This window comes from Kogia breviceps, chromosome 7 (genome assembly GCF_026419965.1).
Source record: "Kogia breviceps isolate mKogBre1 chromosome 7, mKogBre1 haplotype 1, whole genome shotgun sequence".
NCBI lineage: Eukaryota > Metazoa > Chordata > Mammalia > Artiodactyla > Physeteridae > Kogia > Kogia breviceps.
The window spans coordinates 2120964-2193052 of NC_081316.1; positions in this window are offsets into that span (position 1 = coordinate 2120964).

Sequence of the window (72089 nt, forward strand, 5' to 3'; positions counted from 1 at the left end):
TTACACTATTAGCATAACAGACTATACTGCTATATTTAACACCTTTGCCAACACAAGCCTACTCCCTTTCCTGGCTTGAAGGAACAGTTTCCTCTAAGAAATACTACTGCAGCATAACCCTTAGACAATTTATTTTATTTTAAAAGTTACAACCTATAGAAGCAAAATAAACCTTGTCTTTTCTATGCCTATATCTGGGCTGTGATAACATCCCCAACACTCAGATTCCTAGTTTTGTAAATCCCTTCCCCACACCACAAATTTGCCTTAATTGCTATCATTTAACTGACCTCACTGAAACCCCAAATCCTTCTGAAGCTCTTAATACTTCTTGCAGGTTCTTCTGACTCTTACTGAAGAAGAAAATTCAGTCATGTTGCAAAATAGATCCAGGACTTTGCTTATGAAAACCTAATACTCTCGTCCAATTTCTGGCTAAATACGGGATGAATCAACTCCCACAGGTCTTACACCAAGAAGAATGTTCAATTATCACCAATAAATATGGTTAACAATTATATATGATGATACCATTCCCCAGGATAAGTATTAGTTCCTAGATATATAATACAGATATCAAGATGACTATGAAGAGTTCTGATCCAATGCATAGGGACTTTTAAGGTGACAAGTTGTAGGGTGGTCAGTTTGTTCTAAAAAGGTATCATGATATAACAGAATTTAATCTATTAAACTATTGAAAAAAGAAAAAAAATATGCTTTTCTTGAAGATGCAGCAGCCAGACAATTACAAGTGACAAAATTGAGAGGTTCCTCTTTGTGAGACTTCTGTGTGGAAAAGAATACTTCTTTTATCTACTGCAACCTGAGCCAGGACTGTGTCTGTAATCACAGGCTAATGCTATGCCATGTTTGTTGAAATAATCATGTTATTTACTATCCATTTCAATATCGGGAGAGGGCAACACTTTCTATATAATATGCATACCTCTACTACTAAATTATATTTTGTCATTTTCTATAGCTGCTTCCTACAGTAAGGTAACTGAATCATTTAGTTCTGCACTCTTCACATATTTACCTCTGCCTGGCACATAGTATTGATTAAATCAATATTGTTTTTGAAGAGAGGAAAGAAGGAAGACTAAGTAGTTTTCAGAGGAAGAAGTGAGGAGGAAGAAATCTAGATGTTCCACGCTCATTTTGCCTTAGATACTCTTCCTTTCCCACCTTTTCTTTCTCCTTGTTTTTTTTCTTCTTCCTTGATTTCTCTGACAGGGTATAGTCTGGTTCTGCGTACCATCTAAAATATCAGAGTCACATAAGAAACTACAGCCTCCTTGCTCCATTCGAAAGACGTTCACAGTCTAACAATCTTTAACTCATACAGACTCGGTAATATGCGATTATTTTGCTGAGCTTTTGCTCATTTCTTCGTGGCATACCGTACCGAACCACGCCATCGAGCAGTCCCTTGGATTTACTCCTAAGCACCTGCTTGCTTTTCAGTCATGGATGGCTTAGTATTTTAAACGGTGCCATGTAGATAAGTCAGAGAAGGCAACAGAGGCAAACAGAATGGAACATACTAATGATACGGAAAAACAAAATCCGTCAGCCTGGGATTCAAGACTCTGGGGTTCTTTTCCTTTTTCTTGTGTTCCTGTATTCCTTGCACGTGTCACTGCACTCACTGGATGCCCACGTCACTAAGGCACATGGCTCTTTCAGCTAGATGAACCATCCCAGCTTTCACACTTGACAACCTTAACAAGGTTTCAATGCAGTTTTTAAGTAGGGAGAAGAAGAGAGGGGGGACACAGGAAAGGTCGTGCCCACGGGTTCAAGAATATTCCAAGAGTATATGGCTATTTAGGGCTCCAATTCCTTTGGAGAACTATTTGTGCACTTGTCCATGTGTTTGTGGGTATCTACAGATTTTCTTGAAAGGATTTGTGATTTTTTTTCATCTCTAGCTCCAATGGTTTCCAGTCACTCTAGGAGAACTAATAAATGTGGTATCTGTGGTCCACATATTAAGGCAGTCTATATATAGTTGACATGAAGAATTATAACTACCTTCCATAATGTCAGAATATATGTGTCCACTGTCTCAGAACCCGATAAAAGTTACCTCCCTCCCTCCCCATGGTAGCTGTAATTTTAAGCTCTTATCCACTAGGTCTTGTCAACTTTGGCTAGCACATCTATACCTTTTCACCCAGGCATTTTTATCACCATTGTGCTGGCTACTCCAGAAAAGCTGAAAATAGTGAGATACAATCCAGCTTGGTGGTTAAGCTTAAGGACTCTAAAGCAGGTATTTGTACCCTGGCCTCACTACTTACTAGCTGTGTAAACTTGGACAAATTATCTAGCTCTTTAGTACTTCAGCTTCTCTGTTTATAAAAGGAGAATGATAATAACACCTACTTCATGGAGTTGTTTGGAAAATTAAATTAACTAAGCATGAAAGTCACTCACAGAAGTTTATGGACCTGAGTAAGTGCTGATATATCCTCTGAAATCCTTGGTTCGACATTAAAAAATTAGAATTTTTGCACAACTAAAAGGAAAGATGTCCTCCCTACCTTTGGGATTGCCCCTTGTCACATGGGCTTTAAGGCATACCTTATAGTTTTAGAGAAAACATTTTTACTTAAAAGTTTATATTTTACCCTGAAAGTCTATCAAATAGACTTTGAATATCAAATAGACTCTGAATAGGGCTTAAGCTCAGTAGTTAACTGTCTTGGATTCATCACCCTGACTACATCAAGTGTTGGAATAAAAAAGTGGTTAAAATCACCATCTCTTCAGTCAGATGGCCTTGGTTTAAATCCTGGCTCTATCATATAGTGTGACATTAAGCAAATATTTTAACACCTTTTAATCTCAGTTTCCTCATTTGTGTAATGGCACAAATATTAGTACCTAATTCATAAAGTTGAAATGGGATCTAAATCAAAAAATCTAAAATTTATAGAGTGATGCCACAAACAGTATAAACTCTCAATGCATATTATCTATCATCCTATTTAAAGCATTTCCCTTATATTTATAGTAAGACTCACTTCCTATAGTTTCCATGATTTTCAGTAATATGAATTTACATTACAAATATAGTCTTTGTTTTAAAAGGGAGCCCTAACACTTTTTGAATGCAACATTTAAAAAAAAAATTTACCCTTCTTTAGTCTCAATGCCTTTAGCTTTTCCACACATAACGTGACGCTGAGCCACTCCCATCTTCCTGGCTATTGTTCTCTGAGACACAGTCCAGATTGTTAATGTTCCTCACAAAAGTGTGACCCAGAACTTCCTGAATACAGACCTCCTGTTGCACAAGAGAATAAGACTTTGATTACATCTCTCTTTGGGGATACTATGCTTCTATTGGGTTGGCCAAAAACTTCGTTTGGGTATTTCTGTAAGATCTGAACGAACTTTTTGGCCAATCCAATATTTCAAATTTCACCAACTGACCTTATAGCCAGTTGCTTAGCACCGTTTTTCACTTTGAGCAAAAGTCTTTCTTACCTTTTCTGTCTTAACACATATGCTTCCTCTTCTAAACTCAAAAAGCTAATTTTTTACGTTACATCTAGAATTGTGGTTTACTTTCCCACCTCAATTTTGTTACCTTTAAAAAAATAAAATAAAGCCCTGTTACCTAATCTTATAAGTCGTCTCCTGCTCTGAAATTCCTTGATCTAGTATCTTTATATTTATCTTTATTAATTCATGTCATTTGGCCTGGCCCTCATTTCCAGCAGGTGGAGATATAGAACACTAATTCTGTCCTGCAATTTCACACAGATTCTCATCTTAAGTCTTACGCTATAAGGAATTTAATAAATAAGCCATCTTTACCTTCGAGCAAGACAATGATTAGGAGAAAATATTAGTGATACCAAGGACAGAATTCCAAAGCAGCCTAATTAAATTGTCTGGTCATTAACTATCACTGTCTGCCATCTAATAACCTTAAAGTACTTACTACTATAGTAAAGATGCCTACTCATGCTTTGTGTAATAAAATTCATTGCTGTTGTTTTTTATTTCCTGATTCAATGTCTAGATGAAACTCTAGTGAGGTTACTTCCTTAGTTGTGTGTGTAACTTCATTTTTTTCTTCAATCAGATTTTCAGAACTAATTGTAAGCATTTGTTGCATTTATAAGGAAAATGTGCCTCATAAATGTAGAGTCAAATAGAAAGCATGCAAGATTTGATTCGGACACAGTGTTAATCAGTTTCAGCTCGTTTTTAGCTAGTTTTTGAAATTATTCTTGAAGTGACAAGAAAAAGACCTTGTCACAAACAAAGGCAAAAATAACACGGTGTTTATAGAGGGGAAAAGGAGGTGTTCTAATTCTGTGTCCTTGCCTGTATTGGGAAAAAGTACTGAAAGAAATATGTGATAAACAGGAGGTGGCATCTGCCTTTATACGAAGTATGTTGCTGGTTTTGCCTTCATGGCACAATCAGAATCAAGACTTCTCAGACGTCCCACCACTTCGGCAGGACTGAGGACAGGTCGCGGTGGCTCCCAGGGAACTATCACTTGACCTTACCTTCCTCTCTTGCACGTATTGGTCTGCGTTTTCTGTTGATTCTTTATGTCTGTAAATAAACCAATCTAGTTTAAAAGGTGGAGGAAGTCCTATAGCTCGTAGGGGTCTTTATTGCCAGGTGGCCCGACCTGCTCGTGCCAAGGGAATTTACTTTGGCTCACATTATTCTTTCTTTTTCTTCCTTTCTGGAAATATATAACAAAGCACTGAATATTTTTTGAATTTTGAAGTAGCTCTGAGATGATAATCACATTCCTATTTATTTATTTAAGGGTTATTAGGGTCAGGAGGGGTGGGAGAAAGATGGGGGTTGGGGAAAGGACACTATTTCTCGGGCTTTTCCTATGGAGTAGACTGTGTACTTGGTGTATTATATACCTTATCTCACATAAATTGAAAGAGCTACTCCGCATCCTGGTAAGTCTCACCAGTGGAGAAACTGAGGCTCAGAGGAGAGAAGTTCGTGGTTTGATGTTATTAATTAGTAACTACAAGGAGGTGAAATTTGGGCCTAAAGTTTTCAGGCCCTAGAATCCATACTTTTTACTTCTTTTATATTAGATCCCTACTTTATGGTAATTCAAACCTATACAATGTATTTAATTTCGAGGCAACTCATTATTGATTATTATTTGGTACTTCCTAAAAAAAGAATAACACCTTATGTCTAATATTTTTTTCCAACCGATTTACCACCAGCTGCTGGGATACCTGACATCCCTGAAAAAAGATCCTAATTCTTTTAATGTCACAATCTAAACATGTCGATGTAAATACATGCATCTTTCCTTTGTTATCCTCTTGCACACAGGACGGGTACTGACCTGTGCTTCTCATCATTGTTGCTCACGAAAGATATCTGGCTTTCTATGTTCCAAACACACAATGAATTCACAACTTTTTGAGGGTTAGGTTGTTCTTCGGCTCAGTGAAATATGAGATTAAGTGGCATGTGTTATTTCCGGGTTAAACCTTAAAAAAACAGTGTCAATTCACTCCATCCCCTTTCCACTCCTGTGTGGCTGTTGCGGTCAAGTTGAGATGAAGCATTTTTCAACCCGGGTTTCTGAGTAACTCCAAGGAAGAGAATGCCCTTTTTAGTTTGGCCAGGTCAGAATTTGCTGTGATAATAAAAAACCTCCAGACTCTCCAGGGCTTAACCCAATAAAGGGTTACTTCTCACTCATGCAAAATATTCATGGGCTACTGCTACATATTTTAATCATCTTTACGTTGGCACCTGGAAGCGAGGGAGCAGCTACCACCTGTTACATTGCTTGTTAACCATGGAAGAAGGAAAAGAGAGCAAAGTGCTGGCTGGCTCCTAAATTCTCTGTTCACTTTGCTTTGGTCAAAGCAATTTATATGGCCATGACTGAGTTCCAGGAGGTGGAGAAGTACAATTTTGTCATGTGCCTGGACAAAGAGCACCAAATATTTGTGACCAGTACTAATGACAACCACAGCCTCTGGCCCACGTCCCTACACTAGACACATAACATAAGCAAGAAATACAGTTGACCCTTGAACAACATGGGTTTGAACTGCATGAGTTCACTTACACGTGGATTTTTTTTCAATAGCGAATACCATGGTACTAAACGATCCACTGTTGGTTGAATTGCAGATAGGGAGGAACCCTGTAATAAAGGGCAGACTATAAATTATACCAGATTTTTGCCTGCATGAAGGGCTGGGTCCCCTAACTCCCAAGTTGTTGAAGGATCAACTGTAACCTTACATAGAGTTAATCCAGGGGGATGCCCAAATATTGATTAAATGAGAACTGGTTAAGAAATCATGGTTCACGCATAGTAGCAGTTACCAACCCTAGGTACACATTAGAATCACTAAAAATGTTTTTTAGAAGACCAGTGTTGAGGGTTCACCACCCACCAATATCATCAGAAATTTAAAGGTAGTCAGGATAAGGCCTAGGCTTTGGTGTTATTGCAAACATTCCCAAAGGATTCTGATATGCAGCCAGAGTTGAAAACCACTGATATACACAACTGAGTATTAACCATATGATATAGAACTACAGGTAATGATTTATAATCATGTCCATTATCTATAAAAACCTATTTCAAGTTTAAAGACAAGTTCCAAAATGCTTTGATACATGCTTTATGTACCCATATTTGCTTAAGCATACAGAAAAGTTTAGAATGCTACACTATAAAACGTTCCTCGGGGGAGTGGGCAGGACTTTCCATGGCTTATTAAGAGATGAGGAAAAGGATTGAAGTCCCACTTAGTTTTCACTTTATTTTGCTAGGTTTTTGATTATTACTTCCTGTGTTCTGCAATCATCATCTTGTTGTGGTTAAGAAGAATCTAATGCTAAACTTTGAATTTAAAGAACAAAATATTATTTAATACCCTAAAAATAGAAATGCATGCCATATCTCTAAATAGGGAAATGTAATGCTGAGAATATGTTGGTTTTCACCAAAGTAACTACCAAATGTACAGATTAAAATTCCCAGATTTCTTGTGGGTGGTTTAGGGAGAATTTAATTATTTTAAATTGTATCTGGAAGAATTATCACTTTTAAATAAATACATTTATTTAAAATACTATCATATTTAAAATCAATTTGAGAAACAAGGATGAGTTTTAACCCTAAATTAAGAAAACATTATACATTTAGGATACTGCAAAGACTTGGTACATCTGCAGGAACAGAAAGATCATCCAAAAGAATACAGGAGGAATGCTTATGGCAGACCCCAAAATATATAAGAATCTAGAATGTAGTAAAGGTGGTATTTCAAAGTGTGGAAAAAGAACAGTTTATTCAATAAACACTACTGAGAAAACTTACTATGTTTCTTACTCTACACAGTAAAACAAAAATTCACCATTATTCAAAATTTAAATGTGAAGTATAACCTGTAAAAAGTAAAGTATGAATATGAAGTATAAACTATAAAAAATAAAGTATAAATAAAGATATATACTTATATCATCTTGGAAAAGAAAGGGCTTTTCTAAAAATAGAATCACAGAAAGAAGCTGTAAGTAGACTATTTACAAACCCATAAATAAAAATCTAAAGTATCGGTGTCATCCTATATCACAAATAATAATAATAGATGATCGATGCTCTGGGGAATTTAACACATTTTAGACAAACTATTAATAATCATTAGTGTAAAAACCCCAGACACATTTATAGAGAAAGTGTAACAATAACAACAAAAAGGCAAACAGCTGAATAGATATTTGACAAAAGAAAAGAAATACAAGTTAATTGATTCGATATCCACTTTGTATCTATACCCTACATTTCCTGATTAGGTACTGTTCTAAACTCAGCAATAGTCTAATGAACACAACAGAGCCCATGTCTTCCGCGTGTATATTCTAGTAGGGGGAAGAAAATGAAATAACCAAGTCTCGTGTGTCACAAATGTAATGCCAAGTAATAAAACAGGGTATGGACACTAGGACATACGGGCCTGAGGAGTTAATTTATATGGGATGGTCAGAGAAAGCTTCACTGAAAGGAATAAGGCTATGAGCCATGTGCACAAAGGGTTTCCCAGACACAGGATACAAAGGTACGAGAAGACAATTATAAATCTGCTTCATAAGGTTGCTTCAGCCTGAAGCAACAAGGTTGCTTTTAGCTAAAAGCTACCTCCGAGTTTACCTGCCCTCCCTAAGGAGTGCAGGGAGCAATGTTTTGGTATATATTATACATTTTTTTTTTTATACCTTCACAAAAATGGTTTGGAGAGCTCCATCGACCATAGTTCCTAGAGGGATGTACAGAAAGTAACAGTGCCAAAAGTCAAGGAAGATGCTTCTGAACTGTAGTTAAAATTTTCCATTAGCATAATTCAGCATTAGAAATTCTTTGAAGCTTATATGGCCCACTGTGTAAGTGAGAGCCTACAGAAGTCATCCATGGACTCAAAGACATAATGGTTTCCATTTCCATGTGGACTCACTTCATAGGAGATATATTTGGCTCAGTGGAATTCGTTTAGCATTTATGTGTTAAGTTTATAGATAAGCGGGAAAAGAAAAACTGTTCTTTCTGTCCAGTTCAGATTGGAAAAAAATAATAAGATAACAATAATTTTTGTAAGGTGAGAGAAAAAAAGGTTTGATGAATGGGAATCAGGTTAGGTCCATGCAGAAGCTCTCCATAGCAAGGTTTGCTATACAATCTTGCTTTAATTTAAAAAGAAAGGAAAGGTAACACAGGAGGGACAGATGAATTGCACTTGTTTGTCAATGTATGAGAACAAAGAAGAAAAACAAGGAGACCAAGACCACACTTAATGTCACATTTTAATCACTGGGACAGATTTGGATAGGGAAACATATAAACAACAATATCTCAATTGTTTTTGAAGTTAGATCTCCCAAAGTGAGGTCCCAGCGGGAAGCATAAATGGGTCCTCCAATTCTGAGGATGGAATTTTACCCAGATCTTAGATTTATAGTCTGCTTCCAGTGTGAACAAAGGGGAACTAACAAGATAACTTTGACTTCTCAATTGCTCATTTTCTGGCCCGTTACAGAAACAGCAGAGGTGGGACAAATTTGATAATGAAACCTGTACTCCCCAGAATTGGGGGAATGCAAGATAATCTTATGACAATTTCAACTGTGGAAGTGATAAATAATTAAACTATGAATGGCATAATATACCATCTTTCCTCACTTGCCTTGGTCATTGCTTGCTAAGTGAGCAGGGACTAAACTCTTTCACTGACGAGTTTCCTTTCTTCCTTTTGCAATTTTATGAGCGATTATCTGATAGAAACCGCCAGTCTCAGCTTGACTATGCTCCCAGAACTGTTCAAAGGAAATTCCTTCTATCCCAGTAATACAAAACGAAAAGCAGGAAGAGGCTCTACCACGCACTAGAGGAACCCAGGAGTGAGATGGAGATTGTGTCTCTTTTCTTGTCATCAGAAATTCTCACCAAGAACATTTCAAGCGAGAAATAAATTAAAGTGTTTCATTCCAGGAGGTCCTGTGCATTGCTGCCCATGAGGAACAGGGTAAGAAGGGTAGAGCCGTCCTGGAGTAGCCAGGCGCCGTCGGTGGGCAGGAGTGAGGCTACTGGTAGCCGGTCTATCAGAGAGATGGTGCAGCTGTAGCATGCATGGGGGAATAAAGAAAGAGAAAAGTCAGACAAAACTAGAGGGGTTTTGTGGGGTAATCTCTGGAGCAACCATGGATTATGGCAGACCTGGGTTTGGAAAACAAGATTTTTAAGAATTCTTGCTCTGGTTTGCTCATATACACTTTAATGCTCTTAAAGAGACTAATGATAAGAAGTACCTTGTGATTTTTTTTTTTTTGGTTTGTTTACCAGAATGTGAAATTTTGTAATGACTCCACGCAGGAACCAAGCCTAGTGAAGCCCTAGGACATATTCAAGCTATACAAACATCCCTTCTAAAGACATTCAAATACTGACCACAGTCAGTCAGCAAGGAGGGGGTCATTCAGAGGTTTGGTGAAAATTTCTTTCAAATCAAACCATAGCTGGAGATGTTAACCAGGTAAACTCAGAGCCAAACCAAACCAAAATATTGTTAGTGCTCAATAAATATTAAACTTGGAAAGGAAAATATATGCCTTCATAAATCCCTGTTAGAAATGGTCCATTCCTATACCTTTCATGTGTAAATGTGAAAACACAAACCCATAGAAGTAAATGATTTGTACACATTCGATACCCATTGTCCCAACTTAGACATCAGCCAAAAAAGGTTTCCAGAAGACTTTTCACTTTTAGCAAAATTTTTACAAAACCTCCTCTACTTCACCCCACATTTCTTTTCCCTGTTAACTTCCTTCATTCTTCTAGAAAGGTAAATATTCTGAATCATCTTTAGTGGATGAGTGGTCCTTTAAAAAGTTTATTCTCTGTGAGTAAAGTTTAATTCCTCAACAAAATTTGCAGCAAGTTCAGAATATAATCAAATGTGACCTTTCATTCTTAGCATTTATCTTTGAATTTTCACCTTTTTAACATTTTTAAATGAACTGCAATCCTGGTTCATGTGCCTGACTGACAGAATGGAAACTATAGTTATCCAGCAAAGGAAATGATAAATCTAACGAAATGATAAAGACCATGCTGGATCCTAATAGGGACCCCAGAATCAGAGGGCCAATAAAACTTTCTCCATATAAGCAATAAGGCTGTTTTGCTCTCTCATCATTTGTGTGTTCAGCGGAATAGCACTTTTAATTTTCTTCAAGCGCTTTTCCTTCGCATTCACAACTTTGCTAATTGCTTGTGCGAGGGGCCTAGCTTCCAGCCTATCTTGGTTTTCACCATGCCTTCCTCACTAAGTGTAATCATTTCTAGCTTTTGAATTAAAGTGAGAGATGTGTGACTCTTCCTTTCGTTTGAATACTTAGAGGCCACTGTAGGGTTATTAATTGGCCTAGTCACAATATTTTTGTTGTGTCTCAGGGAATAAGGATGCCCAAGGAGAGGGAGAGAGATGGGGGCACAGCCAGTGGGTGGAGCAGTCGGAATACACACAATATTAAGTGTGCCATCTTATAAGGGCGTGGTTTGTGGCACCCCCAAACGATCACAATAGTGACATCAAAGACCGCTGACCACAGATAACCATAGCTACAATAATATCAAAAAGTTTAAAACATTGTGAGAATTACCAAAATGTAACACAGAGACACTAAGTGAGCAAACCCTGTGGAAGAAGTTTCGCCAATAGACTTCCTCAAGGCAGAGTTGCCACAAGCCTTCAATTTATAAGAAACACAGTATCTGCAAAGTGCAACAAAGTGAAGCACAATAAAACACAATAAAAGTACAACCTTCTAGCCTCTTCTTCCACTTTCTCTGTGTTTTTTTCATTTCAAAAATGCCAGAATTTGTGCTGTTCCCAGAACTCATTACACTGTTTCAATCTCCATGTCTCTGTTCCTGCTGTCCCCTCACCTGGATGACTCTAGACTGTTGCAGTGGCTTCAAATGATCACTCATGTCTAGTTTTCCTTTCCTTCTGGGCATAGCAGAAGACTTTCCCACTCTGCATCCCCTTGTACTTAAATGAGGCCATGCAACTAGCTCTGGTCAATGGATTATAAGCAGATTCTGGAAATGTCTGATATGGGAGAATTACACATCTCTGTGTAGCATGTGTTCAACTCTGTTCAATATGTTGTGGACAGAAATGACATATTCATTTAGTGGTGATTAAATGGGGCTTTTAATTGACAGTTCCATACTTTCCAGCCCCCTTGTGAAAGCATATATTGCAATGGAGCGTCAATAAAATCAATGCAGACTAGAATCTGAGCAACCTCAGGATATACCACTGCTCTGGAGAATTCATCAGACCCATAACAGGTGTTGTGTAAGCAAGAAATAGAGTGTTTTTTAAGCCATTGAGATTTGGGGGGTGGTTTTTTCTTACAGAGTAGTCAATTCCTGCCTGCCTGAAAAAAACACATAGCTGTCTTCCCCTGTTCTGAAACTTCATAGGCTGAGTTAGAGGCCTGTGCTGTGATCATTTCAGAATTGAATGCCAACATCCGTACTTTCTGTTCAGGAGTATAACAGCACCTTTTCAGTCTACAAGATCTTTCTGTGAACCTATCCCCAGCTTGAGGACAGGTGCGTATGATGAACCCAAAGTCAATCAATGCAACACATTCTCAGTGATTGATTCAAATGTGGGTAACTGATTAAATAATTCTAAACAGTATAAATCTCAAAACTCCTTCTCGTCATGCTGGGATAAAAATGTTTTCACCTTATTAAACTATTTGTAGCTGAAAGGAGATAGCTATGTAGCTACTGGAAGCCTTTTTGTTGCCATGAGTGATGTCCATTTTAAAATCAGAGGCAACACAAGTGAAGTCAAATCACATTACAGAGAGAATTATATTCCTACTATATTATAGAACTTTCTTACAAAGCCATGCCTAAAACCAGCCCCACTTTTGGACTTTCTCTTATGTGATTCAGTAAGTTCCTCTTTTCTTAAGCCAACTTGGACTTAGTTTTCCTATAATTTTTATTCTAAAAAGCATGAACAGCAAAGATTCTTCCTTTAGTAATCAGAACACCGTGTATTTTCTGCTAGTAGAGGATTTAAAGTGCAGTTTATTGTATGTTCAGATGCTTGTATCTCCCTCTAAAATATAAATTTCCTGAGGCCACAGTGTCTGTCTGTTTTGTTTCTTATAGCTGATGCCTGGCTTACAGCTGATGTTTAATGAGTGGCTATTCAAATTACCTGAACCAAGCAGGGAACATAGTATGTTTGGGAATTAGCAGGGGGTCTCTGGCTCCAGTGGAGTCAGCGGGCAGCCCGAGGAAGAAGGCTTCTAGCAAGGCTGTCAAGAAGAGGGATGCTCAAAGCAAGCATCACAGATTTTCAAACATTTCTTGGAGCCATTTTGATATTTTAGCAGAAACTAGGGCTGCTTTGCAGTTTTTAGAGTATTTAAAAATAGTCTAGGCCGGGGCTTCCCTAGTGGCGCAGTGGTTGAGAATCCGCCTGCCGATGCAGGGGACACGGGTTCGTGCTCCGATCCAGGAAGATCCCACGTGCCGCGGAGCAGCTGGGCCCGTGAGCCACGGCCGCTGAGCCTGTGCGTCCAGAGCCTGTGCTCCGCAGCGGGAGAGGCCACAGCAGTGAGAGGCCCACATACTGCAAAAAAAAAAAAAGAGTCTAGGCTGGCCTTGCCAGAATTCTATCACCTATGTTTGAAGAGGCCACCTCAGGTCGAGAAGAACCATACCTTGCCAGCACAACATGAGAAGAAAGAAGTGAGAGTAAGTTCACATGAACGGAATAGATACAACAACATCAGAATTGCTTTCTCTGAGAGGCCAAGACAAAAATTAAGATATATTTTGTATTTAAGAAAACTGCTTCTTAAAATACCCTTCAGCAGGAAATGGTTCAATATCTTTTCTCTGCTCAGGTCTTCCTTATGGTTAAAGCTAGTCCACACCGAGGGCTTGGTAAGACACCATGGATGATGCTCTCTCGTTACCTGTCACCTCAGGCACAAGGCTCTTTGGAGCATGACACAACACATCCTCCCATTCTCAACCTGAGTCGCTGTCACTTTTCTCTTTTTGACCTTTTGCAGGCACTGCGGGGACATCGTTCTTGACTGACACGGATGCTGCCAGGCAGCTTGCTCCCAAGGATGGCACCCGCTGGCTCTTTGGCCGTGCCTAACACCCAGGGCTTTCTTCTATCAGGGAAAAAATACTATAAAAGAAAACGCTGACAATTACTATAGTGGAATAAATATGATGGTTTAATACCAACCGATATATATACTGCTGCTGAACGGCATCCTTCCCATTTTCTGCCAGGACTTTCTCTTGCTTCTTTTAAATAATCACTGTATTTTACTTTTTAAGTTTTTTTTTCTTTTTAGAATTTTTGTATCTTCTTCAAAACGTATGAATTATTTACCGAACTTCATTGCCAATTTATTAAACAATATTATAACCAAGGCTTTGCAGTAAATTATAACATTTCTCAAAGTATGGTCCATGGAGCTTGAATTTCAAAGTTACCTGTATCATGTGTTTAAAAATGGGAATATGGGCATCTCACAAAAACCACTGAATTTCTGGGGATTTCCTTCTTAATCAATAGAGAATGTGATTTTTTTTAAGGCAAAACAAAGTTTGAGAACTACTAATCTATTGTCTTATTTTGTATTAGGCATTGTGCCTCATATCACCAGGAATATCAAAATGAAGTGAGGGTCATCTTGAATGGAAATACTTTCTCAGGAAAACAGGCATAACACCATTAAAAGTCAACAATATCCTCCTTGCAAAATGCTATGAAGATCAGAGCTATTAAGAGTATGTATACTAAGTCTCTCCAATTGAGTGTCTGTAGTAGATAGAGTAGATATTCAACAAAGTATTACCTTTTATTATTTAGAATGACTCTATAAATTTTAGGATATTAGCCTACTGATCACTTACAAGTAGCTTGTTTAGATTTTATATTATATAAAAATTATTGGCATCCTTAATACTTTTTAAACGTTTAAGATAATGTTATTTGAATTAGGTAGAATTTTTACACAAAGATAACAAATGGATTAATTTCTCTTACTTTCTCATGCCATCATGCAAGTCTTCCTTCTACCAAATGTCTAAATTGTGTTAATTAACATTCAGGGAACTGGAATTACTAATACCAGTCAGTATTGAGACATGGTCCTTGCTCCCACTCAAGTTTTAAAGACATGTAAAACCTCATGAAATAATTACAGAACTCAGTCATATGAAAAGAATATCTACGCATAAAACTTCAGAGGTTTCACATTTAATTTTTAAGCCCGAGGGGTAATGGACTAGAAGGTACAACAGAATTACAGGGTATTCACAGACGATTCTGAGGGTGAAGCAAAGGCATTTGGAGGGGATGGACTGAGGGGACCAAATAAATTATTTAACAAAGAAAACAAAGGAAACAAGTCCTGAGGTTGTTGGTCTTATTCTATTTTGGAAAGTCAGATTCAGTAGTGACCTATGCAGCATCAGGCTGAACAACTGTGTTGATATTTATAAGAAGTAGTGAAATTCTCTGTGAGACATTGAAAACCAAACTAAACCCAATTTAAGTTATAAAACAACAGAGGCTAGTCAAAGTAGACAGCTTAAAGGTACATCGTCCAGATAAAGAATGAAATTTCCAAATTCACATCAGCAAGAAGTATTACAATACCATCAGTTCATGCAGGTACAACCAAGTCAGGTTTTAAAATTCTCAGAAAGGTAAACTGGGAATTCCCTGGCACTCCGGTGGTTAGGACTCCACAGTTTCACTGCTGAGGGTGTGGATTCAATCCCTGGTTGGGGAAACTAAGATCCCGCAAGCCGTGCAGCATGGCCAAAGAATAAAATACAATTTCACAACTTTTTACAATAAAATAAAATTCTCAGAAATATAAATTAGAAGAATAAAAATTTAGATAATAACTTTAAAAAGTGGAAATATTTCCTAATAGCTTTAAATGTTTATCGTAGTTCTAAGTGTAATGTTAAAATCACAGTATTTTACCCTGGAGAAGTTTCAAACTATAGCACCTTATACTGAAAAAAAAAAATCTTGCAACTCTTTCTACTATTGGAATTGATCAATATGGAAATATACATCCAATACAGTCTCAAACTCAAAAGACACTCAGATCATCTAAGTTGCCTTGGTACACACGACTGTGCAATTTTTGCACCTGGTCATAAATGTAGAATTTTTAACCATTTAAAAAATATATTTATTCTTTAAACTATTTTCTTCAGAAATAGCTTTTCAAAACAAGATCTTATATTTTGGTGGTAGAGACCTAGGTCTTTGGCTTCAGATCTGGTTTAAGTTCTGCATTCACTACCAATGAGCTGTATGTCTTGAAGTCACCTGACTATTCTAAATATAAGTTTATATGTAAAATGAAAACAACCCCCATAAAATTGTTATGACAATTAAATTATCATCTTGGAAAGTGCTTTGCACATAGGAAGTGCTCAATAAATGTTATCAAGTTTTAGAATCACATGTGATTAAACTGGAAGTTTTCAGAAAGAAAAAAATTATATATAAATATATACACACACATATACATGCATATATATATGTATATATGAAAACTCTGTGAAAAGAGTTTTTGTTTCATTAAAATAGTTAAATCTGTCCCAATAATAGCTTATAAGTATTCTCAGATGCATTTCATATCCTGATTCAAACACTAGCCTAAAGTTCTTAGAATGCTGACTGATTTCAAGTTGTGAAAACTGCTTTGTGGTTTGACACCTATTAACTCCAGGAGACTCTGACCGAGGATGTACAATTATTATGTTGTTAGCTTCTCCTTTTATACTGTAGCTTTAGTAGATATTGACCAGGTTCTTTTGAGTACATACTTAGCTAATAAAAGGCTCCCTAGCAGTTTTCAGTGCACTTAGGTTCTCTAAGTACTATTTCAGGTACATGAGAAGAGCTGGAGATTTTACTTTTCATAAGAAAGTGTGCAAGAAAGAACTGGACAAGGCTATATTGTGGAAAAGGAGATACACTGCAATAGAAGTTAAAGCAGAGTGACCCCCACGCCCAACCGTTACAGCTGTGTCATCATAAAGAAATAATTTATGCCCCGAGAGGCTTGGTTCTCTTATCTAACTTATGCAAATCATAATAGTTTCTGAAGTTATTTCTTAGAGTTTCTTATGAGGAATGAATAAGACATTGCATATTTAATATTGAGTATTTCACATTAAATATAAATTGAACTTATTATAATGAATCTGTTTCTCATTTACCTTGGAAACATTTACTTGGCTTACGTTACACTTAACTGTCACAGCTGCCTTATAAGATGGCTCTTATTATCCCCTTTATAGATTTTTTTTTTTTTAAGGATCAAGAAATTGAGTCACTTGAAATAAGTGATGAAGTAAGGCTTCAGACCAAAGTTTGTCTTACTCTGATGTCTGAGACCTTTTCTTCAAGATTACCTCTCAATAAGAGTTTGTTATATGGGATAATATGTTCCTTTTTACATTAGTGTAGAAACCAAAATTCAGGGCTTTGGTTGAGAATCTTGATTAGGTTAGTAGATTTTAATCGTAAAGGTTAGGTTTAAAAAGTATAATTCTTTTAACAAGAAACACTGGAAGATGCTAATATGTTATCCTAGCATAGGTATTAGGAAGAAATCAGACTGATTTCACATCCTAGTTTAATCCCTAACTGCAGCACATTTTTGTTTGTTTGTTTGTTTGCGGTACGCGGGCCTCTCACTGCTGTGGCCTCTCCCGTTGCGGAGCACAGGCTCTGGACGCGCAGGCTCAGCGGCCACGGCTCACGGGCCCAGCCGCTCCGCGGCACGTGGGATCCTCCCGGACCGGGGCACGAACCCGCGTCCCCTGCATCGGCAGGCAGGCTCTCAACCACTGCGCCACCAGGGAAGCCCTGCAGCACATTTTTAAGCTAATTGTTCTTATCTTAAAATAGGTGTGGGTATGAAATTAATGAGTTAATCCATATGAAGGGACTTAGAGGGCTAGATGTATAGTAAACACAGTGTAAATTAGCTAACGTGTTAATACAGTATGCCCTGTTCTGTGGAAAAATATAAGTTTACCTATAAGGAAAAAAGGGAAAAAGGAAGTGGTAGAGATAATGATATATATTTAACATTTTATTAATTTTCTTTGGCATTCAAGAAAACTACCCTTTCCATCTTTGCAGAGTGCTTGAGGACCACATGACAGAGTCCTGGCCAATGGAATGTTGGTGCAAGTTTGATAAGCCACCACCAGATGCAGAGGGTTAGAAACTGTGCATCATCCTCCTACATTTTTAAGGTGGACAACAAAAAAAGATGGAAGGATTCTATCTTGATCATGTCATTTTACTCCTACATTCAGTCATTATACATTTCTGAAAATATGGGCATGTTTTTATATAACCATCCTAATATAGTCCCCAGAGAATTTAATGCAAATTCTTTGCTATCAAATAATACCCAGTACATAAAAACATTTTCCCAATTGCTTCAAGAAGTACATTTACAGTAAGTTTGCCTGATTCGAAACAAAATCCATCTACTATAACTTGTAGCTACATGTCTCTTAAATCCTTTTAAATCTAGAACCTCCTCTTGCTCTTTACGCCATTGACTTAAAATTTCCTGTGGAATGTTATGCCTTCTGAATTTGTCTTTTTGCCTCTTTGCACTTTAATTCAAACTTGTTCTTCTATCCTCAGTATTTCCTTTAAGTGACAGTTAAATCAAGAAGCTTGGTTAGATCCAGACTCTGACTTTGACAAGGCTACTGTAGTTGTTTCTGTGTGCTTCTTGCTGTTTTCCTTCAGGAAGCCCACAATATCTGGTAGCACTGATTTAGTGATACCACAAATGTTCAGTGAGTGACAGCTATCCCTCTGTTGTTGGTTTCATTCATTGATGACTGCTAGCTGAAGTAAACAATCCATATTTCATGATAGGGATTTTCTAATTTTATCATTCTTTCCACATTTACAAGCTGGAATTCCTTCCTTCATCAACTGAGAAACAGTTGCATATAGGACACACAAGATAAATGTAAAATTCTTTCTTTTTTAATTGCCGATTTTCAAGCGGTAGTTGGCCCTAATGTCTGCTAATGACATTTAATCAACTGTTGCTTGTTTGAGGCTTTTTCCATTTCTCTTTCATTTGTAGAGCATAACTATTAACTTATATACTCTTATATACTAAATATATTGCATATTAAATGTTATACATTATTATTGCATGCTGTTCAAACCCCTTTGTAAGCAACAAAAGGTGTCTATTTGATTGACATGACATCTACTTATAAAATATTTCCTGAATGACCACAATGAGAAGTTCAAAGTTGATATTATCTTCCCCAGGAAAGTCAGTCACAAAAGGATGTATATGAGGCCTGGGTAAGACCAACATGCAGTTGTAATAAGAGAATAATATGCTACCATCTCTCTCAGCATTCATCAAACTACTGGTTTTTGTAGCATATGTTGTTGGAGTCATCTTTGAACTGTTGGATACTTTCATACCCAGTGTTTTCTGTGCTCATCTAACAAAAAAGCACTGATTAAAAAAGAAAATAAGGGCTTCCATGGTGGCGCAGTGTTTGAGAGTCCGCCTGCCGATGCAGGGGACGCGGGTTCGTGCCCCGGTCCGGGAGGATCCCACGTGCCGCGGAGCGGCTGGGCCCGTGAGCCGTGGCCGCTGAGCCTGTGCGTCCGGAGCCTGTGCTCCGCAACGGGAGAGGCCACAGCAGTGAGAGGACCGCGTACCACAAAAAAAAAAAAAAAAAAAAAAAAAAAAAAAAAAAAAAGAAAAGAACACTTGCTTTGATCATGCAGCTCTAGAAAAGTTAGAATACATTCAGCAATGACATTTATTATTAGCAGAATCCACTGTAAATCAGAGATAAAGCTGACGAATTTCACGGGTTGATCAGTGGGAATATCAAGTGACTCAGTGTGTGATGTGGATTAAATGCGGGGCGAAATTAAAGTTGTGCAAATTATTTCTATGCAGGGCTTCTAATATCAGACACAAAAAATGACTAGACATGTCTCGTCAAGAATAGAAATGAAGCTGACGCTGACCTATGGATTGGTTCCTAGTTAGTTTGGGGGGCTGATGGGCTTTAACCTTTAAACCAGTCTTCAGTGACAACAAGGAGCTGATAAACACAGGAAATGTCCTCTAGTGGGATTTTGACGAGGACTTCATTTCTACTAGCTGGTACCTCACGCATGTACATCTGCAACGCAAAGATACTTAGTGGTCACTGCGAGAGGCAGAAGGTGGTAAACGGAACGGCTTCCGGGTCTGAAATCTACCTCGGCCTCAGCCTACATGTGTGACATTTGGTAAGACACCTTACTCAGTGAACCTCACTTTTCTCATCGGTAAAATAATAATCATAGAAATATACCCACTGCCTGCCCCAAAAGGTTTTAATAAGGCTCAACAATCAAAATTACAGAGTAAGCGAAATGCCATTAATTAGGAATTAGTTAAATAAATGATGGTACCCTCTATGTGAGAATGTATCCGGTGTTACAAATTATGACTTAGAAAACTATTTAATGACAGGAGAAAACTAAGATAATTACTGTAAATTTAAAAACAGTTTAAATTATGTAAACTACAATTTTTATAGAAGAGAAAATTATAGAAGAAAAAAACTGTTATAGAAGAAAAAATTATGATTATATACATGGGAGTTAAAAAACGATATATATCAGATATTAGTAGTGGTTATTGGTGACTCTTTTTTTAATCCTTCATGTTTTTCTACCTTTTAAAATTTTAATTAGGAGCAACTGCACTGAAACCAGAAAAAAAGAAAAAACAGAGAAATAGCCCAATGGTATAGCATACATAAACAAGAAACATATCCACACACATACAGACAATGATTGTTGACATGTAGCACGGTAGAGCACTTGGACAAAGAATGTATTTTCCACAAAATTGATACAATTGGTACCCAGACCAAACAAAAAAGAAAGAAAAAGAAAATGAAATAGGATTCCTATCTCATACCACAGATGAGAATCAATTCCAGAAGGATCAGAGACCTATACAAAAATTTTAAACAATAAAGCTTCTTAAATACAAGAAAATATTTTCATGTTATCAGTGCAGGTAAAGTTTTAAAGAAATTATTATTATATTTACGTATATTAAAATTCGTAGAGTTTATCTTTCAAAGTACATACTGGATGTGAAAAAGCAAGACATAGTTTGAGGAAGTAACACATGAAAAAACAAAGGGCTTTTAAACAGACCATATAGAGACTTCTCAGAAATCACTATGCATAAACAGAAACCACAGTTAAAGGGTAAAAAATCATTGAAAGATATTTCACAAAAGAGAAAAATCAAAAGGTGCCTAATCTTTTGAGGAATCAGAGAAAAGGAAATTAAAATTAACATTGATTAATTGATTAATTACTGTTGGCTAGCATTAAAAACCTGATTATGTCAAGTGTTAGTAAGGATAGAGAACAGTGGAAATTCTAACATTCTACAAGCAGACATGCAACCCTTGGACATTGTCTAATGAAGCTGAAGATACCCATGCTTTATGACCCAGAAAAATACACTCCTAGGCATACCACCTCAAGAAACTCACACAAGTGTACCCAAGAAAACAAAAATTAAAATGTTCATATAAACATTTTTTTTCTAATTGCCAAAATCTGAAAATAGTCCCTTGCCCATCAATTGTAGAAAAAAATAAACATATTGTGGAGAACTATCCAGCAATACAGTATACTCAGAATCACCAGTGAAAAAAATAAAATGATATGATTCAGAAGATTGTATTCTATTTCCAATATTACTTATTTTTCCCATAAAAGTACAGAGGATAATAGTGTATTGTTTTAAATACCTTATCAATCAGCTAAATCAAGTTTTTGATCACTATACATAGCAGAATTTCTATGTTAACTATTGGAGAGAAAGGAATATAAACACCAAATATTTTTATGTGATAAATAATATATATAATACAGATAGATACATAAGTAACATTTTATGTAAATTACACATATCTATCCATAAAGGCTGCAATTCCAGTGGGATATATTCACCTTCAAGAATCATACTAACTCACTTTAATTTTTTCAATCAATTCATCATTTATCCTAATGCCACAATTAATTCAAAGTAGAGTAAAAGATACTGTTCATATTTGAAAGCAATTATTCCTTCCCTTCTTGACTTCATCATATTACCTCATAGATGGGTGTTTAAACACAAGCTACAACTGAACAGACTTACTCACAAAAATCCCTTTCTCCATCTGTCCCTGGATCTTATAGGGGAGGATACTGCAATGTAGGCAAAAGAATATCATATCCATTGTTGTTTATGGATAACTAGCATTAAGGGGAAATTAGTAGATCATCTCTTGGTAGAAACTCAACATTTTTAGAGGTTTTCCTACTGTGAATGCCCACCATGCAGAAGAATACACAGCCTGATGCTAGAAGTCTAATAATAACTGAGAGATGCAGAGGAACTGAAGGAGGAAGTGAAAAAAATGCTTGACTCATAGTTAAGATGCTCACTTGCTTAGTTTTTGATAATATCTGAATCTCAGGTAAGGGCATCGGGAAAAGAAAGAGCTAGAATTTGAGGCCATTTAATCCACCAAGTTTTAAGAGGGAGATGGGATCTAACAACCCATTCACACTCTCTTGTGACACATAGTTTTTTGTTCAGTTTATGATTCTGAAACACTAAGGATATTGATCAATGGATTCCAGACTCCCTGGAATCAATCTAACATTTCTCTCATATATAAACATATATATGTATGTTTATGTATATGTTTATACATATATGTGTGTATACGTATATATGGCACACGTGAGAAAGAACAAACGTGATAGGATTTTTAAATGATGAAACTGATGAAATTAGTTTACGTGTGCTATTACTCATAAGGGCTTTTATTTTTTTTTTAGCAGGAAAACTTGCTAAGGCCATAGCTTAACAGTTTACAGAGTTGTCCTACCATTTAATGCAGTTTCACCAGGAAATCCTTCTATTTCATAGGCGTGGGGCTTTCTGAAACCAGTACACTTATAAAAGGTAAAAATAGGGCTTCCCTGGTGGCGCAGTGGTTGAGAGTCCACCTGCTGATGCAGGGGACACGGGTTCGTGCCCCGGTCCGGGAAGATCCCATGTGCTGTGGAGCGGCTGGGCCCGTGAGCCGTGGCCGCTGAGCCTGTGCGTCCGGAGCCTGTGCTCTGCAATGGGAGAGGCCACAACAGTGAGAGGCCCGCGTACCGCCAGAAAAAAGGTAAAAATATATCTGTAAGCAAATGCTATCTACTGTTAGTGTGCTTAAGTGTATCAAGCCTAAGAACACAGATCTGGATAAATCTCTGTAATGCCCCCTGGCATATCCTCAAGTTAAGAACATTACACAGTGGACTCACGCATCCCCAGAAGTACAACATATTATCTGAAACTCACCGCTTGACACTCAGAGTACATTAAGGTAAACAGCTGCCATGCCTTGCGTGGTGGTTGTGGTGGTGGTGTTTTTCCGTTCCTACTACATTTTGGGCCACTGATCTTCAAAACGACTTGCTCCTCAGCATCAGGATCTGTCATTCCTTAGAGTTCATCTTGGTGTGTTCTTAGGATTTCTGTTTTACAGTCATGCCTTCCCTTTCACCAGACCATTATTAAAACCACTGTAAGCCATCGAATCCTTTGAGTTGTTCTTAAATAAATCAGATACAGCAAGCTATCCCTGCAGTTTTCTTTTCTTTTCTTTTCTTTTTTTCTCATGGTGTCTCTGGATGTTTAGTTGTCTCAGTTTTGCAGTAACTATTCTCTTTGCCTGTCTCAGAAATTTAAGGAACTTTACAAATTTCGTGAAAGATGTAGGTTTTAATCAGCTTTTGTTATTTTTAAGGTTCTAATGTACCATTAATGAAATTTTGAAATTTAAAGAACCTTACTTTAACCAAATCTACCTCTCTAAAATAAAGTTACTTTACTTCCATAGTATCTTTTATTTTTTATTTATTTATTTATTTATTTTTGGCTCTGTTAGGTCTTCATTGCTGCTCATGGGCTTTCTCTAGTTGTGGCGAGCGGGGGCTACTCTGTTGTGGTGCTCGGACTCACTGCGGTGGCTTCTCTTGTTGTGGAGCATGGGCTCTAGGCACATCAGCTTCAGTACTTGTGGCTCGCGGTCTCAGTAGTTGTGGCTCGCGGGCTCTACAGCACAGGCTCAGTAGTTGTGGTGCACAGGCTTAATTGCTCCACGGCACGTGGGATCTTCCCGGACCAGGGCTGGAAACCATGTCCCCTGCATTGGCAGGCGGATTCTTAACCACTGCACCACCAGGGAAGTCCCTTCCATAGCACCTTTTCTACTGTAACCTATATATGGAATATTTGACTTCAATATCACTTTATCTTCAGTTTTTTTTTTTCACTTAACAACATCAAATCATAAAGATTTTTAAATTTTGGTGGGTAGTCCTAATAACTGTAAATTGAATAGCTAAATAAAATTCTATCAGAATTACCTTAATTCAAACATTTTATTACTATTAGACATTTGAATTATTCTGTTTTTTTGCAATTATATATGTATTCCAATATTTATATGCACATAAAATTTTATCCTCTCAAATTATTTCCTTGTTATAAATTTTCAAAAATGTGGTTGCTAGATGAAAGTACATGAACTTTATGATATTTATAATTTATGACTCTGTGCTAGTAACTAACTAGGAGAAGCTCCTCTCTGCCTCCTTCATGTTCTTGTTATAGTTCTGACAGTCGTAGACATGAGTCAGGGATAAATTGGCTCCCAAGAGATGCTATCGGAGATGGTAGTAAAGGCTGACAAAACCAGGGTGAAGAGAAAGATCTTAAATGGTACATTCTCCTTAGATTAAGTCGCTTTGGATTCCTGGTCTAGTCAGATTTTTCTCATTTGGAAGCTACTTCCTTTGGAGTCCTTGTTATACCTTGAGTTTTGTTTGGTCAAATAGAGGTTCCAGAGCCTCTTTTCTTTGGAAGAAGTCACCCACTCTCTTCCTGTATTTGGAAATTCACAGAAGCAGTGGCCTTCCAACTTGATATAGCTTGATGTCAGAAGAAAACAGTAAGTGAAATAAATGAATTTGACTAATTGCCCTAGTCTAAGAGGAGACAAATTTTTTTTGTATATAGTTGCAGTAAATATTACAGGCTTTGTGAGCCAGGATGTAAAACCTAAGATACTATGTAGATACTTATATAACAAGAGAGAAAACAAATTTCCACTATTTTTGTAATTGATGGAATTCAAAGTATTTATAATTGTACATTTTTTGTTGTAAAAAAAGTCCAATAATTAGAAGAATTGAACATTTTTTGAATAATATTTTGCTTAATTGTTCTTTAAAGTTAGTATTCTTTGTGATCAAACTGATTTTAAACATTTACCTGTTTAAAAAAAAAAATCTTAGCTCAGAGGCCATAAAAAAACAGGTAAAATCTGGGTTCGGCCCGCAGACCTCTGTTCTAGTCCTTTAGAAAAAAACTGTTGTTTTCTGTTCCCTTGTCTTGTTTCCCTTTGAGATCATTAGTCCAAAGAAAAGGTATGGGCCTAAAAGAAAGGAATAAAAGCTAGATTTTAGTCTTTCCCTCAAGACTTTCTTCTTAAGAAAAAAGGATGCCTTCACTCTCTTGTAGAGATAAGATCAACTGGGTTTTTATTTAAGAGATTATTGCTTTTAATTCTACTTATATTCCTTGACAATTAGGTTTAAGCGAAATAGGGATAGTGTTAGAAGCTACCTACTCACAGGTCTGATAGAAAATTCCATAACAATGATTTATCACAATCAATTACCTCAGAGTTAAATAATCATCAAAAAAAGGAATACAAATAAGTTTATGATCTAAAATTTAAAACTTGTATTGCTTTTGCATGCTTTAACTATTTAATATTAAGGCTGATTTTTAAGTACATCATAAAATCTCAAATATCTTAACTTCTTAACCTAACAATATTGTAAAATAGGCAAAGAATTTCAATGTACATTTCAGAAGTGAGAGATTTAGCCTCAGAGAAATCTTACTCTCAGATACACAGAGTTAAAAGCAAGAAAAAAGAAATTAACACATCCCCTCACCGAGCTTGGTCATTCCATGAGATGTTTTGCAAGACTGATGGCCCTTTTACTTTACTTCCTCACCCTCTCTTCCTCTCTATTCTGCCTTTTTACTTTACTTCCTCACCGCCTCTCCTTCTCTGATTCTATAAAAGAAACTGGCATCCAGACCCAGATAAGATGGTTTTTCAGAGATGCTAGCCTGCCATCTTCTCGGTCTGCTGGCTTTCCGAATAAAGTCGTATTCCTTGCCTCAAAAAAAAAACTAGTAGAAGCTAGACATCAAATTGAGTCTTCATGCTCCCACATTCTGTATAACAAATAATTAACTGTATTTTCTCAATTCCTAGTTAATAAATTAAATTATCTGAAACATTTGGTGTTTTAGTCAAGTTTCTCCCAAGAAACAGAAAACAGAACCAAGAGGATGTATGTATGTATGTATGTATGTATCTCCCTATTCATTTGCCTATCTATAAGACATTTATTATAAGGAATTAGCTGATGTTATTATGGAGGCTGAAAAGTTCCTAGATCTGCAGTTGGCAAAATGGAGGTTCAGAAGAGTTCATAGTATAGTTCCAGTCTGAGTCCATAGTCTTTAGAACCAGGAGAGCCAATGGTGTTAAGCTCTGATCTGAAAGCCCACAGGTTTGAGACTCAAGAAGAGCTGATGATTTAGTCCAAGTCCAAAAGCCAGAGAAGACCTACTTCCCAGCTCTTGCAGTCAGGCAGGAGAAGCTCCCTCTTACTCAGCCTTTTTGTTCTATTCAGGTCTTCAATTAATTAGATGAGGTCCATGCTCATTAGAGAGGACAATGCTTTATTCAGTCTACTAATTCAAATGGAAATCACATCTAAAAATACTGTCACAGAAATATTCAGCTTACTGTTTGGTCAAATATTTGGGTATCCCCTAGCTCAGTAAGATTGACACATAAAAAGAGCCACCTCTGTTGGCTAAACTTATGATAAATATTTGATTATTTCATCTCATCAATTATGGGTAGGTGAAATTCAAAATGCATTCTAAGAAATATTCATAGAATTCTTCTCGTAGAGTTGAATATACTGTACTCAGTGATGTGTATAGTCCTGACCAGATGAACACAGGGGTTAATCCCCGTATAATTTATAGTTGGCCTTCTGTATCTATGGTTCCTCTGCATCCACAGTTTCAACCAAACATGGACAGTGTAGTACTGTAGCATTTATGATTGAAAAACATCCGTGTATAAGTGCACCTGCACAGTTCAAACTCATGTATTGATAGTTCAAGGGTCAACTGTATATGTGATTACAGATTCCCTGCACTGTTTAACTCTCCATATTGTCTTTTTATGATGACATAATGATGTTTACAATAGAGAAAATAAGTAAACATATTTTATATAGTTTGAGATAGAATAACAAGTGCTAGTGTGTGTTGGGAGAAAAAACTATACACTTAGTAGAATTGAGGGAGACTTCAAAAGGTCAAAACATAGAGCCTGAACCTTTAGGATAAAAAAACCTAGCATTTAGAAAGGTTTTATTTGGAGGGTAAGGGAGAGTTGCCTCAAAATGGAAGGGAGAAAGTTAGAAGTATTTCTTGGTATTAGGCACATAGAAGAATATCCTTCTCAGTGTGTAAGGATATTTGGTTAGTGGCTCAGTAGAAGGGGAATTAACAGAATTTAAGAAGAGATATAAATAAAAAAGACAGTAATTAGTGTAAGTGCAGATCTAGAAAATCACTTACTCTCCCATCTACTTTTTTTTCTGGATTGTATTAGTATACATCAATGTTCCTCATAGCCACGTAAATGGTAGGAAATTAACCACAATTTGAGCTTTAAAAAAAATTAATTTTTAGTTTTATTTTGAATTTCTTTAAAATAAGATGTATTTATACCCTTTTTAATGATAATAAAAGTAATGGATCATATCAGACAAAAATGTGTATAAAATCATTCCTAAAATAGTTACTAACTCATGTTTAAATGCAAATATACGTTATATAACTTTATATTTCATTTTTCTATGAAATAATACATAATATATATATTTATTCAGTATGAAATAACTATTTACAGTCATGTGCCAAGTATATACAGAGTACTTACTAGGTGTCAGGCACTGATCAATGTACAAGGGATAGAGCAATGTAGAAATCGAGGAAGACACTGCCAGTATGAAACTGAAATTCTAGTCAGGGAGATCAAAAGAGAAAAAAAAAGCAAATGCATAGGGTAATTCAGACTGTGATTAGATTGTGATATGAATAAAATAAGTATGCTGATAATATAGAAACTCACTCTCAGAGAACAATGGCTAGTGGAAATGCAAATTTTAAAAAAACATAATTTTAATATAATTTAAAAGAAGAACCATAAGAACTCAGTGATTGATGAAATATGAAGGCTGAAAGAACACGAGGGTTTATGTGTATCCCTCAGGATTTGAGGTTTGCTCAAGAGGTTAGATGATGGAGCTACACTTTAAAGATAGGAGAAAGACCATGGAGGAGAAGCTTGGGGCAGTAAAAACAGAAATTAAGAGTTCTTTGATTTAAGATGCCCATTAGATACTAAAGTTGAGAATTTGAGTAAAAGATACGCAAGACTGAAACAAAAGGGAGGGGCTAAATTGTAAGAAGTATGTGATTCATATTTAAATAAGTGCCATTTAAAAAGAATTCTGTGGATGAGATCAACTAAACAAAGTACATACGGTGGGGCTACATCCTGATATACCCATGGTAAACTGAAAATAGTCAAAAATGCATTTCATACACCAAACATCAGAGCTTACCCTTGCCTAACTTAACAGTGCTCAGTACACTTACATTAGCCTAGAGCTGGACAAAGTCATCTAACACAAAGTCTATTTTACAGTAAAATGTTGAATATCTCCTGTAGTTTATTGAACACTGTACTGAAAGTGGAACACAGAATGGCTGTATGGGTAAAGGATGGCTTTACGTGTATCAGTTGTTTATCCTTACGATCATGTGGCTGAGCATGTGGTCACATATCGCTAGCCTAGGAAAAATCAACATTTAAAATTCAAAGCACAGTTTCTACAGGATTCCTATTGCTTTTGTACCATAATAAAGTTTAAAAAATATATAAGTCGAACCCTCCTGAGTTGGAGACCATCTGTATAGCTAAGTGTTATATAAAACACCTTTACTTACTCCTCATTTCCATAAGGAGTTTCTCTAGATGCATTCCTGGATTCTCTCCATCCTTTGATCATCACTCCTTAAGGAAATGTGAAAAATATATCTGCATTGTAAATCTGGAGAGTGGACACGTTCATCTCAACTGCAACGGTTCCATTCTTTTGGGCGGATGACTCTCAACAAAGGAGTCATTTCGCTGCTCCTCCACTCTATAAATCTCATCTTGGCAAGACTCCTGACAAATTGGACTCTGCATCAGTAGCATCATGATATAGTGGCCTTTCCATTAACTTTCTGTTATGTTTTGCTCCTTGTTCAGACCCACCGGAAGAAGAGGTGGGCTGTTGATTGAGTGAAGTCTTAGAAAGCTGTCACATCAAAATTAATTCTAAAGAGCTTATGATTGAGTTGCAGAGATGAAGCATGAATACATGAGAAGATAAAATGATATATTCAAGCCTTCTTTCAAAGAAGTACGTGTTTTCTGACAAGAAACTAGATCACATGATCAATGCTGGAAAAGTCTCAACTGGGTGAAGACCGCAAGTGACTGGATGACCCACTCTAGGAAAACAAGATTGAGGAGAGTATGGAAGAATGAAAAGGATCTGTATTGGCAAAAGAGAGTAGGGTGAGAGAAATTATATCAAAATATGTCAGGAAAATACAAAGTCCGTATCACCTCTGTGATTCTGACCTTTGCTTTTTCCCTTATCCACTTCTTCATCTTATCTCTGAGAGTCACAAGACATGCTCATCTCTTTTTGCTCATTTTCCAATTGTCTAGAAACACTGGGAGCAGGGTAAAGCAAGACATATTAGACTTACAATAACCTGTGCTCTAATTACCTGTTCAGTCCTATTCTCTGGTATTCTCCTTTTCATTAGTTTATTTGCTCATTTCATTCATTTATTCATTCATTCAGTTAATGAATCAGCCAATGTGCATTCATTCAATGGTTACTGAACATCAGCTATATTTGGGGCTCTGATGACACTATAGTCAAGAAGACAGATGCAGGTTTGCCCTTGTGAAGTTACGATCAATCAGAGAAGACAAACATAAAGCAACTTATTTCAAATAATCAATAATTGCTGTTCTATCTAGAAACCATGAAGTGAAAGTATAAGTTTGGGATACAGAAGATGGCTCAGTTTAGCTGAACACAGGGTTATTTATTTAATTTTTCATTCATAAAATATTATGTTCCTTTACAAAACACGCCAAGCACTTTGCTAAGCTCTCAGTGTAATTGGGCATAACTTCAGAAAAAGCAGAAATTCTTAAAAGGTAAGAATTTTAAAGACAACTGAATGCCAGGTGTCTGGATATCAGGTTTACACCCAAAAAGATCACCTTGGTTTTAGACAAAAGTTTGTGAAATTTCTATTAATCATACTGATATTTCTGGATAGAAGAGAAGATAAATGTATTATCTGTTAGGGATAATGCCCGTATTTTCACTGATCAGGAAAATATCCTAGAATTTTGTACCTTAAGGAAAAAAAAAAACACATAATAGTCATTTTAAAAACACCAAATTGCAGGGTGAGAACATTTTCTTTCCTCCTTTCAGCCATTTCAAAAATAAGATTGTAAAGAATTGTGTGGTTACAGTGAACTGTGCAGCACAGTACTGAGATGCAGGAAACACTTGTCTTCCAATACAGGTTCCTGTATAATAAATAAATAAGTTCTTACGACTTATTTGTATTTGTTGAAAAGGACAGAAACTTTGAATTTAAGTGAAGAATAAAGGCCTCTAGCTATGAGTTACTGTGGAAAAACTGCCCAATTAGTGAATATCTCCCTCAGGTCCCTTCAAAAAGGAAACTCTTCTATCAAAAAGTTATTTGATATGGGAAGCTGTTTTTATTTTAGGCGAGGGAGATAGAAGACCCTCAGTAGAATAACTTAGTCTTTATACCTTTTTCCTTTCTTCTTTCCTTTCTTTTCTTTTCTTTCTTTCTTTCCTCCTCCTTCCCTTCCACTAGGCTGTAGTACACACACACACACACACACACACACACACACACACACACACGGAAGAAGAATGGAAAAAGTTTCATATTTCCCTTCCGCATCACCCCGTTTCTTATTAACCTCACCGAACCAGAAAGCAAGCAAGCAAGACTCTAATAAGTTCTCCTTCTGGAAAATGAACATGCTGAGATTCAGAACCAAACCATTTAAAACGTACATTTGCTATCTATTAAGTGTGTGGACTGAAGTCACCGCAGTATAGAGATTGCTTCCCTATGATAGTAGTAGAAGAAATTATTGTGTTGGGGGGGTGGTATCCGCTGTAACCCATTTCCAGAGGGTACCCAGAGAGGCTCAGGATGTCTGCCGTAGAGAAGTAGAGATGCTAAGGATCTAAACAGGAGGCTTTTTCCCTAGAGCCACGGAAAGAAGCTCAGGCCAGCACTTGAACACAGAGCTACAGAAGGCTGACTTTGACTGAAGGCTTGGATTGGTCTAATGAGTATCCAGTTGGGAAGATAAGGTGGATGTTTAGAGTTTCTTATTCTGTTTTCACTCAGGCAACATGAAAGCTCTCCGTGTGTTTGTGGCACTGTAGTTAAGAGTAAGGGCTATACACTGCATGAATAAGATTGAATTTCTCAGAGTCCTCTACGATAAGTGTATAGAGTCACTTTTCACTTCAGAACCCTTAAAAAATATGACTGGTTTTTTATCCCCAGAGCTGTGGAACACATTTTTCCCCCAGTTCACTGAAATTTTCATGAAGTTATATAATCCACTGGCTTTCACAAATGAGTGAGCCTCAGGTCGTGGAAATTTTGAGATTGAGAAAAAGTCCTCCTGGGCTTCCCTGGTTGCGCAGTGGTTGAGAGTCTGCCTGCCGATGCAGGGGACACGGGTTCGTGCCCCGGTCCGGGAAGATCCCACGTGCCGCGGAGCGGCTGGGCCCGTGAGCCGTGGCCGCTGCGCCTGCGCGTCCGGAGCCTGTGCTCCGCAATGGGAGAGGCCACAGCAGTGAGAGGCCCGCGTACCGCAAAAAAATAAAAAAGAAAGAAAGAAAAAGTCCTCCTTACTGAATAGAACTTGATAAAAGGAACCAACAATGTAAAACGGGCTAAGAAATTGAATTCAATCTGGTCACTTATATTTACTATATACTTGATTATAAATAAATAAACATAAGTCTACAAGTTATTTATCTTTGGATGAAATTATAAGAAAATAGAAACCGAAAGTCACAATGGTATTTAATTTTGAAAATGGATAGTCTTATTGAGGAAAGGACTTGGAAATTTATACACTAAAATGGAGATGAGATGCTTGGGTAATATTTATATTCCAATTGTCTCAGGGGCTCAAGAAATGAAGACTATTAATTAGATTGGCCAAAGGTTTTATTTCAGTTAAAATTTATATCCCCACCTTGTAATCATGTTCACAATTCTTTCAGTGTTTCTTAAGTAATGGAATGAAACTCTTTGAGATATGCAATAGTTTATTGAGATTACCATTTGAACTCTCAAGAGTTTGTTTTAATCTTCTTTTACCCACATAATTGGTAAAAGACATTTATTTTAGAAATCGCATTTGTTACAATATGGTTAACATGGGAAGTTTTATTTGTTTAAATGTTATAAGAATTGGATATACTCGAGCTATAAAATGAACCCATTAGGCATATGGAAATTAATCTAACGTTTAAGACCTCTGTGGCTTTATGTTTATTAATTCCACCTCTATAATTACAGTGTTAAATCTCTTTAGTAAGAAAACAGTCGTGGTTTTCACCTCAAAAGCACATTTATTCTAAATACTAACTTTTGAAAATTTAATTTTCCACACAAGGCAAAATCCTGTTTCTTTCACAATGTCAATTCAAAGAAATTGATCTCATCATTAGGGCCTGTACTTTACCTCATCCAATCCTAAACTGGTTTAAGCTACTTGACCAATTGTGAATGGTGGGACTTCCAAAGCAGACAGGAACAGAATGCACAATGAGTCCTCTACTCTAATGGTTCTCAACATTTGGTTCCCAGTCCAGCAGCAACTGTATTACCAGCACCGCCTGTTGACATGTCATAAATGCAGTTTAGAACCCGACTCTGGACCTACTGAATTCGAAGATGATTCTGACTCACAGTGGGGTTTAATAACCACTGCTCTACTTTATTTCGAAAATCAGCACTGCTTGCCATTATGGACAAATGTGCCTCCATAGCTGTTTTCTAATTTTTTTCTAATATTGCCTTTAAAGCATTCATAGCCCCTCAATTAACCCATGCTGTGATTTTCTCAGGTTTGTAGGAAAAAAGAGTAGCTTCCCCACAAAAACATCTTTGACTCCATTTTCACCTGCATTCTATAAAGACGAGGTAGCTTCATCAAACACATGCACACAATCTCAAGGATGAAAAACCTATCCAGAGACATTTTTATTCTGCTTAGTTTACAGCCAAGATATCAGTATCATCTTATGAGTTTATACGCCAAAAGATCTGGCAAGGCAACAAATTCATTTCCCTGAGTGTTTCCGTTTGATACACTTGAAAAGCAATACAGGTAAAGAATAGAAGTGCCTATGTGAGCACATTTCCTCAGCAGCTGATGTTAATGTTTAATTAACTTCTGGGGAAGAATGATGACAGATATGAGGCTCTAATTGAATAGACACACATCTGCCTTTAACACTGTACAGTTAAAAACCTGTCAACAAAATATGATTATTCTCCTTTTTCTGAGAAAATATGACAGAAAACAATGAATGTATCTGAGACACAGCACAGTGAGGTGTGGTTGAGAAGATGAAACTACCTTATATTACATTACATATTTATTTGTGTGAAAAGAATGTGAGTTTCATGACAGTAGAGACTTTGTCTCTCTTGTTTAGCCTAGATGTGTTCTTAATTTTAGAACTGGATAAAAAAACTAAGTGATAAATGAAACAAACACACAAACTGAGAAAAAAGGATCTCTATAAATCCTAAGTAACATTTCTCTCGAGAGTCTCAGTTTCTTCATCTGTAGAAAAAGACAAAGACAAGGGAGAAACTGATGTACAAATGAATAACGGCCAGACGGTATATAAAAATAGAACTCTGACCCACAATCTGCAGCAATTTGTAAGGATGCCAAACCATAATCTGAATAGCAGTTGACTGCAAACTGTCAGGACTTAGCCAACTACCAGTTTCCCTAATTTCTGCCTCCTCTTCCAACTAAGAACTAACCACAGAAAGTCAAATATGCTTCTTTAACCAACCACATAGGATGTCTTGTCTCTAGTTAGCCCACCTCCAGCTTCCTCATGGCAACCACTTCCAATCGGGACATGCCTTAAGCCTTCTCTTTCTTCTCCTCTAAAACTTGTATACTCCCCTGTCTGCCTATAAGGCTGTCAAACACAGGTGATGGTGGCTGACTTCCTTGCTATAGCAAGCTGTGAATAAACAGCATTTGCTTGTTCTAATTTGGGTAATCTTTATCCATTTCCACAGAAGCGAGCCTGTAATATTTAAATGTTCTCAGCACTACAATTTTATAAATTTCTAGAGACTATGACCTCCAAGGAAGAATTTACATCAATCTAAATGCAATCTTCCAACTCTAGATGATAAAACCATAATGAAGATGCTATGCGAGAACGTTAAAAGAGGCTAAGATTTTAATTAAAGATGGAAAGGAGAGGGTGGGTTAGCCACAGGAAAAAAAATCACAAATTTCAAGTGGGCTTTTCAAACAGAGTATTATCATGTTATTCACTTTGTTTTCAAATCACAATTTGCACCACAGTGAACCAACCACAGAGTTCCAAATCCCTCATTACTCATCCCAGAACAGGAAAGTAAAGCTTCAAAGAACATTGCCAAAGCAGCAGAGGATACTATTTAATAGATCCATTCTTCCACAGATAGATTTGAATAAAATGATACAAGTATAAGGTCTTTATCAGTGACCTTCCAAAGTTAGGGTGGTGGGAGGGTCAATTGGGAATGTCCACTTTGTGTAGAATGACTAAAGTGGTGGTAATCTATACAGTACTTAAAAACAACAATAAAACTGAGTAAAAGTTGCTGTGATTTTGATTATTCCCTGGTAACAATCTAAACAGTGGTTTATCAATCTATACTATGCACTGGTAATCTAAACAATGTCAGTGTTAAAAAAGAAACGAAAAAAACACTAGAGGGATAAGCGGGTCTGGAGTTTCCCTGGTCTAAACTAAGTTCAAAACAATGGCTCTGGTTACACTGAGGTTGAATGTCAGTAATATATATGTGAGCTACATTTTAGCTACAGTTTTATTACTTATCTTTTAGCAAAAATTAAACTCAACATAAAAGTTAACTTCAAACACATCCTTTAGCAAAAATTAAACTCAATGTAAAAGTTAACTTCAAACACTTTTTTATTCAGTTGACTTCTTGACACATGCAGGCTCAGCCATGTGTCAAGAAAGTCTCATTTCTTTTGAGAATAAGATTGCAATTGTCAAGTTTTTCAAGCTCACTTTGGGCACATTATATATCTCTAACACCATGATTCTACATATCTCTGTGTTTAAATAAGATATTTAGAATAAACAGTGATAATACAATGATTTTGAAGATGAAGCATTAGAACTTGACTCACATCAATTCTGCCATTCTATGCTAACACTTGCTGTCTTTATTTGTGGTAAAAGTAAAACACTTAAATGAAATGTGAAGAGTAAGGTGAAATTTTTTTTTAATTTTTAAAATTTACTTTTTAATTTGTATATAGTAAAATTCACCCTTTTTTTAAACATCTTATTGGAGTATAACTGTTTTACAATAGTGTGTTAGTTTTTCCTTTACAACAAAGTGAATCAGTTATACATATACATATGTTCCCATATCTCTTCCCTCTTGCATCACCCTCTCTCCCACCCTCCCTATCCCACCCTTCTAGGTGGTCACAAAGCACCGAGCTGATCTCCCTGTGCTATGCGGCAGCTTCCCACTAGCTATCTATTTTACATTTGGTAGTGTATATATGTCCCTGCCACTCTCTCACTTCGTCACAGCTTACCCTTCCCCCTCCCCATATCCTCAAGTCCATGCTCTAGTAGGTCTGTGTTTTATTCCGGTCCTACCACTAATCTCTTCATGACATTTTTTTTTTCTTAGAGTCCATATATATGTGTTAGCATACGGTATTTGTTTTTCTCCTTCTGACTTACTTCACTCTGTATGACACACTCCAGGTCTATCCACCTCATTACAAATAACTCGGTTTCATTTCTTTTTAGGGCTAAGTAATATTCCATTGTATATATGTGCCACATCTTCTTTATCCATTCATCTGTTGATGGACACTTAGGTTGCTTCCATGTCCTGGCTATCGTAAATAGAGCTGCAATGAACATTTTGGTACGTGACTCTTTTAGAATTATGGTTTTCTCAGGGTATATGCCCAGTAGTGGGATTGCTGATTGCTGGGTCATATGGTAGTTCTATTTTTAGTTTTTTAAGGAACCCCCATACTGTTCTCCATAGTGGCTGTATCAGTTTACATTCCCACCAGCAGTGCAAGAGGGTTCCCTTTTCTCCACACCCTCTCCAGCATTTATTGTTTCTAGAGTTTTTGATGATAGCCAATCTGACTGGTGTGAGATGATATCTCATTGTAGTTTTGATTTGCATTTCTCTAATGATTAATGATGTTGAGCATTCTTTCATGTGTTTGTTGGCAATCTGTATATCTTCTTTGGAGAAATGTCTATTTAGTTCTTCTGCCCATTTTTGGATTGGGTTGTTTGTTTTTTTGTTATTGAGCTGCATGAGTTGCTTATAAATTTTGGAGATTAATCCTTTGTCAGTTGCTTCATTTGCAAATATTTCCTCCCATTCTGAGGGTTGTCTTTTGGTCTTTTTTATGGTATCTTTGGCTATGCAAAAGCTTTTAGTTTCATTAGGTACCATTTGTTTATTTTTGTTTTTATTTCCATTTCTCTAGGAGATGGGTAAGGTGAAATATTTTTGTTTGGTAAGTGTCTAAGACCTTAGAATACAGAATGGCCTGTTAAATTTGCATTTGGTTAAACAGTGATTTTTTTAAATATAAATACGTCCCTTTCAATGTTTGAGACATACTAAAAAGAAAATATTTTTTATTTGTCAGAAATTCAAATTTAATTGGGTATCCTGTATTTTATTTGCTAAAACTGCAATATTATTAGAATTTCAGTTCATAAATGACATAGCTTACTGAATTTGAAAATGTTTAAAGATGAAATAAAGTAGAAATTTTTTTCAATGTTTCAATTATTTTAAAACTGAAGAATGAATTAAGAAAATTAAATGTTACATCAATGGTACATTTACTGGCTTCCAAAATTTTATCTATTGAAATTATTTTAGTTTTATTAAAATCCAGTTATTACCAGATAAGTATTTCATACCATATTATTATACAAGACTACAATCAAGAGATCAAAGTTCAAAATCTTAGGTAGGTATTAAAAAAACTATCACCCAGAAATAGACCCACATAAATAAAGCCGACTGATCTTTGACAAAGGAGCAAAGGGAATAAAATGGAGAAAAGATAGTCTTTTAAACAAATAGTGCTAGAACAATTGAATATCTACACGCAAAATAAAAGAATCTAAATATAGACCTTATACACTTCACAAAATCTAACTCAAAATGGACTATAAACCTAAATATAGAACTTCTAGAAAATTACAAAGGGGAAAACTTACATTATCTTAGGTATAGCTATGACTTTTAAAATAAAACACTGAAGGCAAATCCATGATAAAAATGATTGATAAGCTGGACTTTATTAAAATTAAAATTTTCTGCTCTGCAAAACACAATGTCAAGAGAATGAGAAGAAAGACAGGCCACAAACTGGGAGAAAATACTTGCACAAGCCACATCTGATAAAGGCCTGTTATCTAAAACATACAAAGATCTCTAAAAATTCAACAATAAGAAAATGAACAACCCAATTTAAAAATGGGCAAAAGAGCTTAACAGACACCTCACCAAAGAAAGTATACAAATGGCAAATAAGCATATGAAAAGATGTTAGTATATCATTAGGCATTTGCAGATTAAAACAATGAGAAAACGATACACACATACTGCAATGGCCAAAATACTAACAACACCAAATGCTGTCTAGGATGTGGAATAATTCTCATTCATGCTGGTGGGAATTAGGTACAGCCACTTTGGAAGACAATCTGCCAGCTTGTTACAAAACTGTATTTTACTATATATATTACTATACGATATAGCAATCATACTCCTTGGTATTTACCCAAGAGTTGAAGACATACATCCACACAAAAAGCTGCATGGCAATGTTTATAATAGCATTTATTCATAATCACCAATATTTGGAAGCAACAAAGGTGTCCTTTGGCAGGTGAACTGATAAACTTTATAGATTCATATAATGGAATACTACTCAGTGCTAAAAATAAATGAGCTTTCAAGGCATGAGAGATATGGAGGAAACTTAAATGCATATTACTAAAGTGAAAGAAACCAATCTGAAAAGACTGTGTACTACATGATTCTAACTATATGACATTCTAGAAAAGGTGAAACTATGGAAACAGTAAAAAGAGCTGTGGTTGCAATGAGGTAGTGGGGAGAGGAGATGAACAGCGCAGAAGATTTTTAGGGCAGTGAAACTATTCTGTGTGACACTAATGGTGGATACATGTCATAAATTTGTCAAAACTCATAGAATATACAACACCAAAAAAATGTTAATGTGAACTACAGAATTTGGATGATGGTGTGTCAATATAGGTTCATGGAGTATAACTACCCCTGTGGTGTGGTTATACCTGTGTAGGAGCAGGGGCTATATGAGAACTCCCTGTACTTGCCACTCAATTTTGCTGTGAAACTACAACTGCTCTAAAAAATAAAGTTTACTAATTTAAAATATCAAATGTTAAAGAATGATGTTTTCTTTTGTCTCTTTTGTACTGTTAATTTTATTTCATTTCTTTTTTTTATAGGAACACATATATGATACCCAATAAAGAAAATTTTCACTTTCTCAGTTTCTTTTGTGGTTATTATTCATTGCACTTCATGATTATTATGGAAAATGATTCTTATATAGAGAAACGTATTTAAAGTGCCTGATTTAGATGTCAAATGCACTAAGTTCTCCATTGGTGTCTACAATTTTCCTATTACTAAAGGCTACATAACAAGTTTCCTTTTACCTGCAACTGAATTCATTCATCAGAGCCTTTTAACATGCCAGAGACAAGGGTAAAAGTCATAAATTAACATTTACAGCTCAACTCAGTTATCTGCTTCTTCTTTTGTTTGCTAATTTTCTTGAGATGAAAATTTGTTGAGAAAAAAAAAATCTCTGAGAGTACTTCCTAATAATTTTTTTTCTGAATGGGGGCTATTTTGAAATGCATTTTTGCAAAATTTTAACCTTGGTGTTTGCTGACCCCACAAGAAATTTTTCCCAAGAGATCTGAGAAGAGCTCCTGCTAAATTAAGATTACATTTTTCTAACAAGAAGCCAGAGGAACACTATACTTACCTTTTAGATAAAGAAAAGGATTCGCCTGTGAAGACATCAGGTCCTGGGCTTTTGTTTGTTGGAAGATTTTTAATCACAGTCTCAATTTCAGTGCTTGTGATTGGTCTGTTTATATTTTCTATTTCTTCCTGCTTCAGTCTCGGAAGGTTGTGCTTTTCTAAGAATTTGTCGATTTCTTCCAGGTTGTCCATTTTATTGGCATATAGTTGCTTAAAGAAAAGGAAAAGATTTTGAAAGGAAAATGTCTGCATTCTCCAGCTCTCTAATTCTAGGTCACTTCTTCTCAGAATTATCCCATCCTTTACAAAAATAACCATTCATCCACTCTTCTCTCCTTATACCTGGTATATCTCTGTTGTTGGCATTATAGTATGCAAAAAGTATTTGTTTATATCTCTGCCTTGCCAAGAAGACTGACTACACTGTGAGGTAAAGGATGCATGTATGTATGTATTTGCATATGCCTAGAACAGATGTGTCTGCAGCAAATACTCATTGAATATATGTATTTTTGATTAAATACTTTTTTTGAGATATAACTGACATTTAACATTATATTAGTTTCAGGTATGAAACATAATGATTTGACAAATGTATACATCACAAAATGATCACCACAATAAGTTTAGTTAACGTTCGTTAGCACACAGTTACAATTTTTTTTCTAGTGATCAGAATTTTTAAGATCTACTCGCTTAGCAACTTTCAAACAATACAGTATTATTCATTATAGTCACCATGCTATATACATCCCAAGTACTTATTTATTTTATAACTGAAAGTCTGTACCTTTTGACCTCCTTCACCCATTTTTACCCAAATCATTATCACCCCACCTTGGGCAACCACCAATCTGTTCTCTGTATCTATCAGAATTTTTTTATATTCCACATACAAGTGAAATCATATAGTATTCATCTTTCTCTGTATACTTATTTCACTTAGCATAATGCTTTTAAGGGCCATTCATGTAGCTGCAAACAGCAAGAGTTCCTTCTTTTTATGGCTGAATAATATTCCATTGTGTTTGTATTTATCCATTCATTCACTGGTGGACACTTAGGTTGTTTCCATACCTTGGCTATCGTAAATCATGCTTCAACAAACATGGGGGTGCACATATCTTTTTGAGTTAGTGTTTTCATCTTCTTTTGATAAATACCCAGAAGTGGAACTGATGGATCATACGGTAGTTCTATTTTTAATTTTTAAAGGACCTCCATAATGTTTTCCATTGTGGCTGCACCAATTTATATTCCCACCAACAGTGTACAAGGATTCCCTTTTCTCCACATCCTTGCCAGCACTTGTTATGCGTTTCATTTTTGATAATAACCATTCCAAGAGATATGAGGTGACATCTCACCATGGTTTTTACATTTCCTTGATGATAAGTAATATTGAGCATTATTTCACGTGCCTGATAGGCATCTGTATGTCTTGTTTGGAAAAAATGTTTATTCAGATTCACTTGCCATTTTTTAATTGAATTGTTTGATTTTTTTTTGCTATTGAGTTGTAAGAATTATTTGTATATTTTGGATATTAACCACTTATCAGATATACAATTTGCAAAAATTTTCTCCCATTCCATAGGTTGTCTTTGCTATACAGAAGCATTTCAGTTTGATGTACTCCCACTTATTTATTTTTGCACTTGTTGATATATATTTTTCATAGTACTGATTTTCCAGATAAATACCTAGATAATTCTAGCACTTTCTATTAATGACTGCAAAAAGAATCAGGTTAAATTTGAATTAATGATTCACAAACAGGACTTAATTCTTCAGGAAAGGTTGTGGAGAAACAGAACTGCCCTATTGGGTGTAGTCCACATTGAAGGCCTAGTTTTCCCATCTCTAGCGTTCATGATTTGTGAAATATTAGACACTTTACAATCTAATTGGGACACAACTTTGGCACTTATGTTCTAAAAGTGTCTTCATTTGCTCCAGGCTCTCCCAGCCCTATGGCTACTTATGCTTAATATCTTCTGGTTTATGCTACTCTGGCATATTCAATGTATACATGATCTTTGTAAAAACTAAAAAAAAAAAAAATGAAAATAATCATTTCTATTCAGAAATATTTTCTGTAGTATTATATCACTGCATAAAAAAATTGAATATGACTCATACTTTCCAGACCATTTTTATTTTGGATAAGAGAGAGCTATGTGCTTATGTTTGTGAACTGAGGCTGAGGAGGGAAATAGAGAAGTCTCGAATCATTGGTGGCTTTGGCCTCTAAAATGCCTAGTAGGTTATGTGAAATCTATATTAACCACTCACTCCACCCTTTTACCCATGTACATTTATTTCTTTTATCTCCTTTAAAAATTTCAAATTTTCCCTACTTCTCTTCATCAGCAATAAAAATATAAATAGATATTGAGCATCTTTTACATCCCAAACAACTAAAGTTAGTTGTTTGGTACTAAAATTAGTTGTTTGGTATATAAGGAAATAAAGGAAACTAACTCTTGAGTGACAAGTAGGTAACAGGCACTGTGCTAAGCACTGTACCTACCTCATTTAAAGTTCTTATCAACCCTGTGAGGGTGGTTTTTTAATATCCATTTTATTGATTAGGAACCTGGGCTTAAAGGTTAATTAATTACACCATGGATTTGCACAGTCAGTGGCTGAAGAGGAATTCAAGCTATTCAAGGAGAATTTGTTTAAAATGGTAAATTATGGCTCCCATATAAATATAAAATGGACATATGCTCATTATTTGATTTACTCCTTTAAGTAAAATGAGATAAGTAAGATGCTACGATGGGTTCAAAGGAGAATTTAAAGAACCACACATATATAAGCAATATGGAATGCTGAAATGAATTTACAAAGAGTGCAAAACTAGTCAATATCCACAAGATAATGATCAATGGCATTCCAGCAGACACAATTTTTTTGCATTCATATGGACAAGAAAATTTTGTATTACTACAAATTTCTACAACTTACACAGTTGTAAAATAGCTCAATGACAATGAAAGTTTCAGGCCCTATTAATATCAGAAACCCTGGAAGGATAGTCTATAATATGACTAGCCATTCATTGAAAAGATACCCAGTATTTTTTTTTACAGATTTCAAATGTTTGACAATTTTAGTGACACCACTCAGGAGCTATTGACAAAGTTCATGCTCCATACATACATTTGAGATGCCTGTATGGTCTTCAAGAAGTTAATCGAATTGATGGTATTTTGTTTTCTTCCTGTGACCTATGTCTTTCCAAAATTAGAGTGCAAAAATACCTAGCTGTGGGGATTTAGTTAATTCACCCTGGTTAATTTAAGACAGAAATTATCACCATGGTATGAAAGTTCCCATGTCAGTTTTGGCCTAAAAAATTAATCAGTATATTGACATTTCTATCCTTATGCATTTGTTTTCCCATACCATAAAAGGTCAGTATCAACCCCATAACACTCTGAAAGAAAATAGCTTTTGTCTTTGTTAGTAGAGGTAAAAGTTCATACCTGATTGTAAGCCAGTCACAAAAACTATATAAAGTTCATGACATTTTTTGATCAAGCGGATTACGATATTTTTAAAGGAAACATAAGATGATATTCATCCAAGCAGCATTATTAATTTTTGCTGAGTTCAAATAATGGGCTCTTTAAATTTATACATTCCTGCATAATGTTATTCTGGTTCTCATTTTGGTTTCACTGTGTTAGCAAACAAAGAAATAACGTACAAAGCTTGAGCTTCCCAAATAGACCTAGGAGTTTCTCTTATACTATTTGGACACTTAAACATATTTATTTTATATAAAATTACTCATCGTAGTGCATAAATTTGGTTTTTTTGAATTATCTTCTTGTTATAGTTCCACTTTTCTTCCTCTGAGGTCCTAGATTCCTTTTGGCTGGATTAAGAGCAAACAAGTTAGAAACAGATCAACTTTGGTTTGATTGCCAACTTTGTGACATGATAGAAATATGTAAGTTCTCTAAGCCTAAGTTTTCTCATCAAAGGAAAGAGGAAATAGCTATTTCATAGGTTTTTGTGTGAGTGAAGCTGGTACCTAGCCTATAGGAAATATCTAGTGCCCTGCTATGTTCTGACTTCCTTTCAGATAACTATTGTTATACAATTACCTTCAGACTTGGATGAGAATGTCCCACATATTATATTCCACTATGTCTCTATTAGAAATTCAGTTTTTTATTAGACATGTCGAATATGTAGAAATTGTATTGGTATGTTTCAGTCTCTTGTTTTAGACTGGAAGTTAGATTAGTGACAATTCTTCATTCATGTTTTTATTCCACAGTATCTGACATATGTTAGGATTAACATTTTAAATTGTGGAATATTTTTCTTACGATACTTATTTTTATCATTACAATATCCCTCTGAATTAAGTAGTGTAGCATTATTATTATTATTTTTATAGTTGAAAACTTCGAAAATATTTGTTGGCATTTAAATTTTTATTCATTTGTTTATTTTTTGGCTGCATTGGGACTTCATCACTGGACGCGGGCTTTCTCTAGTTGTGGTGAGCGAAGGCTACTCTTCGTTGGGGTGTGAGGGCTTCTCATTGTGGTGGCTTCACTTGTTGTGGAGCACGGGCTCTAGGCACACAGGCTTCAGTAGTTGTGGCACATGGGCTCAGTAGTTGTGGTCACGGGCTCTAGAGTGCAGGCTCAGTAGTTGTGGTGCACGGGCTTAGCTGCTCTGTGGCATGTGGGATCTTCCTGGACCAGGGCTTGAACCCATGTCCCCTGCATTGGCAGGTGAATTCTTAACCACTGTGGCACAGGGGAAGACCCTTGGTTGGCATTTAATATGACCTATTTCAGAGACTCTCAGTGACCTACCTTCCTTCCTTTTTTTTCTTTTTCTCTCTCTTTCTCTCTTACTGTCTTTCTCTTTCTCTCTCTCTTTCTTTCATTTGCACCTGACAGTCAAAACTCATTTCTGTGGTGTTTCAGTCAGCTTGGACTGCCATAACAAAATATTAGACTGGGTAGCTTAAAAAATAGAAATTTATTTCTCGTAGTTCTGGATACTGGAAAGTCCAGGATCAAGGTGCTAGACAATGTTGGTTTCTGGTGAGAGCTCTCTTCCTCGCTGGTAGATGGCCACCTTCTGGCTTTGTCCTCACATGATAGAGAGAAATTAAGCAAGGACTATGATGTCTTTTCTTCAAGGACTCAATCTTATGGGATCTGGGCCCCACTCTTAAGATCTCATTTAACCTTAATTTCTTCCTTAGAGGTCCCACCTCTAAACACAGTACCATGGGGTGGGTGTGTGTGTGGGGGAGTGCTTCAAAATAAAAATTTAAAGAGGACACAAACATTCAGTCCATAAAATGTGAGTTGGACTCAAATTGGGGCTGATAATATTGAATATCTTATAATACAATACTGAAGATTACTTGTTGCTGCTATGTACATTTTTGTCTACAAAGAACTAGAAATACCAGTGGTCATAAATATAGAAAGTGCAGTATGTGATGAATGATTTTTATTTGTTTGCTCCTCTGAAAAACTGGCAAGAGACAGAATTTTTAAAAAGATCTATTGTGGTGCAGGTAATAGTTTCTCCCACGTACTTTTTAAAAAGCTCAATTGTATACAGGGTAGTTGGCATTCATGTCATGTCAGGCAATAGCATCTTTGTATCAGAAGATCTTGTGACATAGTATTTTTGGATTTAGAAGGCACTTATTACAGATTTGCCTGGAAAAATAAACTGAAGGAGACTTCAAGTGTGTGAGAGATGAGTGTCTCCTAAATCTAGATGTTTACTCTAGAATTTTAGCTAGAATAAAAAGAAATTGATTTAAAATGTTCTAAAAAACTTTAGATTGTGTGTGACTGTTTCATATTCTTAATATTAAAAAATAAGAATTGATATTTATTGAATATACTTGCTATTTTTCACATTCTATTAAAGTAAAAAATACATGCAGAAAAGTACACTGGTAGACAACTCTCTAGGTTTTCATAAAAATGAACATACTTCTGTAAAACAGGACCCAAGAAAAGAAACAATTTTTCTAGAACCCTAAATGCCCTCTCCACGTTCCCTTCCAATCACTATACTACCAGCGCCTATTAAGGGTAACCGCAATTTTGATTTCTGAAACCATAATTTGACATGTTTTTGTAGCTTATCTTAATGGCACTATAGACTATGTACCCTTTTAAATGTGGCTTCTTTCACTCAACATTATATTTCTGAGATTCATTGATATTATTGTTGAATTCCATTCCACTGTGTGAATAGCTACTCAACCGATGATGGTAATTAAGGCAGTTTCCAGGTTTGGGCTATTATGAATAATGCTAACGAAATCATCCTGGGACATATCTTGTGGTGAACATGTGTACCGTAGAATTTCTATGCCATGAGAAATGCATATATTCATGTTTAAAAGATTCTGCCAAACACTTTTCCAAAATAGTTGTACTAAATTATATTCTGACTAGTAAAGTATGAGAATTCTCATTGCTCAATGTAATTGTAACTTCTTATCATTTTTGAGCACTTATAATAGTTACTGTTCAGTGAGTAGGCAATTTGCATAGATTATCAATAATCTTCATAACAGCCTTGCAAAGTAGAATGAAATTTTCCCTTGGCAGATGAAGAAACTTTTGTCAATAAGGTTAATATATATCTCAAGGTCAAACAGCTAATAATATCAATGGAAGGACTCCAGCTGTGGTGTGCCTGACCATATTGTTTCATAATCTTGATATTATCATAATCTTATTAGTTGAAAATTTAACAAGATAATGTTTGAGACGACCATCTGTAAACTTTAAAAATTCAATTGCCATTGTTGTTTCAATATGTATAGTTTCTTACACATTTTATATATTATCTGCATAGCAACCTTGTGAGAAGGTATTACCATCTGTGTTCTGTAAATGAGGAAAATGAAGTTCTGATAATGAAGTAACATTCATGAATTTACATTGAATGACATCTCTAAGAGGTCAGAGTACAGAGAGTATGGAATGTGAGTCATTTAAGGACAGGGACTCTTATTCACCACTGTATCCTTAGTGCTAGGAAGAGTGTCTGGCACATAGGAAGCCCTCAATAAATAATTGATGAATGACTGAATGACTGAATGAAAGAAAATCCAAAAAGGGATTATATGAACATGTTTCTCTAACTAGTAAATATGTAGACAGGAGGCTGAACCTCAGTAATCTGCCTCAAACCCTTGGCAGAATAAAAAAGGTCCCTCCTGGAGGATGTGTATATTAATTTTATCAAGTTTCTCTCTAAATAGGGTTGTTTTCACAAAGCAAGAAAATCACTTTTTTTCTTTCTGTTAGAAGTGCATACTGGGGAATTAAAGACATCTATTTGAATCTAACATGATCATCTGGGAAAGTTTGGTTTTATATCCACCCATTTAATAAATATCTTCTAGGTGCCTTCCAGGGACTAAAAACCATGCCATGTGCTGGGGGTGACGGATGGAAACGGAAAACACACCCTTTGTGTTTATAAACATCATAGTTACAGTGACATATATTCCTTGGGACTCAGTTCCCTAATCTCAAAACTGAAATGATATTAATATTATCTAATATTGTAATAACAGTATTAGAACATTTTGATGATTAAGTGAGAGAGCGCATCTATGAGAAAACACTTGGCTGCTTATAAAACAGAATGGCCAGTATTGAGAATATTCTTGATTTATCGTTGGCATAGTGAGCCCCGGTAGATGGAACCCTGGAAAACAGCGTGGTAGGCGCAGTGCCCCAGTTCTGCTTTGTTTTATGGCCCCAGCATCTACAGAGAGAGGCATTCACTGATCCCTCTCTCACTCATTTATTGAACAACTCTTTTTTACTGAATGGAAACCCCAAGTCTTTTCTTTGTTGGTTTATCTAATTACTTTTATATTCCATTTTACAACAGAGAAGTTAGTTATTTGTGGATTAAAATGCAACTTTCTGGCACTCAAAGAGTATAAATGCAATCCCCTGAAATGACTAATCTCCTAGGATGCCACTTTCTCTGTTTGTTAGATAGTTCCCATTATTCTCTCTAACTTGCTGTGTGGCCTTTTTTCTCTTTCACCCAACAGGAAAGTTTCCAAACCTAGAGTTTTTTTTTCAAACAGAACTTTCAGGACACTAGAGAAATCCTGCTTTCCCACCTGTGTTGTAAAAACAGTGTTTTGCTTCCCGAAGAGTACAGGTGTTAAGGCAGCGGACAGTGGCAGACAAACAGTTCTACATAGCCTCAGCTGGCAGTCCCAACGGAGTTCTGTCCTTCCACCCAGCTCCCAGGCCCAGGAAGTATACACCTTGGCACTTTCTTTGGTCCTGCCACTTGGAAGCTAGTCTGCTCAGAGCACATCGTGGATTTCTAGGTCACAGTACAGCTACATTCCACTAGCGATAATTCTGTTACAACACTAGCTTCAATATGAATAAATAATGCCCCATTCATTCTCCAGTCATTAAGTGAAGGTATTGTTTGTGCTAAACATTGGCGTTACAGAGATAAATATGACATAGTCCATTGCCACTAAGACTACAAAATACTATGCCTCTTGGTAGTGTGATTAAGAGACACCTGTGTAATTTTATTGATGAGTTCTGAAAGGTCAACTTATCTTGGTCTTGGAATTCTTAACCTACCAAAGGCAGTAATCACAGCATTCTCTTCCTAAAGGAAACTTTAAAAATCTGTTCTCAGTTCCCCTGACTTCCTGTCCTGGGGGCAAGTCCGATGTTCCCTTCCCATCATGCTTACTCTTTCACTTACAAGACGGTTAAGACATAATTTAGACAAAAATAAAAAGTAAAGAATAAAAACAACTGTTATTTCACTTGCAGTAGAGAAATTAAACGCTTGCCAACCATCTCTGTGGTCATTTGTATATTCCCTAGTATTTCATGCATAGTGTCAAATATCTAGCTTGCAACTAGGATGTAAAAATCCCTATTAGTAGCCAAAGTGCAACAGCAAAAATCTCTATTAAATCTCCTGAATCTACTCATGGTAGGGGATCACTAGATCCAGCACAGTGGTAACTCAGGCAACTGAACAGCAATGGTTTTACCCTAAATTTATTAACACATATAACTATTCATTCAGTTTAGCAGTCTGGAATATTCAATGTTGTTACATAATGAAGAGGAAAGCATTTCAAACTTAATGCCTAAAAAGTTTCAAGCATATTATTTTAATGATAACTGATGTGCACGGTGCTAACATTGTTAATGCCAAAAAAAGTGCAATATAGGCTTATTGTCTGTGATAAAGAGTACAGGAAAATGCATGAAATAATTTTGAGTGATTTTTTTCACCTATAATGATTAAAATTTAAAAGATAATTTTAAAATGTCTTATCCCAGGTGGATACATTTCTGTTATTCAGAAAAGTAATTTTTTGAAATGTATGTGAAGGAAAAGTTATGATATATGTGTGTAAACTGTTTTGTCTGTGGGCGTGGTATTTTCATTCATCTTAGTGGTATCATCTCTTTGGAAAAGAATCTCTTAACAAGTCTGTTGAAACAAAGTTAACAAGCACCTGAACTGAGATTAATTGGAGGAACTCAGTTCTTGAACTCTATAGAGTTGTTTACTTTAGAACTCACTGAAAACAAATTATTGAAAGAATAAATAATACAATGAATAAGAAAAATACCTCAAATTCATTTTTAATATCAGTCATATGATTTTCATCAGCAAATTCAAGTAGTAGTAGTAAGTGTCAAAGATGAGAATATAACCATAGAAGAAACTTAACTTTGCCTACCTAGCTTAAGTTTTGGCCAGAATGTCTAAAATTGTAGCCAAGAAGTTTTCTAGTGAAGGTGGGAAGAATGTAACTTCCAGCTAAACTAGCTCATGATTGAAATTGGCATGCTTGAGGAAACTCCAGGAGTCTGGCTGTGACTCCCTTTGAATTTAGGGAATCATTTGGAACATAGCCACTGTGCTCAAGTAAAGTTTAGCCATCCAATGTGCACGCTGGGCTCATTTTGTGGTTATGTATGAGGCTCCATCTTAACATTCCAGTAATAACATTTGGATTTTACTTCTGATTTTTTTTTTTTTTTTGGTCATCTGCATTTCTCTACTTTTGACCAGACATTTCTATGCAGGAGATCAGCTGATGTAATAAGGCACCAACACCATGCTTGGAGAGGTTGAGGTCACTCTAGTACAGTAAGAAGAGCTAGTTTGGTTCCAGACCCTTTGGCAGGAGGATGACTTGAAGGCATATGCTGCTACTTCTGCCATTTTCACTCTCTCCTTCACAAACTTCCTGGCAAGGGAAATACCACAAGCAAGGAGGAAGAGAAAGAATCCATTACAAAAAAATTTTACTGCTGTTCAGTCTCACATGGTGCAGCAAAATGTATGCACATAATTTCCCATTATGCTTACAGAAAGAAAGGTTCACTAGATGAGAAATAGACATCATTTTCTGGGAAATTTCTTGGCAACTCTTAGACAAGTGAGACGAAAGGAATAAATATCAAAATAGTGAAAAACTGAACACGGTAGTAAGGGCTGGTAAATAAAATCAGTATCCAAGTCAAATCTGTGAAAAATTGCCTTTCTCTCTCAATCATTGAACTGGCCATTGACAAAAGTGCTCAGGATTCTTCAAACAAAATCATTAAACCCAAAACCCTACTCAGATTGAAGAGAAACTGTTTCCAACTAATGCTTTTATGTAGGCACAGAGACCTTAATGACATGAAACAGCAACAAAAAATAAATTTATAGTATTGTATGACTTAGATCATGGTTTAAAAATACTAGACCAATGTGAAGGTCAATCTCCATGTTTACTGGAGAAAGGCTATGCTTACAGTTACACCCTTGGGGAAACTTCATTGTCTCTGAGGACCATCCAAACCGTTTCTTTTTCTTTCTTTTCATAGCTCTCAGTTATTGACATTTTTGTCTTCCTTTTTCTCAGTAACCAGAATATTCTTGTGCAATATTCTTGTGCTCACCTTTGCCCATTCACTCTCAGGCACACTAAGCTGATAGATATTATTCTTCTGACTTCTTAGCTTTCTTACTTTCTCCAAAAGTAATCACATAGCATCCTCCTGAATTTTCTACACTCTAAAAAAATGCATAAGCCTTTCAGACGTGTGGAGAGGGCAAAAGTATAGTTTTTGAATTGACACAAAACTTTCCAGAAAAAAGTAATAGACCAATTAAGATAGCAAAAGAAACAGCAACTTAAAAATGATACTTTCAAAACTTGATGGTAGAAAAGCCTGATAAACTTGAGAGCATGGGCAGTAAGCCCATCCTGAGATCAGCAGTCATCTGCTGGGGACCAGAGAGAAGTGAAAGGAGCTTCTTGAACGGACCCTATAAACTAACGTAATACAGCATATACTCACATCCCCAAATAAAGGAATGTTTCTGCCCATAATGAATAGAAACCTGGGTAAGGGGCACAAAAGTCAATCAGTGAAATCGAGAAAATTCCTTACACATTCTAAATTTCTGGTGAGTACCAAAAAACCCCCAAAACCCCCACTACGTCTATGGGTGTAGGAGAATACATATGAGAATTTATAGAATTGTGTTGGTCTGAGTTCTTATTACCATCAGAAACATCCATTAGGTACTCTTTTAAAATGGCAGAGCCTACTCATGAGGAAATATACTGAAAATAGAAAACACATTTAGCATGGCAAATGAAAACACAATCTACAGAATAGGAGAGAAAATACTTGCAAATGCTATGACCAATAAGGGGGTTAATATCCAAAATATATAAACAGCTCATACAACTCAATATTAAAAAAACAAACAACTTGATTAAAAAATGGGCAGAAGACCTGAATAGACATTTTTTCTGAAGAAGATATACAGATGGTCAACAGGCACATAAAAAGATGCTTAACATTGCTAATCATCAGAGAAATGCAAATCAAAGCCTCACACCTGTCAGAATGACTATAATTTAAAAGTCTACAAATAACAAATGTTGGCGAGGATGTGAAGAGAAGGGAGACATTGTACACTGTTGGTGGGAATGTAAATTGGCGCAGCCAGCCACTGTGGAAAACAATATGGAGCTTCCTCAAAAAACTAAACATAGAACCAGCAATTCCACTCCTGGGTATATATCGGAAGAAAACAAAACCACTACTTTAAGAAGATATATGCACCCCAATGTTCATAGCAGCATTTTTCACAATAGCAAAGTATGAAAGTAACCTAAGTATCCATCAACAGATGGATAAAGAAGATGTGGTATATATGTATGTTTGTATACACACACAGACTTGCACGCACACACAGTGGAATACTGTACTCAGCCATAAAAAAAGAATGAAATCTTGCCCTTTGCAGAAACATGGATGGACTTGGAGGACATTTTGCTAAGTAAAACAAATTAGGCAGAGAAAGACAAACACCCTATGTTATCACTTATATGTGGAATTTAAAATATAAAACAAACTAATAAATATAACAAAGCAGAAATAGACTCACAGATATAGAGAACAAACTAGTGGTTACCAGTGGGAAGAGGGAAGCGAGGAGGAGAAAGATAAGGGTGGGGGGTTAAAAGATACAAACTTCTATGTATAAAAATAAATAAGCCACAAGGATATATATGTGCAGCACAGGGGAAATATAGCTATTATTTTGTAATAACTTTAAATGGAGTATAATCTCTAAAAATGTTGAACCACTACATTGTAAACCTGAAACTAATATTTTATATCAACTTTTCAAAGAAACATCTGAGCAGATTTCCATTATATGGAACTGAACAGAAATGTGTCACATGTCCATTCCTAAATAAAACACTGGAGAGAAAAATGAGACCGCTTTGATTTTCTAATATCAATCCCGATGTATTCCCTGGGAGAGCTTGCATGGCCACCAAATACAGGATTCTGTAAATGAAGAAAGTGAGGATGGTAGCTGTTCGGTAGGTAACCCACAGCGTCTCTCATACTAACACATGTTTATCCATCTAAAAATGTTCATTTTAACTTCTCAAAGATCTCAGGGCGAACCATATTTAATTACAGAGAGGGAAGAGTTAAATGGCCATCTTTTTCTTTTCTCCAAACTTTATACATTTATAACGTTAAAAACTCCATGAACTGAGAAATTAATATTTCCAAACATTCTTAATGAAAATATGTGGAATCCACTAGAATGTGAGCTTTAAAGGTCAGAGATTTTTTTTTTTTTGCGGTATGCGGGCCTCTCACTGTTGTGGCCTCTCCCGTTGCGGAGCACAGGCTCCGGACGCACAGGCTCCGCGGCCATGGCTCACGGGCTTAGTTGCTCCGCGGCATGTGGGATCTTCCCGGACCAGGGCACGAACCCGTGTCTCCTGCATCCGCAGGCGGACTCTCAACCACTGCGCCACCAGGGAAGCCCTAAAGGTCAGAGATTTTTGTCAGTCTTGTTTACTGGTGCATCCCAATGGCTAGCACTGTGCCTGGCATATGGTAATTGTTCAGCGAATATTTGCTGATTGTGTTGAATAACTAAGTGGATGTGTTTACATATGAAAAAGGAAGGAAAAAATAGAGCTTTAAAATTTGAGAAAAATTCTTGCCACATGAATTTATTATGGCCTTAATGTAGACGTATGGGAGTATTCGGGTATATTTTACTTCCCAACTTGTTATGTTTTTGTGTCACAAACAAACAAAACATGCCTCAGACAAGGATATGACACCTGTGCTGTACCCTTCAAAGTATTGCCCTTAGCTTGGTGGATAGACTAAGAGAGTATTTCTGTGAAGACGCTGAGAGTGCTAACACCTTTAATATATAATATTTTACTCGTTACTTTATCTCCCTCTTCCCACATAGTCTCACTAAGAGGTCCTTTTATATATTATTTATGTCATCTGTGCCATATTTTTAAACCTATGAGACAACTTGATACCTCCTTTGGGAAAGCTGTTAAACTGAGCATACGGTTTTAGATGTTAAAAAGTAGTGAAAGACCCAAGACATCGATTAAAAAAAGTATGATATTGAAATCAATCTACTAGTTCAAGGCCTGCTCACTCATTAGGGAGCTAGAAACATTTATCCAAGATTTTCTGATGTAAAACGGAAATGTAAAACGCTGTGTGAGAGTCTCATTTTGCATGCTGGGAATTGAAAATCCAAAGCAAAACTTGGTGCTGTTGATGCGTTCATGTTTTCCCGCATTGTTGCTGCTGCTGCTAAGATGACTATTTTTATCACTACTAATTTATAGACAGTTAAGAAATTCTTTAAGTTTTTTAATAAAAAATAATCAGCAGCAGCATGTTGGCATCTCCGTGGGGAATATATACTGTGACAAAGATAACAGTGAGTGATGCAGCCAAAAAGTTGGAGAAGCAATTCAGAAATCCAGCAATCTCTTTTAACACTGACAAAGTAAGAGAACGTGTCTCTAAGTTTGTTTTCTGGGGAATATTTTCAACTGCGGAAATAAAAGCAAGAATTAAATAATGTTGGCAAATATTGATGGACTAGGCCAGGGGTCCCCAACCACTGGGCTGTGGACCAGTTCCGGTGCGCTGGCCTGTTAGGAATCGGGCCGCACAGCAGGAGGTGAGCGACGGGCGAGCAAAGCTTCATCTGCCGCTCTCATTTTTCACATCACCCCTTGAACCATCCCGCCCCCCCCCACAACCCCCCACCCCCGCCTCCGCCACCGGTCCGTAGGAAAACTGTCTTCCAGGAAACCGGTCCCTGGTGCCAAAAATGTTGGGGGCCGCTGTACTAGGTGTCTTAAAGTTGCTGCTGCACTTAAATCTAGGTATAAGAGAAATCCTTATGCTACCAGTTTCGGGACAATACGGGGTTCTCAAGTAAGAAAAGCCTGGTGACACGGGGGAAAAAATGAAGCCATGAGCTGAAAACTCTAGAACAGCAAAGTGGCAGGTAATGTTAATACCAAATCCACAATACCTATTACAAATTAGGAAATAATTCATGCTTTCTAGCTCATTAGATTTGAGTGTTCTGAAATTTAGAAGCCACCTGCATCTTTTCTTAGTCCACCTATTAATTTTTTACCCTAAAAAAAAACGTTTCAGAATTAGGACTTATGAGTTGATAATTTTTATTTTCAACCTGTGCTGCTCAGCAGGGTAGCCACAAAACACATGTGGTACTTATACTTAAGTCTAAACTACTTAAATTTAAATAAAATGCAAAATGCAGGTATATAGTTATATTAGCCATCTTTTATGTGCTAAAAACTCACATGTGGCTTGCGATTGCCACACTATCGGACAGTGCAGATCCAGAACATTTTTCCAGTTACAGCAAGTTCGATTGGGTAGCCCTGCACACAAACAACAAGTTTATGCTAAAACATGTGCAAGTGCTGCATTTAAATCTCTAAGTCAAATATTTTACAAACGTTCTTATAGGGATCTTAGGATGAGGATACTATTCTTTGATTAAGCAATGAACTTCCTTTCCTAATAAATGAGGATCACTTTTACTATTTTATATGTAATACATATCAGTTTAAATACTCTTCTCTCTGAATATACTTTCATTTCTTCCCTCTGTATTACACCATACGGGTTCACAAAGAGATTGATTATCCTGTACTTTGATCCAAACTTCAAATCCCTGGTCAGAAAGTTTCACCCTTCCCACTTCCCCATCCCTCTCACTGTCTATGAATTGTCTATATCTAGTCTTGGTGCCTGACACTCATGGTTTTCTACAGCCTCTGCCGATCTGATCTTCCTGCTTTTCCTACTCTTACCCTGCTAAGGCTATAGACTCATTCCTATATTCAAACAGAAATCATTCACTTCAGGCGAATTGCTATTCTCTTTCACTGCCTAATCCTGATTTTTTTTTTTTTTAAACAACACACAACTCTTTGCTTCTGGGCACATAGAAGTAAATCAACTATATCATTAAATACTACTGAACGCCGACTGTATATAAGGCACTGTAATGTAATATCCTCCATTCCAATCGACGCTTGAGAAAACTATAAAATTCTAAGAATTAACATTTCCAATTAAATGTACTCTAGCCTGATGCACCTACTAACTTCTCTCATCTATACTTTAATGGTATATACTAAAATTACACCTAATTTTATAGTCATTGCATATTGTTCATTAAAGTACCTGAATTATTGGCAGGTCACATATTATTTTCACAGGCTTAATCTAATACTTCAAGGGACTGGAACCAAGTTTTATCTACCTCTGTGTCTTGTGTGGCACTTCACATGGTATCTTGGAACCATTAACTTGCTTTGGTCAGTAAAATTCTTTTATTGTTGACAGACTTGGGTTTGCTTTATCATGAATATACTTCAATTCTACCGAGAAACAAAAATTCCTTCGATGTTTAGTCACAAGCTGTGGCGATACCTAGATATGGGAAAATATTTATACAAGAGTTTACTGGGCCAGAAATGCTTATATCTTTGCCCAACCCAAGAGCAGAAGTGCTGGCTGATTCACAAGCGGTTCACCTCTGACCTCAGCCATCTCTGCAGCCCATCTCCCCAGACCCCAGCATCCTCAGTTTACTGCAGTTCTAGTAGCGTAGCCAACTATCAAATGAAGCATGCTCTTTAGTTTGATCACGCGGAGGGCACCAATTCAAACCTCACTAAATAAGCCCGTGGAAGTCTTACATAACCTCTGAAGAATGGTAGCGTGAGTAAAGGGAAACAATACGTTTTCCTTACAAACATTCCACTCTCTAAAAAAGGTCATTTCATCTCTGCCAGCTCCCCACGTGGGCTAAAGGAACAAGTACAACAAGGTTGGGGGGTAGGTTGAATAGTCGTTGTCACAATCAATTCTCTAACTGAAATATCTCAGTAAGCCTTTTTGTGAGATGCCTGGTGTGAGAACAGGCAGAATTCTGAGATGGCCGCCATGATATTATAACCTTGATTATGTCATGTTACACAGCAAAAGGGATTTTGCAAATGTAATTAATGTTGCTTAGTTAACCTTAAGACATAGAGGTTACCTGGGTACATTTAATCTATTCACGAGTCTTTTAAAAACAGAGTATTCTCTGGCTGGTTACAGAAGAGAAAGACAGGTTTCAAGCATGAGGGATTTGATGGGATGGAAAATTTCCTTTGCTGAGGAGGTCATGAGGCAAGGATCTGAGAATAGCTTATAGCATCTGAGAGCAGTCCCAACAAAGTATTAGGGCTTCAATCCTACAAAGATAAGTAATTAAAGTCCGTCAATACTCTGAACAGGCTTCATAGCAGATTCTTCCTCAGAGTCGAGAGCTTCCAATAAATACCCAGCCTGACCAACACTTTGATTTTGATCTTCTGAACTCCTAAGCAGTGAAACCAGTAACACTATTGAGACCTTTGATCTACAGAACTGTGAACTAATAAATTGGGTATTATTTAAAGCCACTAAGTTTGTGATAATTTGCCAAGCAGCAACAGAAAACTAGCATAATATTTAGAAACACTACTACTACTACTACTTAACTACTACTACTACTACTATTACTACTACTACTACTACTAATACAACAAATAGCAAACACATATTGTGCTTATTTAATGCCAGGTGCTCTTCTAAACACTTCACAAACATCAATCATTGCTTATAACAACATAGAGAAAAGGTACTCTAATTTTTTCAAATATAAATGAAGAAACTGAGGTACATGAATATTAAGTAGCTTACCCAAATAACAAAGGTAATAAGTGGTAGAACTGGTCTTAAAACTGAGGCAATCAGATTACAGATGTCACACTCTAAATTACACATTATATCAACACATTTTTTACAGTACTATTGCATCCACTCTCAATACATTTATTTAAGACTGTTTGCATTCAGTTTCTTTTTATTTTAATTATAAACTCCCAGTTGTTTGGTTTCAACCCTGACTAAATTCATTCATCCAGCAAATATTTACACAATGATTTGATTGCTAGTATACAGAAAGCATAATGGCCCTCAAAGCATCACACATAAAATGTTAAATGAAAGCAACAAAGATATGAATCTGGTTAAATTTTAAGTCTAATAAAGGACAGAAACAATATGTAAATAAAAAGATGCTGCAGGATGCATTTTTCAGAAGGATGAGGTAGCTAACTCAGTATCCCAAATCAACATCGTTTTACCAATCACCCACTGTGTTGGCGTTTTGCTGTTGTTTTCTTTTTTAAAATTTTGTTCACTGTGATTGTTGTTTTGTTTTACCTTTGATTTGATTACTATTGCATTTTCAATACCTAGAAGAGGACTTTGGGATATAGGATAGCAAATAAATATTTCCAAGAATAAGTAACTGTATGAATGTATAGATACAAAAAAATAACTGCTTACTCCACTGGTTAGATAACAAATAGAACTTCTGTAATCATTGTGTTCATTGAAAAGGCATATATTTACAGAGTAGAAATAATGAACTTTAAAATCAAAGTGATTTTGACATTGTCCCTTCTAGATAGCTTACAAAAGATTGCAAAATACCAGTATGTATTACCAGCTGTAAAATTAAGTGAATACCAGATAAACTGAAATATCATAAAGAAAGAAGTGGGGGGAGAGAGAGAGAGAGAGAGAGAGATGAAGGAAGGGAGGGAGGGAGGAAGGAAGGAAGGAAGGAACAAACAAATGAATGAATGAAAAAGAGAAAAGAAAAAAAGGATAGATAGAGAAAAGCTGTAGAAGCAAATAATCAAATTCCAGAGAAGGACAAACTGTTAGTAGGCAAGCTGAGATGAGAGGCCACATTAAAAGGTGGAGGGCTTCCTGGGTCTGCGGCACGAAACATTGGAAAAGTAAGTTTATCCCAGGCAAGTAAATCTTGCTGCAATTAGGAGAAATCAGCAGAATGAAAAATGGTCACATGTGGACTAGCATGAAAGACCTGAATCCAGAAGTGTCTCAAGCATAGGGCTAGTTTTCTCTGCACTTCCTAATTTTTGCCATGGAACTTTTGCTGAGTAAGAGGAGAAAGGGGAATTTGGGGAAGTAGGATGGAAAACAGCAAAAGATCCTGAGTCTCATAGTACTTACATCCCACAGCCTGGCTGGAGGAAATGGCCTGAAACCACCCATAAGATATTGTAAATCATCAGGGAATTAATAATAATTAAAGTTCTAATTAAGGTCTGAGCAACTTCAAATTCTGATTAGAAGGAGGAAGTAAACAAATCCTCACCTTTGCTGCCTGACAGTGGAAAGAACAAGTTCTTTCTGAGGGAAAATTATTATCTGCTTCAGTCCCTACCTGTTCTTTGTATATAAAATGTTTAGTACAAAATACAAAAACTGTGAGATGTGCAAAGAAACAGGAAAATGTAGATCATAATTTAAAAATGCCATCAGTTATCAGTAGACCAGATCTTCAAATGGCTCATGTTGAATTTAGGAAACAGGGCTTCCCTGCTGGCGCAGTGGTTGAGAGTCCGCCTGCTGATGCAGGGGACACGGGTTCGTGCTCCGGTCCAGGAGGACCCCACCTGTGGCGGAGCGGCTGGGCCCGTGAGCCATGGCCACTGAGCCTGCACATCCAGAGCCTGTGCTCAGCAACGGGAGAGGCCACAACAGTGAGAAGCCTGTATACTGCAAATAATAATAATAATAATAATAATAATGCAAAATGGACTATGATGAATTAACGATTTTTTAAAATCTCTAGAGTGGCCACAAAAAACATAGATTAAAAGGCATATTGAAAAAGTCACAATAAGAATTAAAATATAATACTAAAAATACTGGCTTCAAGAAATATTAAGCAAACAACAAAAAATGATGAAACACATAATTGTTGTTTGTACACATACAAACAGTGTACTAGAAGTATACTAGAAAACTAACTTTATCAGTAATTGCATTAAATATAAAGGTACTTAAAACGTTAATTAAAAGCCACAGACATAAACCAAATAAAACAAAAAAACATGATCAAACACTCAAACAAATAAACAAAACACAAGTCCTAACACAATAAGGACCACCCATAAGGATCACTTAAAATATAAGGATACAGATAGACTGAAAGTAAGCAAATAGCAGATTATACAATATCTTAATAGTAACCATAAGAAATATGGTGTGACTACATTAACAATCACATAAATAGATGAATAGGGTATTATATATTGAAAAAGGTATGAAGTAGTAAAGAGGATATAAAATTATAAAGATGTATACACATAAAATGTATGAAGTCCATGCCTCACCAAAGAAGAACACAGAGAAGGCAAATAAACATATGAAAAGATGTTGCACATCATATCTCATGAGGGGAATGCAAATTCAAACAACTTTTCAGATTACTTTAAAAAAAAAGAGAGATTTAATACTTTATGCCTATCATGAAATTGGTACATTTAATCAGTTTTTTAAAAATTTATGGATATATTTTAAAAATTATCTCTTCAGAGTCTTCAGTGTCTGTAGTTATATCAATTCTTGCATTCCAGATATTGGTAATTTTCTTTCCGTTCTTTTCCTTGGTTAGTTTGGATAGAGCTGTATCAATTTTGTTGATCTTTCAGTAGAAACTACTTTTGGTTTTATTTATTTTTCTCTATTGCTTTTCTATTTTCAATTTTATTATTTATGTTCTTATATTTATTATTTTCTATCTTCTCCTTGCATTACCTTTAATTCACTTTTTAAAATATATTTTCTTTTTAGGTACAAACTTAGAATATTGATTTGAGACCTTTCTTCTTTTCTGATGTAAACATTTAGTGAAAAAAATTTCTCCCTAAGCTCTGCTTTAGCTGCATCTCACAAATTTTGATATGATATATTTTCATTCAATTCAAAATATTTTCTAGTTTCTCCTGGCACTCCTCTTTGACACATATGTTATTTAGAAATGTGTTTAATGTCTTATTCGGGAATTTCAGAGGTATTTTTCTATTATTTATTTCTAGTTAAATTTGGTTATGGTCAGAGTACAAAATTTAATTGACTTCAATTTGTTTTTAACTTTCTGGGATTATTTTATGGCTATTATATGATTGACCTTGGTGAATGTTTTGTGTGCCTTTCAAAAGAACATGTATTCAACATCTGTTTGCTTAAATGTTTTAAAATGCCACATAATAAAAGTTAGTTGATAGTATTATTCAGGTCTATTTTATTATTGATTTTCTGTCTACTTTTTCTATCAATTGTAGAGAAAGGAGTGCTAAAATTTTCAGTATAATTGCAAATTTGTATACTCTTCCCATTGCTTGTGTTAGCAATTAGCTCACTTATATTTTATGTACTTAACTGATAAAGTGCAAACTTAGGTATACCATTTTGTTATTTTTCTGTTTGACCTTCCCATGCTGTTCCCCCTCTGTTCCTTCTTTGGGGCTATTTTAATTTCATTACTATTCCAAATTAATATACCTATTTACTTTTTGCTTCATGTTTTTGTATTTTCTTTTAAGTTGTTACTCTAATGATTACATTATACACACCTAATTTATACTCTACTTAGAGTTATCATTACCACTTCAAAGAAAACGTAGACACTTTACTATCCTATCAATCACTTTATCCTCTCTGTTTAGTTTTAGGTTTCACATATACTATTTTTTATATCTTGAAGCCCACCAGAAAATGTTATATTCTTTGCTTTCAATAGTCATACATATTTTAAAGAATTTAAGAAGATTAAGACAGTCTTTTCTATTTATCCAGTCTTTTATATTCACGGTGAATTGCTCATCTTTCATTCATAAAAATACTTATTTCCCTCTGTTTCTCTTCAGCCAGAAGAACTCCTTTAACATTTATTTTAAAGCAGGCACACTGGTGACAGATTCTTTTAGTTTTCTTTCATCCAAGAATGGCTCTTTTTTTCCCCTTCATTCCTGAAGTTCATATTCACTTGGTATACAATGTGTTGACATTTTTTCCTTTCAGGACTTTAAAGATATTGCCCTATTGTCTTCTTTTATGGTTTCTGGTGTGAAATCCTTATTTATTCACTCATTATTCCTGTTTATAACATTTTTTCCTCTGGATGGTTAAAAGATCTTTGTCTTAACCTTTGGTTTTCTGATGTTTTAGTTTGATATATCTTGGTGTTGATTTCGACTTTATCCTCTTAGGGGTTTTCTTAGTTTCTGGAATCTTTAATGTAGGTCTCATACAAATTTGGGGTTTTTTTTCAACCATCATTTCTTCAAATATTTTTTCTGTACCAATCTCTCCTCTCCTTCAGGGACTCAAGTGACACAAATGTTATATCTTTTGATATTATTCCACACATCCTTGTGGCTTGTTTAATGTTTTTCATTTTTTTCCCTGCTCCTTGGATTGGATATTTTTATTGATTTATCTTTCTTTTTATGCCATCTTCATTCTGCTTCTGAGCTCCCTAGATGTGTTTCATATATTATAGTTTCAGTTATAAAATTCCCATTTTGTTCTCTTGTATAATACCTATGCATTGCATAATATCTTTTCAGCTTTTATCTTTCCATTTATTTCAAGGGTGTTCAACTTTACCTTAAAAATCGTAATTATAATAGCTACTTTAAAGTATTTATCTGATAATTCAAACATCTGGATCATCATTGGGCATTGACTTTTCCTTTAAGAACATTAGATTTAATCAATTGATTTATTTGAGCAGCTCAGCTAGATGTTCCTGCTTCTTTGTATATCAACTGGTTTTGGAATGTATCTTGGAAATTTTAAATGTATTGTGAGAATATGGGGTCCCTGCTAAATTTTTTGGAGCATGTTGATTTGTTCAGTCTAGCAGGTGATTAACTTGGGTTCAGATCACAATGAATGTGGGCAGTGATCCCAATGTTAGTTCATTTTGCAGAACTCTTGCTAAGCTATCTGGGTTCACTATACACATATGCCACTCCAGGTTTAGTCTGAGACATAGGTGGTGCTTTATGGTGTAGTCCTCATAACCTTTGTAATGCTTCTTATGTTTCATTTCATGTGTGCATAGCTCCTCTGTGAACCTGGGACTATTTCAGATTATATACTGTGTTAGAGGATTCTCCGGCTCTCTTCGATCAAGGATTTCCCCATACTCTGCAAGTACCAGAGACTCATTCTCATGGTTTATGAGTTAAATAATTTTGTTTGATTTGTTTTAGGATTTTCCCCAGCTGGGAAAGATGAAAAATAAATAAAATGGGAATACCCGTCAGACTGTCCAGCTCATAGGGGGCTCTTCTACCAGCCCTCTAGTCAGAAAGGGAAGATTTTTCTTAGATTTTTTGTTGTCTACGCTTGATTTACAGTTACGTGGGCCAACTTAGAGATAAAACCAAAAAATAAAGGAGAGGGCTTCCCTGGTGGCACTGTGGTTGAGAATCCACCTGCCGATGCAGGGGACATGGATTCGTGCCCCGGTCCGGGAAGATCCCACATGCCGCGGAGCGGCTGGGCCCGTGAGCCATGGCCGCTGAGCCTGCGCGTCCAGAGCCTGCGCTCTGCAACGGGAGAGGCCACAACAGTGAGAGGCCCGCGTACCACAAAATAATAATAATAATAATAATAAAATAAAGGAGAAAAAAGCAAATAAAGATGACACACCCCACAGTACAGTTCATTCTTCAAATTTTGATATTTATTTCACCATTCTTTACTCTTCAGGGTCCTCATGTAGTTGCCTTTGAAAATTGCCCTAAATTTTTAGTTGAGATCAGTGGAAGAGATGGATATGTAGTGAACTGTTCTTTCTTACCTGGTGCTGGAGTGCTCTCCCGAGATTTTATAGTCACTGTATTCATACCCACAAGTTGTTTGGGGTTATGTTACAATTTTACCTATGTAATCTTTATACTTTCATGGTCCTATCAGATAATGTTAAAGTTTGTCATCTATTGTTAAAAGAAAGGACAAAGTCAATTTGCTAAAACATTTAATGTTTTAAGTCTATGTGGGTCAAATGCTACTATCTTCTTGTTATTACTGCTTCTAGTTTATGTCGAGTTGTTTTTTTGTCGTATAGCTATAGGCATTCAAATGTCTATTAGTCTTTGCGTGAAAATGATATTTCAGCAGTTGGAATAAACTTAAATGAAATTCAAGGTTTGACAGTCACTGGCCCACCTACTTCACATACAACTATGTAACCAATCCATGTGAACATAGTATGAGGAAGGCTTTTTTTTTTCTTTTTTCAGTTTTCTTCCCTTTTTCCACTCTCTTCTGTATGAAGTCATGGCAGCATTTATAGACGTTTCATATGATTGAGGTTGGAATGTGGAAAACAATTCTAAAAGCAGATTTGCCAGTACCCCAAAAGGTGCAACTTTCCAGGTTTTCATATCAAAGTAGGAAATGTCGCCCAGAACAACACCTACCTTACTTGTATACTGGGTTATGATTTTTGCCTGGCTTTCGAATGTGTATTGTCCAGATAGATGTGTTCAGAATAAAAGTGACTTTTCTTTTTGTTACTCCCCCTACCTCTGTAGTTAGCCTCTGAGCCAAAATTCAGCCTGCAAGTTTCTTGCTCTCTTGTGGGATATTGAATATGTGTTTGTTAATCCAAAATTTTAATTATTAACAGAGGGATGTTTGGTTTAAAAACTAGCTGTCCACTAAAGTAAACTGAAACTCTTCCAACCAAGACTCTTTAGGGACACATTTAATTTATTAGAAGACTCAATGCTCATCAATACACATCAACTATAGGAAATAGCCCTCACTTAGGGGATGACAGAATTATTTAATAATTTATACTCAAGAACACTTCTTTTTCATTATACAAACTATTTTTAACTTAGCAAAAATACATATGAGAAAGTCATGCCACAGGGTTTTTTTTTATCTTTTAAATAATTCTGAGTATATAAAATCCTACGCCTCTGAATGTATATGCCAAAAATAGGATTTTATTTTTTTCCAGCTTTGAAGTGCTCTCTTTATTCACAATTCTTGATGATAATTTAATATTCAGTTTAAAGTATTATTTGCTAATAAGTACTAAAGTCAAGACTACAATTGTTAGTGAGCTCTATTACTGAGGATGTATTACATCAAGTGAGGGAAACAAATTAATGAATCTAATTGTTCTATACTCCAGGCAGTAATATTCAGAGGTTAACAAATCAAGCAAGATTTTCACAGAAACTGAAAAAAGTGGCTTTTAAAGTAGTCACAGATATGATGTCATGTGACATCTGAAGAACCCAGGGGCCACTTGCAATTACTAGAAGACCTCCTCATATCTCATCATCTAATAGATTTTTAGTCCTCATTTCTGTCAAGAGACTCTGATGCTGTGCTTATAACTATGGCTTAAAATCTTTACTAAAGCCCATACGCATTTATTATAAACTATATTAAGATTAACAAACACATTCCCAAATGGTCTCTAATTTATTTGCCATTAATTAACAACAAGGTTAACTCAAGGGCATATTAGAAAACAAAGAGTGTGTTAAGTTCCATAACCAGAGAGAATGAAAGATTCCTTGATTTCAAAAAGACCATACGTTGCAAAGTTCCAAGAGACTGATGATCATTACATAATAAACTAAGATAACAAAAATAAAATAAAATTGTTGAATTTTTTGTTTTAATGAGACAGTTACATGTAAAAGAATGAAATTAGAACACTCCCTAACACCATACACAAAAATAAACTCAAAATGGGTTAAAGATCTAAGTGTAAGGCTGGATACTATAAAACTCCTAGAGGAAAACATAGGCAGAACACTCTCTGACATAATTCTCAGCAAGATCTTTTTTGATCCACCTCCTAGAGTAATGAAAATAAAAACAAATATAAACAAATGGGACCTAATTAAACTTAAAAGCTTTTGCACAGCAAAAGAAACCATAAACAAAATGAAAAGACAGCCCTCAGAATGGGAGAAAATATTTGGAAACAAATTGACCGACAAGTGATTAATCTCTAAAATATACAAACAGCTCATGCAGCTCAATATCAAAAAAACAATCAAAAACTGGGCAGAAAATCTAAATAGACATTTCTCCAAAGAACACATACAGGTGGTTAAGAGGCACATGAAAAGATGCTCAACGTCACCAAGTATTAGAGAAATGAGAAACAAAACTACAATGAGGTATCACTTCACACTGGTCAGAATGGCCATTATCAAAAAATCTACAGACAATAAATTCTGGAGAGGGTGTGGAGAAAAGGGAACCCTCCATAGTATGGAGGTCCCTTAAAAAACTAAAAATAGAGCTACCATATGATCCAGCAATCTCACTCCTGGGAATATATCTGGAGAAAACCATAATTCGAAAAGATACATGCACCCCGATGTTCATTGCAGCACTTTTTACAATAGCCAGGACATGGAAGCAATCTAAATGTCCACTGACAGAGGAATGGATAAAGAAGATGTGGTACATATATACCATGGAATATTACTCAGCCATAAAAAAGAACAAAATAATGCCATTTGCAGACATGTGGATGGACCTAGAGATTGACATACAGAGTGAAGTAAGTCAGACAGAAAAAGACAAATATCATATGATATAGCTAATATGTAGAATCTAAAAAATGATACTAATGAAGTTACAAAACAAATAGAGTCATAGATGTAGAAAACAAACTTATGGTTACTGGGGGGAATGGCAAGGGGGAGGGATAAACTGGGAGATTGGGATTGAGACATACACACTACTATATATAAAATAGATAACTAACAAGGACCTACTGTATAGCACAGGGAACTCTACTCAATACTCTGTAACGGTATATATGGGAAAAGAATCTAAAAAAGGGTGGATATATGTATATGTGTAACTGATTCCCTTTGCTGTAGCAGAAACTAATACAACATTGTAAATCAACTATACTCCAATAAAAAATTAATAAAATAAAGTTTATTTTAGAATTTAAAAAAATACTTCACTAATCCTCTTCATACAAATCTTTAAAATATCTGTCTGGTTAGATCTAACATATATTAAGTACTAATAAATAATTTATTAAGAGGTGAATGATTCTAATTCCTTAAAAGGAGAATTCAATTCCCCATTGTTTATTTTATTATGTGTGCAATAAAGGGCACAGGGGAAATATAAAGCTCATGGATAGAAAGAGAGGCATGTGGAGAATAGGAAGCGGTTATGGGTAAGATACACAAATATTAGAAACGTTAAATATTACATTTATTATGTTACAGATATTTCAGTATGTGATAGATAACTATTTTTAATTAATATTTTATATAGCTTTCAATTATTCAATAACATATTATTTCAAGTAAAATTTTAATTAACATTAAATATACTATCATTAAACAAACCAAATCATTTTAAAGCTTTGTTTTGAAACATAAATAAAATAGTTTTCTCTGAAAACAGTTTTCTCTGAAAACTATGGTCATTGAATTATTGCTCTTACTCATGGTCATTATTTATAGTTTCTTAACATTAATTAAATCCAAATCTATTTTATGTCCAATCATAGATTTGGAAAAAGATGAAAGGAGGAGGTTGGAGATTCTTCTGTCAGAGTTTGAAAATAGCCCTAACTTTCTACATTCATTTAAGTTGTCCAATAAACCTTGATTTTTCATTGGTTCATTTATAACTACAGTTATTTAGAAACCATTTTGTGGATATTCTTAATGTATACATCACTACACCAGGCACGGGAGATAAAAGGTGACTAGGACACAATCCTAGGCTGTAGTTTGGAAGTAAAGAGTGTGCTACGAGGACAACTGGAGGTCCAACAGCTGGGGAAGTTGAAAAAGAGATTTGCATGAGTCTTCTTGATTCAGAGGCAAAAACATGAGGGTTTTAACTCAGGGATGAAAAGACGCAATGAAACCCTTCCTCCACTGGAATCATAATATGAGTGTTTTCAAACATGCAGGGGAAGTGGGGCTTTCCGAGAACAACCGGAACACCCTGCCCTCCTGTGGAACGTTACTAATGGCTGTAACGGGAGTAACATCTGAAACGTAAGCCTGGAGAGTAAGAGACAAAGAGACGGAGGAGGGAGCACCGTGTGTCAGTAAAGAGGCCGTCGATGGGCTATTATTCCTCAGCCATAAAAGACAACGCAAGTCTGCCATCGTCGGCAACGCGGATGGACGTAGACAATATTACGCTTAGTGAAATAAGTCTAAGATAAATGCTGCATGATATCACTCATATGTGGAATCTTAAAACTTACACAAATGAATGTATATGCAAAACAGACACACACTCACAGACACAGAAAACAAACTAGTGGTTACCAAAGAGGAGAGGAAAGGAGAGAGTGACAGATTAGGGGTATGGGGCTAAGAGATAGAAACTACTGCGTATAAAACAGATAAGCAACACGGATATATTGTTTATAGCACAAGGAATTATGGCCATTATCTTGTAATAACTTTTAATGGAGTATAACCTGTAAAAATGCCGAATCACTATGTTATACACCTGAATCTAATATAATATTGTAAATCTACTACATTTCATTCAAAACAATAAAATAAAGAGGGGGGTACAGTTCTTGAGGCACGAGCCTACTGTGTTCCCCCTTTGCCTGGCAAAGGAAGAGAGCCACTCTCTCCTCCATAACACTGTCTCCATATTTCTGTTCGGCATTGCTGCACAGAGAGCCAAGATTTCGGCGACAGATTTGGGCGCTCGTCCGGGATTGACTCATGGGCAGGTGGCCCCGCGGGGCCCTTGGTTTGATCTGTTGCTCAGGGATTTCTCTCCACGCCACCCTCCCCAAGGAAAGCAGCGGGTTGGAGTATTTTCTCTGAGGCCAGATCGCCAGGGTTCCCCTGCCAGTGCGCCCTGCCCCGATCACACCCGACCCGCCGTCTCAGCTGCAGAGCTCCATGGCTGCGGCAGAGATCGGGTGAGAGGCTGCCCTAGTAGCTGCCGAGGCTTCCTTTGCCTCGAGGACACCTTCCTATTATTCCCTTCTCCGCATCAGGCCGGACATCTACTCTGAGAAGATATTAACTCTTGGAGGATCAGAAAGCAGGCATTTGATTGGTCGCAACACACCTGCCAGCGGTTTGCTAAGTCCCCCCGAGTGCACACTGTGGCCTTTTTGACTCTGTCCATTTGGGGAACTTCAGGTCCAGTTTGGGGAGTTCTCCCTGTGAAGGGAAACTCCATTTGTAAGGCACCGCTTTGGACAAATGTCATAGGTCTAGTGGGACTGGGAAGTCACATTGGGGGCATTTTTGCCATTTGGTTTTTGATTTCTGGGCATCTCTTTGCTGTTTTTTTTTCATTTTGAGTGTGGCTTCCGGCTGGCAAGGTTTGCGTTCATTTGGTTACTTTGGTTTGAGCGTGCAGACATGCTACTAACTCTGCTCAAGCTAGAAGGGGAAGTGCTTCCTCTAAGGTTCCACCTCCACCTGGGAACCCCTTAGAAAAAATTTTGAATGACTGGTCAACCTATAGCTATGATCCAATGACAAAGAAAAATGGCCTAAAAATGGGTCTCTTAAAATTAGATCTTTATTGCCACAGGATGGGAAAATGGACTGAGGTTCCCTTATGTCCAGGACTTTCTCCTGTAATTGAAAGCCTGAGGAATCAGAAAAACCCTCCTGTCTCAGGGGGGAAAACAAGCCTCCCTGACTTCTGCACATTCCCTTACTTCTTCAGATTGTTCTGATAAGCCTTAGTAGACCCTGGAACGTGGAATATAGATGTTCCGGGCTGGGCCAAAGATATCCAGCCGGTGATTATTAAGTAAAAAGGGTTATATAGTGTCTAAATATAAGGTACAAATTTCTTGAACCTAGGGAAGAGCCTCAAAAAATGTTTGTAAATAGATAACCAAAATAGGAGGCCACTGGTCTGACTAAACTAACTATAGCTGATATTCAGAGCCTGACAGGAATTCTGGAAGAGGCATTTTCCCCTAAGCAAAAAGAGGAAAAGTAAAACTTTCCAACATGGGTGAATGGGTATGTCAGTCCTTCAATATCATTTAGGTAGCCACCCAATTCTTTGAAAAAGAAAACAAAACTGTCCTTGTTTTACAGATGTAGTCTTTACAGGACCAGAGGTGTGGCTCTGAGAATAATCCGACACCCACCAATCTCTTTTACCAGTCCAAAAAGCTTCCCTATTTATCTTAAGAGGCTTATAAATATTAAAAAAAAGGGAAACAAAGTCATCCTAAGAGGAACTTGCCTGTACCATTGAGATGCAAATGTCCTATCTGGTCTTCTCAGGAACACTTATCTATGCCCTCTTTTTAAACGGAAATTTTAAAAAGGGTAAAGTAATTTAAAACTTGACTTGTCAAGGATAAATAGAAATCTTGTGTTTTTTCTGTAAACACTAGTAAAAAGGGTTTAACCATCTAGATAGGTGACCTTGATGTGTTCCATCTGCTAGAAGCCCAATTTGAATCCAACCCCTTGTAACTAATGGCTTTTATGTTGTACCGGACTCTCAGTTGAAATTTTCGAATGGAAACTATGAGGTCTCTATGTTTGTTTGTGTGTTTGTATGTGTCTATATGTGTGTTGTAGGTGTTTGGTATTGCCTAATGAATTTGTAAAAGAGTGCTACTTAATTGGCTTAAAAAAAAATTAAGTGCTTATATAAATACTCAGAAATAGAAAATTATCTGGCCAGAATGAATTTCAGGTTCATGTCATCTGGAAAATATTCAGTACTAAACTGATATCCAGTATTGAAGGTGGCTTAAGCTTGTTGGTTTGATTAATATAGATATGTTAGAGTCATCAATGTCAAGTATAATACTCCTGTTGTACCTAGGTTTACTAGAGGTCAAATAAGGCCTTATTCTACATCTATTACATATTTGTCGACAAGAAAAAGAACTCAGTGGGAAAAAACTTTTAAGGAAAGTAAGATATGTGTTTTTAGTAAAAAAAAGGTGTGAAGGGCTTCCCTGGTGGTGCGTTGGTTAAGAATCCACCTGCCAATTCAGGGGACACAGGTTCGAGCCTGGGTCCTGGAAGATCCCACATGCCGCGGAGCAATTAAGCCCGTGCCCCACAACTACTGAGCCTGCGCTCTAGAGCCCGCGAGCCACAATGACTGAAGCACACGTGCCTAGAGCCTGTGCTCCGCAACAAGAGAAGCCACTGCAATAACTAGTCCGCGCACCTCAATGAAGAGTAGCCCCCGCTCCCACAACTAGAGAAAGCCCACACACGGCAACGAAGACCCAACGCAGTCAAAAATAAATAAATTAAATAAATTGTTTTAAATAGCATTGAAAAAAAAAGGTGTGAAGAATGAAAAATACTGAAAAGAGTTATACATGATCAGGATTTTCTAAGATTGGATTAAATTTAGTTGGGTACATGGATTTCATTAGGAATGGGCTAGAACAAGACTGGATCTGGTTTCTCTGCTGCTTTTGACAACAGATTGTGTGAGTTTCTTTGCCTTTAAGTGATTTGTATCTGCTTTTGAGATCTCTTGCTACTCTGGTTTAAGAAATAAGTATTGTCTCACAGTGACTGATGATCTTATTTGACCAAGTGTCTTAAAACTTTTTGACAAACTTCCCAAATATCAAACCTTAAAGTTTTTTTTGATTTCCAGCTAACTCTGGGATACTTTAGAGGGCACCTGAAGTATCTTAAAGAGAAATATTCAACTGGATTATTTGGTTTGTTAAGTTAAATGTAATCATTTGTAATTCTGGTTACTGTAACCAAGTTTATCAATTACATTGTACTCAGATGTTTAAAAAATAAATAAATAAATAAAGACTCCATCAATAAAGGGGAATTGCCATATCTAGATGGGAAGTTATTTCTTCTAGAGAAGCAAAGAGAGAAGACAAAAAGAGTACGAAGTTCCCTTAAGTATTCCTGGGTAGGAGGACATCTTACTCTGAATATGGAGCTAAGAATATAAGTCAGCTGTTAAAATGAATTCCATAACTAGGGTGATACAGAGACGGACAAAGGGTGGGGGGCAGGAATCTAGCAACAAAGAACAAACTGCACTAACTGAAAAGGGATATATAATGATCTCAGTTATGCATTTTTAAAAAATTATATTGGTATATGTATTATTTTTAGTTTTTTACCATTTTTACTTTGTATTAAATAGTGTTATGATATCTTACCTAGAATCTTATTTCTTAAAACCCAATCAATTTGTGGTAATGAATAGCTAATACACAATGTATACACATGTGACAATGTTTATGTGCATGTGTCTGCTTGTTTAAAAATACTTAATTTTATCTTATTAATTATTTTAATTATTAGTACAGGGAATAAAAACAGGTTTCATCCCCAAATAAAGTCTGTATGTTCAAATATGACATCTGGGTGTAAGAAACTCAATGATTTAGTTTTCTTCCTATTCTCAGACCTGTACGTTTGTTTAGTTATTCTACAGTGATTTACTGAATACTGGCCAAGCTCAATGCTAGGAATACAGAGGTGAAAACACATCTTTTAAACAGATATGAAAAGCCAAATGGATTATTATAATAGGTCTTAGGTTGGTCACAACAGAAATAACCAGAGGTTTTTAACTACTCAAGGAGTGAAAGGCTGGCCTTATGCATCAATGTGACTTGAAACCTCTTTGCTGCAAACAGACATTTTGAAATTCACAGGGACCATGTGGATGAGCATTTGAGAGGGAAGTTCCTGGAACAGATGTGCATCTATTTGCCTCTATAAAATGCAATGTTTTTATTCTGCTTCTGCCACTGAGGAAAACAGGAGATAGCCTTCAGCAATGGTTACCAGATGAAAA